Source organism: Serinus canaria, chromosome 1A (genome assembly GCF_022539315.1).
Source record: "Serinus canaria isolate serCan28SL12 chromosome 1A, serCan2020, whole genome shotgun sequence".
Classification (NCBI taxonomy): Eukaryota; Metazoa; Chordata; class Aves; order Passeriformes; family Fringillidae; genus Serinus; species Serinus canaria.
In genome coordinates, this window is record NC_066314.1 from 36,201,899 (window position 1) to 36,272,792 (window position 70,894).

Genomic DNA, 70,894 nt, shown 5'->3' on the forward strand with positions numbered 1-70,894 from the left:
TCTGCATAGAATTCTGGAGGGTTTTGCACATTTCTCTTAGAGTGATGTTGACATCTAAACTTTCTTTCCCTTGATTGTTTGCTCCTTTCCTGTTATACACAGTTAAATCATATCAAAATGTTTATGCATTTCAGGGAAAATTACAAAGGAAACTAATCACTGGAAAAAAAAAAAGCAGTGTCCATGGGTTAAACACTGTGAACATGTAAAAGTACCTGTGTCATCAGAATTGATAATCAAAGACCATGCACAATCCAGAAGCAGTCATGTTCTTGAAGGCTCAGACACAAAATTAAAAATGGGTAGAATTTATGAACCACAAATGGATGAGCTGTGTTAAGAGAGCTACAACACTGGAATCTCAAAATGGTAGGAATCTCAAAAATGAGAGGCTGTTACATAAAGGCCTCTGAAATGCTTAGTCCTTAACCCAGTATTAAGGTAACACCACTTTAAATATTAAGATCCTTTTCAAAAAAAATGGCTATGTTGGATGAACACAACAGCTTCTTTCATTCATAATTGAAGAGATGAAACTTTTGGGAATGTTCGAGTCAGTTTGTCTGCCTGAGGCCTGTACCCTTCCTACTGGAGAGATACTCCAATACTCACTGAAGCTACTACATCTGCATGGCTTCCAGAAATGGATGTATGATCATTCAGATGTTCTAGGTATAGAATTAAACATTTTTACCTGAATTCAATACACTTTAGTTAGTCATGTGCAGAAGGTATTGGAAGAATCTCCTAAGAAAAAGCAGATGTCTAAACTGTCATGCCTGTCTTCTCTTAAGGTTGGCAGGTAAGGCTCTTTGGTCTAAAAATATGCTGTGCCAAAGCTTTCACACTTAAATTTATAGGAGTAATCATCCAGATCACTTGAAAATTACAGTGAAACTATCTTCAGTCTGGTTACCTACTAATGGCCTCCTGTGTTAATTCTGAAGCTGTTTACAGCCTCATTATTACAAAATAATTTTAGGATTGTTTAGCTTTTAATGAATACAAAATGGTTTCTTACAGAATAATCCTTGTGGAAATTCAATACCACCACCATCCTGTCCCATAATCTGTTTTCTGCCCTGAGGTGCCATTGTGTAATAGCAGCAGCAATGCATGTCAGAATATTGGTTTATTCAAAGGTCTGGAAAGCCAAGTGATCTTGCAGCTGCCTAATCCTGTGGATAGCATAAGAAAACCCAGCAGATTCACCCCATTTGTTTAAATGAACCTTGTAAGTCAAGGTCAGACCTTCTCTCCCCAACAAAAGGAGCAATACTGTGGGGAAGTTGATGACTTGACAACAAAATTAAATGTAATTTCACAGATTCCCAGGCATCCTGGATATCTGTAATAGGCTGCAATTCACCAGTTTTTAGTCCTCTAACTAAATAGAACATTAGGGGAAAATTAAAAATCTGATGTTTTATTTTTCCAGCCGTTTTGAGCTAAAAGCAGGTCAGAAGTGCAAAAGTGAGATGTAAACATGGGGAATTTTTCAAAATCACGAGGCTGTAAATCTTTTTCCATGTACCCAGCTCATGGTGCTAAATTTCACTTGAGATCTGTGGATAGGCAATGGCTTGTATTGTTGAGCATTGGATAGCACTGTGCTATCCAAATATGCTATAATGCTGTCATGTGCTATCCAAATCCCAAAACTTAATTGTTGAGATCCACTGCTTAATGCTGGTGAGAGTCTAAAACTCTGTTATTGGGAAAATATCATAGATGCTCAAGGGCAGGCTGAACTTCTGCTTTAATTATAGATAGAGTCACTAGATGGAGCCAGAAATGCAAGAAAGCATTTTATAACCTGGACTATCCTGGACCCATCAAAATTTCCTACTGCATAAAATCTCCATTCATTTTCCAAACACAGAATTTCAACTGCATGCATATATAAGTGCAAGATCGCTGTACTGTTAAATGGTGCAGTTTTAGTGTGATGGGTGTTTTTGTGCAAACTGCATGTAGTTGTAATATAATCATGGTTTTACATTAAGTTTGACGGGCAAAACTGAGCAGGGAATGAGACCCATTAACATATTTTGCAATCTATTTGCAACAAATTTTCCCTGTAAACCTACCTAAAACTGGGTTACAAGACCATAGCTCTTAAAACATATGGTTCTTCTTATGCTCTTGCATATTTGTACAATTTGGCTTAGGGTTGAAAAAACAAATTCCACCAGCTTGTAGAACAGTTGGGGAGACAATACAAATGCCAACACATACCATCCTACTGCCCTGAGAAGTGATCAGACTTGGAATGTTATGCCAGGAGTGCTAATCCTGTGGCTGCTCTCCAGGAGCACCGGAAGATGCTCCAGTGATTTCAGGCTAGCGGGTAATAACTAAGGAGGAGAGAATCAACACATACTCAAGCCTGGGATTTCCAAATTTTCTTTTTTGTTACACACCAAACCAGGCCAGAATATCTGTTCTGCAGCAGGGTGCTGTTCAGGAACCATTTTTTTCCTCCTGCTGAAGCACAGATTTCCTAATTCTTTTTATTTCTTGAGTAATTCTGATATGGAAGCAATATCCTGCAACATAATTGTAACCAAGCTGGTATGACTAAGCAATACTATTGGAAAATCAGCTGAATAGCAGATTTCTGTTTTGTCAAAGCTGCATTTTTTATGATTGATGCAGGTTTTAAGAAAGCTGTTCAGCAGCAACACTTCAGATAAGACCAAAAATCACACAATGGTCTGGCAGTCACCCAGGATGGAGCACACTCAAAGAAAAGACAGAAGTATGCTTGGAGTGTTGCTCCTTGCTGATATGCATGGCAGGTTTCACGCTTTACCCTTTGACTGGCAGCTATGATGTCAGATAGAGTTGTACTTGATTAAGCAATTGCTCTTCACTTCCTGTTTGAAGCACTTTCAAGGGCTCCCACACCCAGGGGACAACCTCTGAAAAACTGCTTGCTGGTATCATCTCCACCTAAGAGATTTTTAATTTTAAAACTTATGAAAAAACACTAGGGAATTATGAAAATCACATTTTTCTTTGCTGCATTGCTCTTACTGGATTTCTTCAGTTGCTTTCATGCTTATCTGCAATATCCCTTGCCTGACATAGAAGATGCAAAATTCATTGAAGATTGTGTGAGAGCTCACAACACATTTAGATCCAAAGTGAATCCACCAGCCAGCAATATGTTTCGCATGGTAAGGTGGTGTTTGTGACTTTTTTGAAATTATTATCATTTGGACTGCTGATTTAGCCCATCTTATTCTTCATTTCTACTGTGCTGTTCTTTCCATTTCAGTTAATGATTTCTGTAACTTATATGTTGGTTCTTTGTATGAAATAGAAAATACATTAATTTGCACAGTATTGTTCAATTTTAATAATTTGAAGGGAATTTCTTCTTTTAGCACAAGATTTAGCTACTCTCAACTTCAGCCAGAGCAATGGGCTGTATTGCAAAAAATAGTGTTCAGTTCTCAGTATGTCATCTATGTCTTTCTAAGAGAGACAGTAATCTGGTTTCTATCAGGTCAGGTTTCATACATGAAAGCTGTTTGACTTTTAAAAAAAGTTTCTGAGTAGGCAGTCTGTAACAGGATTTGTTGAAAATCTATCATCTCTTGTTTTTTCTTCTAATCTAGAACATGTGTTGAATAAAGGGATTTTCCAGGACATCCATTTAGATACCTGATCTTCATTTGCTGCAGCAGGGTTTGAAGAGTAGGGATAGTAATATCTAGGCTGAAAAGTAGAGCTTGCTACAAACACAGTGGATATCAGAACAGGTTATGGGTAGGTCATGTGTTGTTCAGTGGAATACATAAGGAAAAGTGTGTATAGCTAGCTGAGGGAGGTAACCCCAGCCAGTGCATGTCACTCCTCTGAGGCCTCCAGCAGTGCTGCAGAGCTGGGAAGAAAGTTAAATGCATAACTACATTCAGAGGATGAATCATTTCTACAAATGGAAACTCACTGTAAAGGAATGAGATTCAGAGTACCAGTGACTTTAATTTCCTGCTGTGTTAAAAACAATGTTTAATTTTAAAAAGCTAGTATAAAAGAGTAAACTTACCTGCTCAGACCAAACACCCAGCAATTCTGGAATAACAGCAGGACAAATATATTTAAACCTCTCGAATCAAAGATGTACTTGCAAGGTGTACCAATCATGGTACTTACAAGCTCTTAATGGATTTCTTAAATTTTTTTTTCAGCCTTGAGGTCATAAAAGTTTTTATAATTTCTATCATCTCATGGCAAAGGGCTGCACAGCCAAACCACAGGCTGTGTGAAGCTATTTTCTTGTGTTTGATTTGGGCCTGTTCATGCCTAGCTTCACTTAATAGTGTCTGGTCTTTGTATTGGAAGGTGCAAGTTAATGCTGCTTATTTACCTACTTCACACAAGATATCCAGATTTCTCTGATTGAAGCTGCAGAGCACTCTCTGTTGTTATATGAAAGCTCTCTGAACTTGAAGATGATCATCCTACTCCAAGTTCTCTCTGGCCTTTCTGCTACTAGCATAGCTTTCCTGAGGGGGGGTGCTGTGCTGCACACAGCATTTAACAGGACTTCTGCAGAAGTGTGATTATATATGTGGTTTTATTCTCCATTCCTTTGCAAAGAGTTTCTAATACTTTGTTTGCTTTTTAGTCTACTACTTTCAAGTGGTAATAGCCATCTCTAAACCTGTTATTAGGAACAAATCTCAATTTTTTCTCACATCCCTTAACTTGAATTTCCCTGTACTGAACTTTACCTGTCAGTGTAAAATCTGCAAGTCTGCCAGACTGGTTTGTTAAATTATCACTTGTGCCTCTTTGGATGGGAGTGTTTCCTTCTCAGCCCAGCAGAAATGAGTGAGTCTTTTTTTTGCTTTGTCCATCTGCTGAGGAGGGAAAAGAGGCAGAAGGAGCTGAGGAAGAGAACAACTGTGACTCTTCCTTCTGTCCTGGCCAGCAGAACAAAATTCCTGTCTGGTCTGGTAATAATTGCCAAGTGCAAATCCCTGGACAGCCAACATCTCCTAGGCACAAAGTCCCCAAGCCCCTCTACAGCTGCAAGTTTCACATAGTTACCCCCTCCAGGTGTAGCAGCTTAAAGATTGCACTCCAGCTGTAAATATATTAACAAGTCAGATAGGACAGTGGATAGATTTTGCATGTCCTGCAAAATCTAAGGGAGAAAGAAGGCAAAAATTTGTTATGGGAGTAGAAATGTCAAATGAGAGAAAGAAACTGAAAGCAGGGATGGGAAGAAGAAAAAGGGGAAATGAACTCGTTTAACAAGTTTCTTTTTAAAAATGTCTGAATTCAGCTAAGTCACTGCAGTGCAGGTTATAGTACATTATCTTCCTTTTCTACAGTCCTGGGATGCTGCTTTAGCTAAGTCTGCCAAAGCATGGGCAAAGAAGTGCAAGTTTAACCACAATACCTACCTTGAAATGCCAGGGAAAATGCACCCTACTTTTCGCTTTGTTGGAGAGAACATCTGGACTGGCACAGCCCGCATCTTCTCTGTGGAGGCAGCTCTCAGATCCTGGTTTAATGAAGTCAGCAAGTATGATTTCAGCACCAACACATGTGCTTACAAGTGTGGTCACTACACTCAGGTGAGTCTTACATGCCCAGTGCTTTATAGTCTAACATATAGTCTAATATATAGGTATAGTCTAATTTCACTGAAGATCTGAGTACAGGCTTGGAACAGATGCTTTGGAACAGGAATTACAGCAGGGCTTTGCAGCCCCCAGTTTATTGTTGCATGAGACTGGAAATAAATATTATGAGCCCCAGGGATGTCAAGTTCTACTTCCAGTAATGGTGGAAAGGGATTATCCCCTGGCAATTTCACATTTAAAGGTTAGCCAGATAATAAGTGAAAAAAATGGCTATCAATCCGTCATTTGTCCCATCTGCCCTTTGGGTTAAGTTGCTCCTGTGTCAGCTGATTTAAATTTCCCTGAGCTACTTCCCCTCTCCTTCTTCTCTTAATGCTGTTGCTTTGGCAGTATTTGAAGTGCACTTCTTATTTCCCTTTGTCCTGCAGGTTGTCTGGGCAGAGAGTTACAAAGTTGGCTGTGCAGTTCACTTCTGCAATACAGTTGAAAAATTTCCAGGACTATTCAAAGCAGCACATTTTGTTTGTAACTATGGGCCAGAGTAAGTTAATTGTGGCATTTAGTTTGTTTGGGGTTTTTTGTTCTTTAAATATCCCAACTGATCTGGTATCAGATGTCAACAATGATGGGTGCAGTTGTAACAAATTTCAAAATAAGCTACATCCTCATGTCACTTGTCCAAGGGAAACTTCCCCTGGCCATTGGGAACAGAACCTACTGGACATAGCTGGGACTGCAGAAAATCCCATTCTAAAAAAAGCAGGAGAGCAGATCATAGCTGTCACCACTCACTATAATGCAGATGGTGGAAGAAAATGTGTTATGACTTCAGTTTCTGCAGGAAAATTGGGAAAGATGTTAACTTTCTGCTTCAGAAAGATTACATTTTTCTCTGGCCCTTCACAAATTTCAAAGACATTGCAATTTAAGAAATAAAAGGAAAACAGTTTCTAGTTGATCTGGTACCTTGCAGTATTTCTACTTACTTTTTACAGGGTTTTTTTTAATAATCAGGTGAGTAATGATGGGCTAGAGTCAAATTCTTGTATGGTTACAATAATACAGTATTGCCTGAGAAGTCTCATTAATTTCCAATGGCAGGAGTCAACTGCTCCCCATGCCAGTGAGAGCGCTAATGTGATCCAAAAGGAATTTCAAACAATTGCAATGACCAGTTTTTTTGATTAGGATATTATTCTCTCCCCTTGACAACTTTTCAATGACAGCTAACAAAATATTGTTCCTGTTTTGCAGGGGGAATTACCCAAGAAAACCATATAAAGAAGGACAGCCATGCAGTAGATGCAGTAACGAGAAGTGTGTAGACAAGCTCTGTGGTAAGACCAAAGTGATCACGTAAGAAAATTGCACAGAAACAAAAGTGGCATAAATAGCAGGGGAAAGACAACAATGAGTCAATTTGCACTAAGTGCATAGTGGGTCTGTAGCACACCACGCAACAACAGTACCAAACTCTGGGAGGAATACCATAAGAAGGAAATAATTGAAATAATTTGCAGTTGAAGGCTCTCAGAGGAAGAAGCCAGAGTTTCTGATGCAGGGAAGTATCAGTTAGATTATTTTCTCCCTTTTTTCTGGTAAGGAAGTAAAATCCAAAATTTTAGCCCCAACAAATATTCACTGTCTATTTCTTCTCTCACAGCAGAAACAGGAAATGTATCTTCTGCTTTTCTGCTTGTTAATGTGTCCTAACACATTTTCCAGACAACTGTATTTCAGAGCTAATAATAAGACGGTACCAAAAAGCACAGTTATTTCTAACTTCCACATTTTTCTGTAAAACAGCAATGAGAGCTTTTTTGTAAATGTTTTCCCTACTAAGCTCAGTTCTATCAGAGTGCTGATTGTAACAGAGCTTGGAATACTCAGGGGATGAGGGAATTTTAATCAAATCTTGAGGAGCAAATAATAAAGGACTGGTAACCCCTTTGGAGCAGGCCTGTGGCAGCTGTGGGATGTTTGACCGATGCTAGGAGCCAGTGCAGAGCTGAGCCAGCACAGCCCCCTCCTAAACCCTGCAAAGATGCAACAATGAAAGGAGTGTGGTTGGAGTAAAAACCTCTCTGGGGAGGATGTGTTCCCTGCAAACATGCTGCTTGGGTCTGGGAGAGACGTGGGTAATGGTGAGGGGCTCCCTCCTCCTTGCCTCCCCTCTAATGAGCCAGAGTGACTCTGTGCTGGGTCTGTCTCTTCAGTGTTAGGGTGTGGGCACAGCAGGAAAACACACAGCCCGAACCCCATCACTGAGTCTGCTCCAAACAGCAGTTAACCTCTAAGTCAATTCACCTTTATGTCAATTCACCTTATTAAAAATATTGCCCAGTTTGGGACTTATTAATTAAAGGAGATGCAGCAATGTCTTAAATCATACATGAGTTTTATACAAAGGTTTAATGGGGATGTTTTTTACTAGCCAGGCTCTAAAGAGATTCAGCTGTAGAAATTATTGAGCATTTGGTACTCTTATTTCCTTCTGTAATATCCTGGCTGACTCATCTGAAAGTCTCAGACTGACACATCACAGTAAACTAGAAATATCTCAGTGACTAGGGGGAGCAGGGACAGGAGGAACAGAGAATTTAAAAGTTAAGTGCTAGATCCTACCACCCACTATTACCATTTTCTCCTATGGGGCAAATAAGGGATTTCAATAGGATGTACATAGGCAATCCTGCAAATCCATCAAAATTTTAGTAAAGGTGTACTTCTGTGATAAATTAGTAGTTATATTTGTCTGTCTGTAACTACTTAAATTTGATATATGTAACAATTTTAAATAACTTCTATGTTTTGTTGTTATTTTTTATTCCCTCATCTCCATGACACAAATTCTTCCTGATACAGCTATTTTTTTCTTTTTCTTTTTCAATTCAATAAAAAATATTAACTCCATACCAGTTGGGAGCCTGCTCTTGCTGGCCTGCTTCCGCTTTGCAGGACGTTCTAGACATTAACTGGCATAATCAATGCAAAGGCTTACCTCTTTACATCAAGAACCACCATTGAATGGTACTCACCTTACTTTCCTTTTCTGATCTCTTTGCAGAAAACACAGAACGTGAGAAGCTGATAAGTACGTATCAAATTGTTCTTAATGGCTTTCCTGGAAGTGTGCTAAGACTTGGTGTTAACATTTACTTCTTCAATGACTTTTAGGTTATGCCAGCTGGCATCCAGACTGGGATACACAGCCCCAGCCACCGCAGCCCCGTCCCCCCAGGCCTCCTGTGCCATCACACGTCCCGCCTGCTGAGCATCCACAGCCCTCTTGTGACCAATACTGTCTTAGTGTTTTAATTTTAAGGCCACTGTTTCTTGTATTGAGTGTTGGTGCTGTACTTCTAGTACAACAGCAATTTCCACACACTTTTTTTTAAGAGTAATGGTCAATTAAGAGACTGATTGTGATCCTACTGCTGTATTACTCTCACACATTTGGTACATGTTTAAAAAAAAAACAATTGGTCATCTTTCATTATCCCTGCAATCCAGCATAGAAAAGGCTGCTTCTTCACTCAAGGCAAGATAAAAGTGGCTTTGCATAGAGGTAATATAATTTATTGGCAGTAGCTGCAACCTGCTCCTATGTCTGTATGAGGCTCTTAGCTCTGGGGGCAGTTGCTAGAGGGACCACAGAGACTAGATATTCCTCCATGTGCTAACAATCCTCCTGGAAGCCTGGGGCATCACAAAGAAGTGGCACACTGTATCCAAAAGAAGCAATAATTAATTTTCATTAACCTTCAGTTGTCCCAGACACAATTTCCCCCAAGTAATGGAGATTAAACTGTATATATTACTTTTTATTTACAATAGTAAAGCTTGCTCTTTGCTTTATTTAGCCTATGTGTGTCAGTGTCCATTGCTCTATTGTCAGTAGTCCATTCTTCTCCTCTCAGGATTAATCATTGTTCTCCATAAGTAGAAGAATACCAAGGAAAGTTGACAGAGTAAGGATTTAGGTGGGGTGTCAATGGGGAAAGCCTAATTTTGGGATGTGAGAGAGTGAAAATATCTAAAATGAGAGTAGATGGCAGCCATTGAGAGTTTTCAGGTAGCAGGAAACAGAAACAGGAGATGAAATGGGCCCAGGACAGATTCTGGTTTAGAAATGGAACACCTCAGCCTCATTTAAAGAGCCAAACCACTGATGGATTCAGTTTGTTTTAAAAGACATTTAGCCCTCAACCTGACCCCCACTCTTCCAATGTAAGTTTGTTACTGAAGGGAATCTTTCAAGCCAGGAGATACTGACTGATATTAGCAATGCATAACTGTGCTATCAATATTTAAAGCTGTTTTTTGCTCTTTTGTCCTTGTTCTAATGTTTTAAGAACACAGACTCAAATTCTGAGCCACATCGCAATATGCCATCCCACAGAATAAAAATGGGCCCCAACTGAGGTTCTTGTTAATAGATCCCTTGGGGTGGATTAGAGTGAAATGACACTGAATGACCAGTAGATAAATAGATAAATAAATAAATGTGGATTAGAGTGAAATGACACTGAATGACCATTATATAAAGAAATAAATAGAGAAACAAGGCAGCTTTACTTTATAACAATTTGGTTGTAGTGGAAAGGAAGAAAATTTATAAGGAAAAGAAAGAGGAAAAGCAACAGCTTTAGCAGCCTCTAGTTTAATCAAAACAAAATTTATCCAAAACTTTTCTGCAATACATAGTGATTGCTATGAATAGGATTTCAGGGGCCAAACAAATAGTAACAAAGAACCCTAAAGACCAGGAGAGACATTTGCTCACCACAATTAAAGAAAGAAGAAAAAAAGAAAGGGACAAGGCTGCTACAGCTCTAATGTGATCTTGTAGTTCAACTTCGTTATTCTCATAGCAGTGTTCTTGAAATATGACTCGTTTCCTGTGACTACCTTTGTATTCATTTACCATGGCTAAGGTAAGTCCAGCCCACAAATCTTCCCAGCAAAATGGTGCTGGTAGAGCTAAAACCACTTTGTAGAGCTGAAACAGTCTGCTTTTAAAGCTGGAAGACAAGATGTTGAGAAGCATGACTGAAAGGAAAGGGCTAATGACATTTGCAGTGCATGCCTTAAGCAAGTGCTCGGTGACGGAGCTGGTTGAAGAAAACTTCCTTGATGCCTGTGCACAAACCGCAGAAATGAACCGACTTTCGGCCCTGCGGGGGCAGGACCAACCCTGATGCTTTTCCCGGCGGCGTTCCATTGCGGTGTGCTGTACAGCGAGGGAGCAGCAGCACAAGCACAGGCAGCGGGGTCTCCAACAGGACACTTTGCGGGGGCTCGCCCCGTCCGACGGCGGGGCAGCTGCGGCCCACACCCCGCTACCCGCGGCGTGCGCAGCGCCGGCTCCGCGCCCGCCCCCGCACGGCCGAGGTGAGGGCCAGGCCACGCCCAGCCGCCCTCAGCCTGACGAGGGGATCTATAAATAAAGGCGAGCCGGGCGCGGTGCCTGGCGGATATCAGCGCCACCAGCTCGGGACATCTCGGGATGCTCCTAGCTCTACCGTGGTGATTTTCTGCTTGCACCATCTCTCTTCTCCCTTTCTCAATGACAGGCAGATTTTTTACTTGTGTGCTGGCTTTACTACTGTTTTGTTATTCCTCTGATTGTTATGATCCATCGACGTTGCCTGATCCTCGGGATCCAGAGTTTATTAAGGATTGTGTGCAAACCCACAACACATTGAGGTCCCAAGTGAAGCCACCAGCCAGCAACATGCTCTACATGGTAAGGGAATCTTCATGACTTACAAACAAATTTATAGCATTGCCGTGCTGTTTATGATTCTCAGAGATAGCTTTTGTGATCAAATGCAAAAAATCAGAAAACAACCCCACAAAAACCTGGGGTCATAAGACTGGCCTCTTTTCACAGCAGAGAAGAAGGCTCTAACTATCAGGTGGCTTTATGCAATGGCATATGTGCAGTTCAGCTGTGACTGAATTCCAGCCCTCAGCCCAGCGGTGTTGCCGTGCTGTGTTGTGTGGGAAGCCTCCTGGTTGCGAGGCGCCACACGCAGCTCGGCGGCCGGACCTGCGGGGTTTGTGCACATCTAAGTACAACTTTCTTGCTCCAGTCGACGAGGGCAGATCCTGTTGCCAAACAGCGCCGGAGAGCTTTCCCTGGGCATTCCCTGCAGGGCTCTCACCGACTGAGCCAGCAAGGCGGCAGTTCCGAGGGGCTGGGCCTGCAGGGAAAGCCAGAAAGCACCAAGTTCATTTTCCGTTTCTGGCTGTCAGACGCTAAAAGATAAGTGCCCCAGTTAGGATGGGGTAACCGCAAAGTAATAAAACTTGAATTGCAAACATGACAGGAAACTTATTTAGTTTCTCTTCTAAATGCATCTTTTACATAGCTCTCCTCAGCTCTGCATCCTGGCCTTCAGAACCTGTTGCTTGGACTCTGTGTTTTCTACATTGCTTTACTGGCCCTTAAACAAACAAAATATTGTTAGGATGTGCCGTGTGCGCACAAGGGCAGTGTTCGTATTTTTAAACTGTGCTTAATTTCTTCTTTTGAAAAAGTAAAGAACTGAAATTTGGAAAAAAAAAAAAAAAGGCAGCATAAGAAAGAGACTAATAAATTGAACCTAAACCAGAAACTGAATCAACTGAATCATGGCAAGTTTCTTTCAAAATACTGCACAACCCCTAGTCTTAAATATGACCTCTTCCAGGAACTATTTAATGTGGAGATAGCAGTGCAATACATGATAAAATCTATTATGAAACTAAAAGCACTGGAACTGAAAACAGTATTTTGAGTGGCCCTTTGCACTTCAAAAAGGTAGAAAATAAGATGGTGCTTTTATTTCACAAGGAACTTCTTTTTTGCTGGAATTAACTGCCCACCTAGATATGTAAAAATTAAGATTGAATTCAGGGCATTCGCATATTTTGGAAAAGTAGTTTTTAAAAGAAAATGTAAAATGAAAACTCCTTTAATTGCGAGTAACAAAGCTCAACCATTGGTATTTGTAATACATGTGTTATAAAATTAAAACATTGATCTAAATTTTTTTACCTGACAAGTGTGAGCCCTTTCTCATCCACCCAAAGCACTACTTAGTTCTGTTCTAAAGCTCCTCAAAAACAGCAGAGTCTCACCAGTTTCATCAGGGCTTCACATAAGTCTCCTTTGAATTAGTGCTACCTTCCATCACTTTTCACATGTTATGCATTAAATTTTTCCTCCTTAATTCAGCAAGCAACTTGTTATAAAATGAAAACTGAGAAGCAGTTAATGAGTAATGGGGGGGGAATGTAAGTATTGTTTCCTTAAACAGCAGTGATATCTATATGCAAATCTCCCTGTCCTGTGCATTTTCTTCACAGGCCATTTAGTCCAATCTTTCTGTTTAAGTGCAGTATTATAAGCAAATATGGAGTGTAAGTGCTGTTAAACTAAAAATAATTGTGAACATTTCTGTACACTGCTTTTCATCTGTCAGCCAGATTAAGCATTCACACAAAATGGAAAGTATATTTAAACTTACTATGCAACTTTAAACTTAGTATTATTCATACCTTTATCAAAGTTTAAACCTATTACTACTGTAGGATGAAGGAGAGGAGGTGCATGGACTCTTAAAAAGCAGAATGTGAAAGAAAAGAGACCATGAAATGCAAAGGTGCATCCCCCACTGTCGTACTTTTTTCATTATGATCGTCTCAGAGCATTGACAAGATGTAAAATGAAGTTTCTGTCTTAAATGGCAGAGTTATCTTCCAGGACTGAAAGATAAGTTCTGGGCAAAGCCAGATTTTATCCATTGTCCTTAAAAGTATCTAAGGAAATACCAACTGCTTACTAGAAGTAAGACTCCTTGCCCCACATTTAATACTTGATGTACTGAGTTCCTATCTAAATTATTTATGTCCTAGTTTTGTGGGTATATTTGGTTTGCACAAACAGGTTTTGAAAGCAGAGGGGTCATATAAGGGTGGCTTCTCTGAGAAGCTGCCAGAAGTTTCCTGCATTTCCCACAGAGCCATTTCCCCGCTGCTGGCCAAGGCCAAATCCTTCAGCCACAGTGGCAGTGCCTCTTGGATAATTCATTCAAGAAGGGGAAAAGGTTGTGCACAAGCAACTGCAGCCAGAGAAGAGTAAGAACATGTGAAAGGAGCAACTCTGCAGACACCACGGTCAGGGCAGAAAGGGTGGGGGGAAGCGCTCCAGGCACTGAAGCAGAGATTTCCCTGCAGCCTGTGGTGCAGCCCATGGTGAGGCAGGATGTGACCCTCCAGCCCATGGAGGTCCATGGAGGAACAGAGATCCACCTGCAGCCTGTGGAGGACTCCACACTGGAGCAGGTGGAGGCCTGAAGGGGGCTGTGACCCTGTGGGAAACCTGTGCTGGAGCAGGGTCCTGGCAGGAGCTGTGGCCCCAGGGAGAGAGGATCCCATACTGAGCAGGTTTGCTGGCAGGACAGGTGACCCCATGGAGGACCCACTCTGGAGCAGTGTGCTCCTGAAGGACTGCACCCTGAGGGAGGGACCGTGCTGGAGCAGTTTGTGAAGAGCTATATCCTATGAGAAGGAAGAGAAGTTTGTGGAAGACTGTCTCCTTTTGGAGGGACCCCACACTGCAGCAGGAGAAGAGTGTGAGGAGTCCTCCCCCTGAGGAGGAGGGAACAGGAGAGATAGTGTTTGATGAACGGTGCATAACCCCCAATCCATATCCCCTTGCTGTTGGGGAGGAGGATGTGGAAAATCAGGACTGAAGTTATGTCCTGGAAGAAAGGAGAGGTGTGGGGAAGATGTTTAAAATTGTAATAAATACAATTATTTCCCCAAGCTGAATCTGTTTTGCCCATGACAGTAACTGTTGGATGATCTCTCCCTGTCTTAGCTCAATCCAGGGCCCTTTGGTTGCATTTTCTCTCCCCTCCCTAGCTGAAGAGGGTAGTGATAGAGTGGCTTTGGTGGGCACCTGGCCAGTGTCCACCCCACCACATTGGGAAAATACACCCTCCACAAACATTAGGCAAAGGAAGAAATGGAAGACATAGGTTAAAAAATATTTTTAAATCTCTATAGATGCATTTTGGCATGTTCTTGTGGTTTTTAATTACTAATTGGTAGCGTAAACAATATACATTGTTTCAGACTTAGCTATGGTACAAAAAAAGTTACTTAGGTAAAACATAGACATAAAATCCAACAGCCTACCTTTGTTAGATTCTACCAAAAAATCTACAAAAAGGTAGATTGTAAAATACACCATTTCCTTCATCTTTTCTGATCCATTCAAAACAATTTCCTTGGTGTTTCCATCATTTGCAGAAGCAAATAAGCTATTTTAATTATTTCAGAAGAGGAAAAATAAAAAGTTTATTTTTAAAAAAACTTCAGTACAAAATAGTTCAGTGCTGGACAACTTCATTTATATAACACAAAGTATAACTAGGACTCCAAGCATACATTTGTGGTACTGTGTCTGCCAGGAGGTAATGTTGTAATCGCTCAATCAAGGTGTGTGCACAAGAAAACCCAGCAAGAGCAGACACCACCTCCAGTGCAAACAAAAGACATTTACATAACTCAGTTGCTTAAATAGCCACTTTCTCTAAAATTGAATAGCAAGTGAATGAGTCATTCCACAAATATGAATTCAGCACTCAGGTTTCAAGCCACCAAACACAATGATGCTCACCAAAGGGTTGAGTTTAAACTGCCCCCAAAATCGCAGTGTGCTTGTGAACTGACCTGCAAGCCATGGCCTTAAGCAAATATGAGGCTACACAAGACTTTTGCATTATTGATATGGTAAGCATAACCCTCATTTTCCAGATTCCATGTAAATTCATTTTAATTTACATTAATGTTCTCTCATGGCCAGCACAGCCTTGAAATGCTCATTGTGCCACCAACACTGTATTTGGCTGATGTACAGCTCATTGTGTCCACCAAGCCAGTCAGCCAACAACATACACCACCCCAAAAAATTTCCTCAAGCTTAATCAGCAATTTAAGTTCAAATCAGAAACAAACCTAATAGCTGATTTACCATGCAGCTCTGTAAGTCTCCACAGAAGTAAAAAATGAATGAACTAAAAGCATCTACATAACTGAGACACAGCTTTTCCAGAGAGCTGCTCTGAATTACTGCACTGCCAATATAACAAAGTGATATTTAATTGTCTTCATTTTGCAGAGTTGGGATCCAGATTTGGCAAAGACTGCAAAAGCTTGGGCAAAGAAATGCTTATTTAAACATAATATACACCTCAGAGAGCGAGGGAAAGTTCACCCCAGATTTGCTACTGCTGGAGAAAACATCTGGACCGGCACAATTTCTGTCTTTACCGTGAAAGCAGCCCTCGCCTCTTGGTTCCATGAGGTCGAATCCTACGATTACGACTCCAATACGTGCAGTAAAGTATGTGGCCACTATACACAGGTAGGCATTGCATTTCTCCATCTAAATCATGAACCAGCTTTGCCATTTTGATACAAGACCTCTACATTTCTGTGGAAGATTCAGTGAATCTTTCCAGGTTCTGTAGTCTTACTAAATGTCTGTGTGCACAAGATGTTCTTATGTTCCAAATTATGGGAGGAAAAGAGTCACTGTGTTATTACTTTAAATATGGCAGTTTGTAGGGTTTTTTGGAGGAAGACAGTGCAGCTATCAAGCAGTCAGATTTGCCAAGCAGTGGCCGAAAAACAAACAGCAGTGGCTGTGGGCTGCAGTGCCTGAGTGGAATGTGGTCTCAGCTTTGTCAGGCAGACTTCAAATGCCAAGGCCTGGAGAAGTACCTTAAGGAAAAGAGATGTCTGCAGTTCTGCAAACATCATGTGCACACTTTGTCCAACTGCTATTCCCAAAGGAAGCAGGCAAAGGGAGGAAAAGGACTGCAGCTGCCATGCAACCCTGCAGTCACTACCTGCAGCTATAGGAAAGCAGGACAGCTTGCAACAGCAACTCTAGGCTTAAATTTTGACCTGAGGCTATTTAATATTTTTTGCAGGGATACACATGTGCATTTGGGATTTGAGTAGATGAGGTGAAGCTGGTGGGCTTTTGGAACTTGTTTGCAGAGAAGATACTTGGATGCAGGAGCTGTGAGAGGCGACTGTGCTGCTCTTGGAGCTTGCTCTCAAGAACATTGCAAGAGTCAGCACGTGGAAACTGCACAGCACACCTTACCTGGCACTAAAGCACAGTGCTGTTGACCATGGTGTTTGTAGGGGAGTGGCCCATGCAATTTCATGGGGGTAGAATAAAAAAATAAGATTATTCTCACTTGGAGTTTGCAGCAATAGCAATTGTAGCTAGAAGATGTATATCTGACAGCCTCAGGAGGTATCCTTGGGTCTTTACTGTCAGGGAACTCATCATTCCTCTTCTTCTCAACTGTGGAGAAGAGAATTTTCCCTGGGCACAATGACTCCAGTGACCACAAATCACTGCTCAGTCAGTGGCCTTCTGGGATAGGGAAGGTCTTTTTATTCAGTCCTGCACAATCCTCTGAAAGAAGTTATCTACAGCTAGTACCAGGAGCAACCTCTGCTCTGCCACTGCACTAAGAAAACCCTCAGGAGCCTGAGGATTGTCCCATCTTCCCAGAGCTGGTACCAAACAGGCATAAACAGAAAGGGCCAAACCTCCCCTTTAAGTCAGTGGAAGCACAAATGTATTTATGTTCTAAATTGCCAGGGTCCTTCCATATTGCTCATGTAGTCAGTCATTGCTGATGTTTTATTACCCTCAAGTACTTGAGGGTGATAAAACATCAGCAATGTGCCCTTGTCTACCCTCTGCTGCTGTCATGGGACTTAATTTTCAGGACTGCAGCATTTGGCTGCACTCTGGTAGGATGCTGGGCTCCACAGAAAAGCTTCTGGTAGAGAGAGGATCAGTAAATGAAGTAATGGCCTTGCCCCTAGATTATCTTAGTCACAGCCATGATGTTAAAAGGCAGGAGTGCAGCCTAAACACAATCCTCCTCCCAAAGCACCAGTGACTTCTGAAAATTTTCTTTATATCCCCACAGGATTTAGTGAAGGGGCAGCCAGCCCTCATAAGAGCTATAGCAGATCATGCAGTCTTTTCTGCACAGGAGTGAACTCAGCTCCCACAGCAGGAAAGACAGAATGCTAACAGATTAGGTTGAAACAAAGGAGATGAACTTCTCCTTTCTCCTTTGCAAGAAAGGAAAACAACCTGTTACAGCCAGCTGTGTCTTCTTTCTGCACAGTTTTAACAAATATATGGTGAATTGGGTAAAACAATTCTTTTTTCAGAACAAACTATTATTTTGAGATCCATTATTGCTGCTTTTCCCTGTGAAGCCTGCCAAAGGAGTCTTCCTCATCCCATTTTTATGTGATAAAACGGGGGAGAGCATGTATTCTCCTAACTCTTCAGGTGCTGAAGCAAAGCCTTTGTCACCAGTGTATCCATTTGTCTTTGCAGGTAGTTTGGGCTACAAGCTACAAGGTTGGTTGTGCTGTCCACTACTGTCCCACGGTGCAATACATCACCATACGCAACGCAGCACACTTCGTCTGCAACTATGGGCCACCGTAAGGTTTTTTGTTATTAATGTTTCACAGGGTTTGGGTCCTACCCCTTCCCTTCCACAATGTGCACATTTATTAGATCAGTCCATTAGTCCTGTTTTTTGTGGGAGGAAATAGTCTCCAAAATAGAGAAGAGGTACTCCTTTGTCCAACCACCTTTTTTATTATTTGCTAGATGAGGGCTATATATTTGAGACAAAAAGCAGTGGAACTGGAAGAAAGGATTAAATATAAGATATTGACATGAAAATACTGAAGTGATCATCTGAAAGTTAATCCCTTGATCCTAAATGCCAGGATGGCCCCAGACAGTTGCCAAGGTGCAAACCTGAAGTCTGCAGATATTCCCACACATGCCTAAGGAATTAAGCCCCTAAGTGAACGGTTTGGATAAACATTGAAAACTGCTGTCAGCCTGCAGTTTTAGCAGCTGAGGGCTGCTTAGGAGGCCAGGGCTGCTCAAGACGAAATTTGATCCAGAGGTCCTTCATGTGCATAGTCAGTAGAATATTGGGCTAGGATGGATGTATCATTCTCTTCTCCAGCTAATTAATACCATCTTGTTATAAATGCAGCTTTAAAAGCCTTTGGCCAAGCTGTATTGGGCAAAAGCCAGGCAGCCCTTAAACTCAAGCAAGTTTGGCATTCCTTTTGCCCACGTCTCATGCTTGGAAGAATATGTACCCCTGACTAGATATCTTGAAATTACACAGCTGCTGCTGCTGTCCCCAGAAGCCCCACACCCAAATGTGCAGAGAGCCAAAATCCCACTGGATTTCTTGCCCTATGTTGGCATGGGGAAGAGGAGGGGTCCCTTCACCAGCACCCAGTAAAGCAGACAGGGCGTTCTCTGGAGAGTCAAGGTGCTCTAGAGAGGGCTTTAAAGCTGGGCCCTTCCCTGCTGCGTGAGGATGCCATAAATTGTCAGTTGCATGCTAACAAGTGGAGCAATGTCACATCCAGCTGTTGATTTTGAGAAGCTTCATTGCTTTGTTTCAGCTCTGCCAAGGGCCCAGGCAAGATGCATACACAGTTTCCTCAAGTGAATGTACTCTTCATCTTAGACCAAGCAATGAAAGCCTTGTCTTGCTGAAAGTAATGAGGTTTTACCATTAAGTTTCATCTCACTGCTGAGATTTCATACTTACAAAATCCCTCTCTGTGTTTATGGGCAGTTTGAGGCATGCTCTAAGTCTTGCTTTGGCCATGCTTTGAGCAAAGAACTGAAGCTGTGTTTGGTGCAGTATCAGCCTGGGCAGAGATAGTTGGTCCCACTCACACCACTGGCAGAGGGACAGAGCAGGAGAGAGACCTACATCACTCCTAAAATATTAAACAAATGGATGAAATCATCACCTATAATTCTCCATCACCAGAGCATTCCTCTTCAAGGCTGAATACACACATACATACACAGTAACTGAACCTGCCCTTGCTTCCATAGCCAGAGCCAGCTATGAGGTTCCAGAGTCTCCATGCACACAAACTACCCAACTCTGAGACTGCTTTAATTCCCAGGTTTGCAATACTGCTATCTCCAAATTCCTAATCTCTTCTCTTTCACTGCATGTCTTGGGCACAGGGCACTCAGATGGGACTCTTGAAAAAAAACATCATTCTATCAACACAAGTGAAGCAGAACTCAGGTTCAATCCTAATTAGCAGTAGGTATTACCATCTTCCCAAGGGCTGTTTGAGAGCAGTGGTATTTTCCTTCGCAGTGGGAATTTCCCGGTGCGCCCATACAAGACCGGAACACCGTGCAGCGAGTGCGGTGATGAGCAGTGTACCATGTCGATGTGTCGTAAGTAGAACTCAACCAGACATCCTCCCCAAGCATGTGTAGAAAGGGAAGGAGCATGCAAAAGATAGCGGCAGGAGACAGGCACAGCACTCTCCTGTTCCTAAATATAGGCTGAAGAACTGCAGTCAGAAACCAGATGGGTAGTGATACATAAAGAGAGGGGATGAGGGCAGAAGGAGTCTGTTTTCTACCCTGGAGAGTGATGGGATGCGGTCTGCTCTTCAGGTGCTGGAGGGTGTGTTACAGGAGATATGGTGGCTGCAGTTTAAGGTGTTATTACCCCTGCCAGAAATTACTGCTTGCAGAAACAGAAAGCAGAGAATGGGATACCTGTCCTAGGGGCTCCAGGTTATCCACACCTGATTTGTGAGCTGTGGCTTGAGCTGGTGCAGGTCCAAGCAAGCTTTGCCCCTGCCATGCCACTGCAGGTGTGGAGAGCAGCCATGGCACTTCCAAAGCTGCTCACTCCAATGACCATCAACCAGGCCATCTGCTTCCCTGTAAGCACTGGGAGAAAACAAGGCTGACATGCAAGAGAGATGCATGCATCCATGGAGATGCAGTGCTCAACTCAAGTCTGACGGCCTTTCTGATATGCCTGCACTTGACTTCTTAATGGCTGCATGGAGTCAGGAGGGAAGGAGAACTGAAATTTCCATAGAGACAAGGCACTGTGCTGTGGCCATTGGCCTGCAGGGAGCTCAGGGTATAGTCACACTTTTCCTCAACACTTGACCATTGGTGAACTAAAAGGAGTGGGAAGATGCTCTTAAAACACCAGTACCTAAGGAATTTAAGGGAGTCCTGGATTCACAGATCTGTTTAATGTTAGTTGCAGGCTCTCAAAACACAGGGCAAAACCCAGTGATCTTGGGAAGCACACCTGGGGGGGAGTCCTCTCTACACCAGCCACTGGTGATAGAAGTCAAAAAAGTGCGATAAACCACTCCTCACCAGAGTCCTGAGAGTCACTGCAGAGCTCTCCCAGAGCCAGCAGGTCTTTGCTTTTTCTGAGAAGAAACACATCAGCTGTATTTATAAGCCCATTGTGATGCTCACATTTCATTCCCTTTTGGTTCGAGTCAAAATTTTTCTAAATTATAAGTCTGCTTCTGTTTACTTCTTTTCTCTCTCCAGAAAATCCAGAGCGTGACAAAGTCATTGGTAAGTGCCACTAGAATTACTGCTTCCTTTTGTTGCCCTTGTTGCAGTTATACTTGAAAACAAGTGAATTTTTTTTTTTACAGAGAATTCCAGGTGGCAACCAGATTGGGACAGGCCTGCGTGTGATGAGTTCTGCATCTCCGTTATTGCTTTAAGATCACTACTCTTTATCCTGACATTTGTGGCCTCCTGGCTCTTACCAAAGTATTGGTCTCTAATACCTACCAGTGGGTAACACACATGTAGAAGGCCACAAGAGCACTTGGCTCAACTCATCTCTTTCATTCACATAAGTTACAGGCAGCACAAACATTGGTAGAGTCATTGTTTGCATCCACAGGTGGTTTACAAGTACAGAAATAACATCTTCATTGCAGGTCATAGTTACAAGCACTGATAAGCAGCTTTCTCATTGCTCAGAACCAGTTAAAAGTTAAAATAGATTTAGATGTTAAAATTGCTTTAAAAGTTAAAAAGTTAAAATATTTTTAAAGTGGAGCTGTGTGCATGTGATCTGGTGGGTACAGGGGCACATTGTCCAGGCAGCATACTAAGGTGCAGACAGCTGCCCAACGCACTTTAGATAGGGCTGGAGTGTCCAGCCCAGGAGCCAGGTCCCAGCCCACAGCCAAGGTACAGGCAGAGCATGCACCTGCTCATTTCTATTGCACTCTTACCTTGGGCACTCCTACAGCAAGATGTAGAGTGGCCTGTATAATTTACATTTTTTTAAGGAATTTTTGGATCCCTGTGAGCTCTGGCATTTGCATCCTGGGGCAGTCAGCACACTTCCCAGTCTCACAGAGCGCTTGCCATTGGTACTTTGCTTTGCTTAGAATTTGTTTTTAAACTCATGGCATCTGTGCCTAAACAGTTTCACCTGTGTTTACATGGTTATGTATCACTGCAATCTTTCCTGTTGTGGTTTTTTGTTTTTTTGAGTATAGGGGTTTTACTGCTGTTTTGAATATTAAATTGTTATTTCCTGCTTCCTGTGTATGGCAGTCATGATTTTGCAACACGACCTAAAGCTTAACTGCTGGTGCACAAAATAACCCCAGATTCAGCTCCAACTTGCACAACACTAGAAACAATACTGGGAAAGATAGAAATCCAAATAAAATCTCACTGTGCCCATAGTTACAAGTTTGGTTCAACAGCTGCCAAAGAACAAATCTGGAACCTGCACATCTGGAGCAGGCAGAAGGCTGTGGGGACAGCTGCTGTGTTCAGCTCGGTATGTCCTCTACCAACCACAGTCACCCAGCTCAAGCAGAGTCTGGAAGCAGCAGAGCTGCACAAACTCACAGCTTGACCACAGCAATCCCTCTCTATACCTTTAGAAGCTTCTGCACCCTGTGCCTCTGCACACACTGCTGTGGGGGAAGCTCAGAAGTTCCCCTCACACCTTCATTTCTGCAGTACTGTCACCACAATACTTATCAGTATTTCCGCATGCCCACTACTGACCCTGACCTTACTACTGGCATGGATTTTAACTGAAAACACTGGAACTGGGACCCAACATTTCTCACATTACACTTCCAGATCATTATCTGCTAGTTCTCTTATACTCAAATCATTTCAATATCACAGCATCCCTTGAATAAATCATTTTTCAATATGCAAATATGTCTGGGGACAAAATTACAAATTTCATGCTTGATATATCTTTATATATATACATTTTTGTTTGGTGACTGCTGGAGCCTCCATAGCCAAGACAGCACATTCACAGACACTCTTGTGTGAAACCCAGGCCTCAAGTTCCATGTACTGCAAAGTCCCAACTAAAAATCAGCTGGCGAGTGGTGTGTGGGCAGCAGGACTTAATGTGTGGGTACTCTTCCTGCCCAGGGCTCCACAGCAGACCATCCAGCATGGTCTCTGCCTCCCATGTGGGGTAGTATCCTACTAATGGAAAGAGGAAGGCAGTAAAGGGAACCAGATACACTGCTGCGTCTGGGGAGCTTAAAATGAGCTCAGCAGGAGTTCTCTCCCACTTAGTTTAATTAAAGCCTGGTCTCCGGGAGAAGAAACAGAAGCAATGCAGAGACCTGAAAGTTCAAAATGTTAAACAGTTTCATTTAACTATATACTTAAGCAGCTCTTAGGAAATCCTAAGGAAGACCTTTCCTTAAAAACCTGCAGGCGTAGTGGGATTAAACCCTTAAACTTTAAAATGTGGCATCTTTCAAACAAACAAAAAAAATATGTGTTTTCACCTGCTAGCTTCAAATAAAAGGTCACTAATATAAAAGGCATTGAGCTGCATCCTTCTAGGAGAATCATTTCCACAGTGTGTGCGGTGATCAAAATTCCAAACCCCAGCAAAGGCACTCAGAATCATGACATTAGTGTGGCTCTGTCTCCCCCTCAATACACTTGTTTCTTTAATCTCAGATGTATGAAATAAACAACAGCTGCTCTGCTGGTGCACTTTATTTCATCACATGTCACAGTTTTGGGAAATTGAAAAACCTCTGAACTTCCTCTAAAATAGGGCAAGTGCCAAAAAAAACCCCATGAACACAATTTTTTAAGATATTCTTGCAAGAAGGAACTAAACTAAGAATATATTTAAAGGTAAATAACACAACTTTTTGCTCTCCCGGCAGGACAATCCCTATGTAAAGACACTTACTTTGTACCATATTCTGTGTAAAAACCCATCAGGATAATGCCAATAAATGACAGTTTATCAGTGGTTTCCTGGACAACACAATGAAGGTTGTGCAGTAGATTAACTAAGATTTCAAACATTGTATTAAAATAGTTTATTAACATTAAGACAAGACACACACAAAAAAAAATCAGCTTTTACAGAAAATAAAAGCATTATATAGTAATAAATCTTGCCTGTTTAGCAAAAGTTATCACCACAGCTTGAGGCTGCATATTGTCCGGTAGTCTTTTACAGAATTACCTTGAGCTTTCACCTTCCCAGTCATCGGGCCCAAATGTTTAACACTCCACACTAAACTCCTCAATGTTTCTGTTGTGAAACCTTCCCTTTAGACAGATGGATATTATCCAAATACATTCTCTTACTATATCAAACAATACAGTAGCGCAATTTTCTTCACCAACCTCGCCAAGCCTGTAGAGCTATTGTAGGTCCTCTAATTAAAGTGTACTTAGGAAAAGAGAATGATCATTTACTTAGTCTTTTCTTGTCCACATTATACTGACAGCAAAAAATCTCCCATCTTCAGAGTGTAAAAATGTTCATTATCAGGGGTGACAAGTAAACATCTTAGGTGGTGAATTACTTCTTTTTCTTTTTTTTCTTTTCATCTGCTGCCATTTTTAACTTTACTTCTTCCTCAGGGAGTGCTCCTAATTTCTTCTTCTTTGCATTCTTTACTTTTTCTTTGATCGCTTCAATATCAATCTTCTCAGTGGAGGCTACACAGTAAGAAATACAAAGATTATTTTTTCTCCAGTCCATTAAAAAAATAAAACAATTGAGAACGTAAGCTCTTACTCTGCACAGTGTGGTTTTACTTCAACCTTTAGAAAAAGTTAGAACTATTAGAAAAGGTCAGAACTATTTACCCCATCTTGTACCAAAGTTGTGGTGTAAGTTTTTCAAGTAAGTATGCTTTCTGTTTACTTGAATGTAAAAGTTATGGCAGTATCACTGTGAAACTGAAAGGCAAAAATTGATGAATCTCGAACAACCAATTGAGATTTACTCTTCAATGGAGAATTACCATTTTATAAGTATAGAATTATTGGCTAGATGATCTTTCTACTGTCCCTGGCAATCTCTGGGCATGGATCTTCCCACCAGGACTTTTTTTGCATGACCTTTCTTTTTCCTAGGCTGTATTTGCAAAGTCACTCAGCTTAGAAATTGACAACAGAAGATTTAACAACAGGAAAAAAATGGTTACCTTTCTTTGTTTTCACAGCTGGCTTTTCCTTTGGTGGGATAAAAGCTTTATTTCTTTCTTCTTGTCTTCTCTTGACTGCATCTGCTTGCTTTGCCTGAAGTTAGCAATAAAAAAGTCAAGCAGCAATAGAGCAGGGCAAAAAAGGACAAAAAAAAAAAATCAGATTCCAAGTTGGCAATCAAATGCTTTTTAACAGACCCTGGATTAGTACAACTTTACCTTTATCTCTTCCATTCGCTTGCGTTTCTTCTGTCTTTCTTTCAAGAAGTATTCACCACTTGCCAATTCTTTATCAATCTGTAAGACAGGGAGCAAAAAGCCTCAGTTTATTATGCATTATAAGCCAGATGTGTAGTATCAGGGAATCAGAACATGACAGAAAAAGCCTCCTGACTCTTTTTACAAAGAACACAATTTCAGGTGTGCTATATTCTTGCATAACCAAATAAAGTTTTGACTGACCTGGCTTTCTGGTTGTGGAGGTGGGAACGGTGTGTACTCCTTCTTAGTATTTTTCTTCTTCGGCTCCTTGCGTTTTTTCAAGTTCTTCCGCTTGAATTTAGGCAAAAATCTTTCCCAACTTTGTGTCCTCAGTTCAGGATCTTTTGCTAATTCCCTTTTGATCATCAAAGTCTTCAGTAGTTTCAGAATGTCACAAAGAAATTATTAAAAAAAAAAGACTATTACAGTAGAAACCAAGAGATCCAAAATACAAGTTTACTAGCCTTTCTTAAAGGGAACATGCTACATTCAAACCTTCCACATTTCACTTCAGTAAGAGCAGAGGGCCTTAATTAGGAACAGCAGAACCAAAGATGTCTCAAAACAGGGACAGAATGCACTGGAGAAGGTGCTTCAGTTTAAAGGAGCATGTATCAAGCCAACAATCAAAGGAGAAAGTTTCCTTTGATTTGCAAATACTGCCATAATGGTGTCATAGCAATGTATCCTAGTAAAATGAAGGATATCAAAGTCAGTGGTTTTTATAAAGCAGCACACTACAGAAATTCTCAAAATAGACTACCACACAGAAACATGCAAGTTTTTAACACAAAACCCTCTGGGAGGAAATAGTATTTTCATGTAAACAAAGATTCACAGTGGACCACGCTAACCTTGATGTTATATATGGGATGTATATTCTTCATTGTGTCCAGAACAACTTTTCTAACCTGCATTGAGTACAAAAGAAGAAGAACAGAAAGCGCATCAAGTATTTCATATGCTAATCAATTAAAATATCAGCTATAAAATACTATGCTTCCTCTGCCCACCTCTGCCACCCCGAAGTAGTAACATTTAAAATTACAGAAACATTAAGGTTGGAGAAGATCTCCAAGATCATTGATTCCAGTCTTTAAAAAGCTAAAGCACAGGGTTAATTGGAAGGAACAGCAGTTCAAAAATGCCAATACTATTGTCATGCTTCTAATTGACTCCAGAAGGCCCCACAAACATTATTTTCATGTTACATTGGATCTTGTGGTGTCATGAGGAACTTTCTTTTGACAAGCATTCTTCTCCCACATAGTTATTAAAACATATATTGATGCTTTTTCTTCCAAGACAGAAAGATCTTGGAGTCTAAACAAAATTCAGCAGCTAAGATGATAATACTATGGACATTCATGCAAATGTAGCTTACTAACACACAGCTGAAAAGTCAGTGAGATACTGCCGAGGTTACCAGATTTTGTGTATCACCCACCCTGGAGCTGGGCACAGAAATTTGTTTGCTACACAAACGACTCATCTACCTCATCTTACCTCTTTTAGCCCACTAAAGGGTCCTAGAGCTGAAACAGTGTTGCCTTGCACCATAATATAACAGTTTGTTAACAGTTCCAGGGCCTACACAAAAAAAAAATAAATTAGTATAATATGAAGGCCTGACGCAAATTTTGGTCTCAGTATTGTGTGGCTACTAAACCTGTAGGAAATACCTTCAGAGTAGATCCTTTTGGCCCAAGAAGACGTGCTCTTCTTTTTATAAAGGTCTCTCTCTTCCTCACCAGAGAGCCTATCTTAATGATGTCACACGCAACATCATCCTGAAGGATACGAACTGCCTAAAGAGATGCAGGCAATGTCATCTGAATTCAAATGTATTACTCATAGGAGTCAAGAGAATACTTCAGTTTATTCTTTTCCCTTCGCTTTCAGATAGATTTATTTTAAATATATATTTTATTTTACTTGACTCACTTGAAATTCCAACATTTCTAAAATGTAGTATATTATAAGTACTATGACTGAATTTAAGTATAATATTGTGATAGAATTTAAGACAAAAGATAAGCATTATGATGGATAAAAACTTTCAGGATTTATTACAGACCTGCTCAAATGGAACGCTTCTTGCCAGAAGTTTTATTAAGTCTCTAGCCCTAATGATTGCATACGGATCAAAAGTCTTCTTAGTAGTAGTGACAGTCATGCTTCCCTCAATTAGATCCAGTGCTGCGTTCACATACTGCAATATTTGAAAAGAAACACCAGATCAGTATCATAATTCACCTTTGGCAGTAAGCAGTTAACTAACAGAAGGTAGATCTATTTTCCAAAATGTCCTGAGTGACATTTAGCTTAAGGAAATTCACACACAGAGAGACAAAACCCAGAGTGAATATGTACCCAAGGTCCAAAGCACCACCTCTCTCATCTCCCTGAATTCAAGCACAGCAAAATTGTCAGTGCCTGGATGATGAGATATTTGCTTCTGCAAATACTTTGCTGACAGCATTTGTAGAGAACTGCAAGTCTGGCTACACAGTTCTTCACCGATTTTGATGACAATAACAGTGCTAATTCAAAAGGCAAGCACAGTAGAAATTCACAAACACGGTATGAGAAAAGCAACTTGTACTGTTTTCATTAGCTTAAGTAAGACCTGTATGTCTCAAAAGGTAAAGTGTAATGGTTAAAAGCTCATACATGTTCCCCCAAGGCTTTCTGGACAAGTGGCCAGCACTCTTTCAAGTATGCTTCTCTATACTTTGGGAACAATGTTGCAAAACTGCTTTCCTCCAGCAGCCCTTTGGGATTATCCTCTCTTGTAAAGGCTGGCTCTTTCCATCCATCTGGCACAGTGAGAAGTTCAGATTCATCAACTGCTATTAAAAAGAAAAAAAGAGCTACTGTTACTACTGTTATAAGAAAATTGATTTAATACACTGTAAAGTGCGGTTTGCATCTCTTCTGACCTTAGAAAAATTACTGCTTTAAATTCTTTATCTTAAAAAAAAAAAACCTAAAAAAAAAAAAGACCCCAAAAAACTAAGAAATCTGCAGCTGAGATATGCGCTGTTGATCTGGTATATACAAGATGATTATTCGAGTATATTACACAGGAACAAGGCACAGACTGAGGCGAGGAAGCTGAGAGCGGGCACACCACAACACGGCACCACCAGCCGCCTGTGCCCTCCGCAGCGCCCCACAGAGTCCCACAGAGCCCCTCTCAGCCCGCTGCTCTCCCGGCCAGCCGTCAGTTCCGCATCCCGCCCTCACCTGGCGCCGCTTTCTTCTTGTTCTTGTTCTTCTGCTTTTCTCTGTGCTTCGGGCCCGGCTCGGGCCCGGCCTGCTCCTCGGGAACGGCCGCCATGTTCGCGTGCACCGGAAGGGGCGGGACCGCTCCGCGCGGAACTTCCCCCGCGCTTTGTGTGGGACCGCCCGGCCGGAGCCTGCGGCTCGAAACGAGCACGAAAATACCCGGGTAGTGCGGTGCTCGTAACTAAAGGAAAGAGGGGTCCTCGTGAGACCTCATTTTTCAGCTGAATTACTGTTCAGCTGGTGAATCTGGATAGTAACTAAGTAATTTAAGGTTTTCTGGGGGATGCTCTTCATCCTCCTCCCTGCCCCTTCCTATACCTGTACCTGAGCATTTCCTTCAATAAAAGAGCAAGAGTGTGCTTGCTCCGCTTTTACGGACACCATGAAAAGCCAATGGGGTGAAAAACTGGAGGAGACCTATAAGAGCAAGAGCACTCTGAGGCAGGACATGTTGTCTTTAGCAGGTGTTTACTGCATCTGTTCATAAAACCTGCACTCTACGATATTTAATTACCTAAATGATGAGGAAGAGAATTCTATCACCTGATCTCCACCTGAGTAAAATACTAATCTAAAAATCAGTTTTGACCCTCCTAAAACCTTTCCTTCGGACCTTCCTTCCTATTTTTCCTCGCCAGCTCCACGTGCCAGCCCTTTGCACACCCGCATCTCCCACAGAACTTACTTCCCAGGTCCTTTCTGTCTGCGAGCCTGACATCGAAGTGATGCAAGCTTTTAGCCATTCATGTTAATTTCTGTCTGTCAGCATCCTTCAGGCAGGGGCCGGGAGCGGTTCCCCGGGAAGGGAAAGAAGCTGAAAGGGGACCCGCGAGGCCCCGGGCAGAGGGTGCTGGGCGCTCTGGGAAGGCTGCTTACCCATCCCCAGCCCCGCTAGATGGCACTGGCCGCCGCGCCCAGCCGAGAAACCCGAACGGAGCTGCCGCCCGCCCTCCAGGACCGGGAGGGAGGGAGGGAGGGATGGAGGCGGTGGGATGTGCTCCCCCTCCGCCCACGCAGCTTTGCCCCGCCCGGCACCGGGCTTTGGATGCCGAATGCCGTTGACTTTGCAAGGTTCCGTGCCCCTAGACAAGCACGGGGAGGCAAATTTGCCTCTTTCAGCTCTTGGACACAGGAGCCTCCTGGGGCTGGCATTCCTCAGCGCTGCAAAGCCTCTGAGCCCAGGACAGGGTCCTGCCCGGCTACAGGCACCCGGTGGATGGGAAGGGAGGGCTGGGGGTCCTGGGGAGGCGGCGCAGTGAAGTGCATGAAGCGCACGGTGCGCGTCTCTCACCTGAAACCGGGCCACGTGTTGTGAAAGCGCAGCAAAGCAGATTTGGAAAGAGTTTGACGGACGATAATTAGTTTAGTTCTGCTCTTGTTTAGTGTCTGATGACTCCTGTGGTGCAGCCCACCAAAGAAATCACAGGAGTGGGCTGTGGAAGGGGCATGTCCTCAGCGCTGGGCAGTGGGAGTAAGCCTCCTGGTGAGATGAGCGAGTTAGAGAGGCTGCAATCCATACTGTTGTGTGAAAAGAAATTAGAGGCTATAACCTCCAGCCTGCCAGTCTCCTAAGTAGTGTGCCTGCTTGAGTGTACCAAGCAAGCACACACCTCTGAGTGGCAGCAACAGCCTGCTCATGTGTCCTGAATCCCAGCCCCTCGGCCAGCTGCTGCTCCAGGGGGGTCACCAAGCCCCCGAGCCCCTGTGCTGGAGGAGAAGTGAATGGTGTGTGGGGTAAGGGGCAAGGGACTGGAGCCTTGTGACTTCTTTTCTAACGATGGACCACCTTCTGTGGTCCAGTGCTGCCCTGAAATGCCTCTTTGCCCCATCAAGACAGATACACTGAAAATAACAGAAAATAGAGACAGTAATGCTAACAGACTTGGAAGATGTGATTTGAGAAGGGTCCTCAGGTTCCCTCCTGTCTGATTCTTTGAAGGACACAGTAATTTCTCATCTTTCCTCTTACCTCAGTATCTGCAGTCTGGCTGGATACAAGGAAGCCACTTCTCTAAATTCTTAATAGGATCAGGATGCTCCCACAGATCTGCTCTGCTTTTCCAGACAATGGCACGTGTATATAATTTTTACTAATCATAGCTCAAATGCAATAACCAGCTGCTGCTCATACTGCAGGGTTAGGAAGCTAATGACAGCTAGCTATAAGGACAATGGCTACTGAGGGGACAGGGACTGACACTGCTGTCCAGGTGACTGGGACGGGATTCTGCAACCCCACAGGGGCAGGGTCCTCTGCACACTGGTTTGGAGCTGAGCTCCCAGGCACATGGGACAGAGTGAGTGCCACCTCAGTGGTGGGGCACAGTTACCACTGGTGGGGATGCAGTGCTGCTGCGTGCTGTAAATTGCTGCGCTCCACCACCCCTTCCCCCAGGGTCTGCATGCCCTCTCAGCTCTTCCAGGAGCAACATATTTTCCAAAAGCACCTTTCACTGGCAGCACATACCAAGTTCAGTGTTCTACGCAATGCAGTGTGTGATGGAGAGACCCAGGTGCAAAGGGCTCCTTCAAAGACCTTTGTCTGAATAGTAGAGATCCTAGTTTAGCAAGACCCCTACACCTGCTGGAGCCTTTGCTGTGCTTAGGAGGACCTGGCTCAGCTCTGTGTGTGTGTCTATGTGCAAGTGTTTTTTCCTCTTAAAAATAAAGTGAAGGAACGAAACAGCACATTTACACACATTTATATGATAACGATAAATAGGCAGAGCACTGCTGTTAGAAGGAAGGTGCCTCTTTATTATGCAGCAAAGTAATTATTTCCCAGTCAGTAGATAGGACTCCAGCCACTTGGCACTTTCTTACGTGCCATTTTCCAATCCAAAAGAGCAACTTGGGATTTTGTGATAATTCAAGCAATCAGATGAGCTCATGCACATGGCATTCATTTGCTAGAAACACCACACAGATCCCATTCAGCCTTAGCACTCATAAATCCATGTGACACTTTTATCTATTTATAAACTTTTAACAGCAGGTTATGATTGTTATGCAAGCCATTTTTCCAGGGACTAATAAGCAGCTTTTGTTGATGGCAGCAAGAAGGGCCATTAACTGCTCTGGGACAGTGATTAATCTGTCGTAAATGCTAAGCATCTGGATAATTTCTATGTAATTAAATAATCAATACTGTCCTTTGATTCAATTGTATTTCAAATTTATCTTGGCTGGACAATTGTATTTCAAATTTATCTTGGCTTAGAGTGTTCTTAATTCTTTTAGTTTACAACAGGGCAGGAGGCGCGTGGACGACTGAGATTTCCTCTTGGTGTAACAGGCTCTTAAATTACCTGGTATTTTATATAAAACCTTTCAAGTGATCAAAATAGCATTCAAACTGGCCACCAAAACCAATTCATTGGATTGGATGGAGGAAAAAAATAATCACATGTTGTCCTTTTTCATAATAGACCACTTTCATTATTGGAATAAAATTAGGTGACCTGACCCTGGGAGGTAGCCTGGAAGAATTAAAATAATCAAACAGAAACTCCTGCCCAGCCACTCTCAGAAAAGTCGATTTTATTTCATTCCCTGCCTCACATGACCTCTGTCCCCTCAGCAGATGAGGTTGTGGTGTCATTTCTCTGTCTCACTCTCTCTCTTCCTTTATCTCTCTGGGCACAAGGGTGAGTTACTTCTCCGGTTTTGTTTTGTTCTTGTTTTTGCTGTGGAATCCATTGATCTGCAGAGGTGCTCACAGATGATGATATTGGCGTCCACTGCAAACCTGGCCAGGCAAGAACACACTGTGGTGGGGCTGCTGCCTTCTCCGTGGTGAGCTCAGGAAATGCCCCAGCAAGCAGAGTTCATCTTTCCCTTTGACAGCAGAGAGGACAGCAGAGAGGACAGTTCCTGCTGAACCCTCAGAGTAACAAGGAGCTGGAAAATGAGAGGACTGTAAGCCACAAATGCACCTTAAAGGGCTGGCTGGAATAGCCAAGCAAAGATCGTTTGCGGCAGAAAGAAGAACCCAGAATAAGAAGGAAAAACCTATGGGTAAAAGAGACCATAGCTTTGTCTGGGAAATTACTTGCTTGCAATAAAATTGCTGTCAGTTTAGGGGCAAGAAAACAATGAGAGCCAAACTGGAAAAGGAAATCAGTGTCATGAAATCAAGCCAGCATGCTTAGATCAAAAGGTCTTTAGAGCAGGGAATGTGCCTAATCATATATCCATACAGTGACTGACAGAATGAGGATTTTGACTTGAGTCTCTGGGAACTGTCAGAAAGCAAACACCAGACCAAGGCAAGCTGCACCAGGACCTCTGAGATATACACGGGAGAGTAAAAATGAGAGTGAAGGTGAGGGCTGGTCAGGCGTAGGTATATCGGAAGCTGGGGAGGACAAAGGCAGGGGCCTGAGGAAGGCAGTGGAAGAAAATGCCTAAATCCTTATACTGGTCCAAAGCCTCAGAGGGGAGTCAAGAGGGGATGAGAAAGCATTTGGTCCCATCAGGTTTAGTCTCCCCCATGGTGTGGAGAGCAATCACAAGTTCCCAAAGGCCCAGCAGGGAAAACTAACAGATTTCTCCAGGTGTTGCAGTATCCATTCTGTTTAGATAATGCCTAACATGGGCTGTGCCTGCCAGGGCATAGCTGGTCAAATGCCTCTTGACTCCCCAAAGGAGGAGGTGTCCCTCATCATCTGTGGATGATTGTGGCAGTAGAGCACCAACTCAGTAGAGCACCTAGCACAACTAGGTGCCCAGAGGCTCGTGTCTGCTGCAGCACTGAAGGGTCCTCTCTGCCAGTGCCTCTCCCAGCCCCTCCAATGGGGAAAGGGTGTGATCCTTCCTGAATGAGGGCAGGAGAAGCACCCCCAAGCCCCCATCCTTACTGACAGAGTGTGCCAGGGCCCAGCCAGAGCAGCACAAGAGGGTCTGCTGTACTGATCTCTGTAAGCATGCACAGAGCAAATCTATTCTTAGAGGCATACCATACCCCAGGGCTGTGGATTGAAGCTGAAAATTCCCCCCTGCCAAAAGGTCTTTTAACATTATTTTAAAGTCATACCCGAGAAAACAGAATCTGAGCATGGTTTTTATTTAGGAATTTGCCTGCTCATATGCCTTATTCTGAAACACTCCAGCAGTCTATTTTTCTCTTGCAGTAGAATCTGGACATTATTATGCAGATTTCCACTATAGCAATATTACGGCAGAATAAATAGCTCTGCTATACACGAAGGGGAATCCTATTACATCTTCAGTAACTCTCAGTAAGCATTATCGCTATTATACCAATTGAAGAGACAGAAAACAATTTTTAATTAAAAATATTTATAGCAGGCATAATACCAACTGCCAGTTTCACTATCCAGTGAATGCATTTTGCAGCTGGTACTAATTCTCTCTTATTTCTATGAGGTTAGCCAATATCAGCTGTTCATTAAGCAGAGGACATTTCAGGAATATCCGTATTATAGGCTGTAACTAACTAAGAAGTTCTTCCTTTGACAGATATTAGGAAATCAAGATTGCTTGGCTATGTTATTCTGGGACTTCATAATAGAGAGGTCGTTTCCCAGTGATCTGAGTGGGCTGCATCATCAGTTTTATTCAAATCAATCCTACAAAACTGCTTTCCAGCAGATCAGAACATTTTAATTAGCAATATATCTTTTGTCTTCTATCTGCAGTGGAATAGGGGGTGGGAAATAGATTTCAGTACACCCTTTCTTTTACTGGGAGAGCAGCATAATCAGAAGGTGTCAGCAGAACCACAGGCAAATTAATTTTGAGATGCAAGTCTTTCTTCTGCCAGCCACACTGCTTCTCCTTGCACCGAGTTGGGCCAGGCTGTGTGGGCGAGTTCACTGCTGCTGTCGGTGCTCCAGGGGGCACATAAAATCTCAGTTCCTGTCCTTGTTAGATGTATGTATCAGTAAATGTGTAGCTGTAGGTGATGGACAGCTGTCCCTAGAAGCAGTAAAAGCACCCATCTGCTGCAGCCATTACTCAAAGCAAACCAGCAGGCAGAGGATGAGCTGCAGAGGACCCCTATTCCCACATATCTTCCATCCTCCTACGTCTCTGTGCCATAGGACACGTGTCTGAAATATGGAGCTGGAACATTGCCTCCACCAGTTTTGTGTACATGGAGAGCTCTTTCCCCATAAATGCAGGAATTAATGAGAGTCAGTTTGTCCTTGGTTCATATTCGTGTGGTTCAGGGGAATTGTGGCATGCTGAAGGTTCCAGCCCATAAAATCTCATACAAACTTCTTGTTCCCTGTATTCACCCCAGGATAGCTGGCAGCCCAGTCAGTGAGGAAATCCCCTGGTGATTTTTCAAAGGAGCAGCTGGGAACTGACAAACCAAGCAGCTCATCATAACCTGGCATGCGAATTGCTAAGTCCCATATGGTTATTGTTTTTCACTGTAAAATATTAGCAGTGAATTTCAAAACACAGAGTTTAGCAAGCTGTGTTTCATCACTGGAAAGATCAAACCCCGTTTGAGTCTGTGAAGCCATTTACAACATGCTTATCCTTCCACCTGCAATAGATTTCACAGCAATTTCGCCTGCTCTGTGTCCGCAGTGACAGCAGAGGGGCCATGGGGAAACAGCTGGAAAGATGAATGATGTGGAATGGTGGAGATGGGCATCTGTGAGGGGAGCAGAGGCTCTCCCAGGAGGTGATTCAGAACATGAGTTTAATGTAGGGATGTGCTTTGAGTCACTTCCAGGGGAGCTTCCCTCTGCCCACTGCCTGCAGACTGACCTGTGAAGAGCAGCTGCTGTTGCTTAATTAGCCTTTGTGAATATTCTGCGTTAATCCATCTTTAAAGCTCACAAAAGCCTATCATGTCTGTGTGCTGCTCTTGCTCTAGGCAAGATTGCACCACTTATCAACAACTTCAAGAAGCTGAGATTCATCAGCAACATATGGGAATGTCCAATCTATTACATCCGTTTTCTTTTACCTACAGGGAAATAAGTATGTCAGTGAGCTAAAGAACAAACTCTTTCTTTGCACAGATGGCCATAAGGGCTTCCAGAACACTTTGGACTGAATGTATGGAATGCAGTAATTCTAGATGTGACTTTCTCAGTAGTCCTAGGCTAGCTCTGATTTCAGCCATTGCCCTTGGTATTTCATGGAAGTGAACAGTGTATTTGAGGAAAGTGCTATTTGGCTTCAAAAGATAGCAAGCAAAGTTTCAATAAGAAAAATTATATTAGTCAATCCTCTGGAAAGACAGTATGAACAAGTGGAGCAGCAGAGCATGAAGCATTCCTTCTTGTCTTTTTCCTTAGCTTTTCATGAAATGGCACATGGAAAGACATAATGTTATTTCTCCAAAAGGTTTTTTCTGAGTTAAAGCAGAATTTTTAGGTTGAATAACAGTTTTCACCAGTCCTGGAAAAAAAGGAGTCCATCAGTGTAGTCAGCCTGAGAACCATTGTGCCTGAGAACCTGGGTATCCATTTCCAGAGCTGCTACTACGCTTGGAAAATCATTTTCCTTGCCTACACCGTAAATTTTCATAGACACAAACTTTTTCTAAGTATGTGTTTGTGCAGGAGGGCAATTTGAGATAATCCTGTGTGAGGTACCACTGCAATGCAGACTGCTGGCGGCTCAGTGCTGAGTTTGTCATTAAGTTGTATCTATTGCGGAAGGAAATACAATGGAGCTGCTGGGTGGCCAGTAGCTATTAAAACAACCATTCCAAATAAAATGTCACAGGCTGAAGTTTGATGGATAAAATTTCATTTTTGCATGCTACTGGGTGGAAGAAAAGAGCCCATCTGTTCTCCAAGCATTGCACATTGTTAAGCAAACTACTTGCAGCTTGGCAGATCAGAACATTAGAAGAAAAAATATTTTAGAAAAGGCAACCATAGACGAGCATGAATACAAGATGAATCATTGAAGTTTGCCCAAAAGCAACATAAAAATGATGGTTCTTGCCAGGAAGTTATGCCAGGGTATTCTCACGGGCTTGGCTCGCCAGAACAGGCAGGCGGAGAGAGAAAGAGGCAGGGAATAGGGGTGCATTCTTCCACTGCCGGCGCTGGCCAGGGCCGCTTGGCTGCTCGCTGCTGGGAGAATGCATGTATTTGTCTTAGCAGACAAGGGGCACCATTATCACATACCTCAGCAGGGTTGTAGATGTCAACCAAATAATTGGTTTTATTTAGAATATGACATCCAACTGGTGAATAAAGCATTTTGGGTGTCCTGGAAAGATTTTATATACAAACCAGCTGGAATCCCATTGACAGGAACAGTCTCTTCCTTTCCCTTTCCCCCTCCCCATTATTTTGAGTCAGACAGAGCTGGAAGTGACTGAGAGGAACTCCAAGAAGCCTGTGCCTTTGAGCAATAAAGTCTACTGGTGCTAAACATCTGACACTTGTTCATTAAGAGGACCCAGGCAAGCATTTCATCATTGAGATGAGTATTTAATACATGAATGGGTAACGAGAAAACATATTTGTGGCCAGTTCAAAAGGCTGTCATACAAGGAGACTCCGAGTCTGAGCAGGTTGGGAAAGCTGCAGGGTGCTTTGGAATTCTCTCAAGTGAACTCACACTTGTAAAGCACAAAGTTGCTGCTGCAGCCTCCGAAGAAAAGTGGAAGTAGAATGGGCAGTCATGGGGCAGGCAGTGGGTGCCAGGCTCCTGCCTTCCTTTAGCACAACCACAAGGTTATAGGAAAGAGGGAACATTATACAGCTTCCCATGCAGAGCATCACAGATGCACCCATCGCAATGTTTGTCCCATTATTCCAGAGCTGCATGAGTTATGTGCTAGGATGTTCCCAAGCTCAGAGAAAGTTCATCATGGTAGCCCCTAGTACATGTGTCTCATGAACAAGGCTGGATAGATGCATCTTCTTACTGTGGCAATCTACTGCTTATTTGAAGAAAATAATTCAAGGTAGATCTACTCAAAATAAGAACATAAAATGACTGAAGGCCTCCAATAGCTGAAGGTTAAAATACATTTCAAATGAAACAAAAAAAGGACAGAAATATTCAGTAAAGTACTTTTTCTCAATTTTTGGAAGATGTAGGGTGCTGGCTCTTGTAACAGGACCAGAGCATGTCATGCACATCCCAAATGTCCCAAAAGATAAGGGAATGGGTTTTTCAGTAACTTCTTAAGTACTGGAGGCATTGTAGAAAATTTTAAACAAGATTGTGATGTGCTTAATAAAAATTTTAAACAAGATTGTGATGTGCTAAATAAAAATGACAAGGAGGAAGTCACTGGTTGAAAGATTTTCATTCTGAGTGAAACTATGGAGAAGCTTGATGTGCAATTCAGGGATCAAGAAGATGTACATTTGATTACTGAAACCATCTTTCGTAAGAGCAAGCTGAGTTTGTTTAATATATCGCTTACTTTTCTGGTTTACAAGTTTGTCTGAAAAAGGCAATTGTGGACATGACAGACTGCTAATCCATACTTGTTGCAACAAGCTAGCTGGGTGTTATCTCAGAAAAACCCCACCAGAACCAACAAAAACTCCCCACTACATAATACAGGACAGACCCAGTGGATTAAGCCCTCAGTGATTAACAGTGAGGAACAGTCACGAAATGGACTGCTGTGTTTCTGGGTCAGGCAGCCTAAGACCAAGGCACTGGTTTTGTTCAGCACCTGAGAGTGCTGCCAGAACCCTGCAAAGCCAGTGTGTGGAAGATGCCCAGACAGCAAGGGAAATCTGTTACGACATGGCAATCATGCAGAGTGAGCTGGAGCACTTGCTCAGCTCAAGGCACCCAAACAAGAAAGATTTTAACATCAGGCAATGCAAAATCACACATCTAGGCATGAGGAGTGCTGGATCTGTGTGGCAGGAAATAGGATGCTGGAAAGAAATTGCTATGTAGAGTTTGTGAATTAAAAGAGGTCAAGAAATGCAACTGAAGTGCTCAGAACAATGCTGTGAAAAAATAAATAAAAGAGCTATAAGGACAAGAAAATAGGGAGCAACACAGTGATATAAATGCTGAAATAGAGCATTGGTGAGGTGATCCTGAACACCTGTGTCAAGTTAGTGGCTACATTTCTTACAAAATTAAATTAACTTGCAGAAGAGACCTACTAAGGAATTGGAGCACAGAAAAATTGCTGAGAGCTCTGTAAAAAAAATATAATTTGCGTGTCAAAATCTGTAGAAAATGCTTTTATTGTGTCTTAAAATGCCTAGTATTAAGAAGGCATTAATATTTCAGATAAATGATTCAGTGGTAATATTTAAATTATCAACAGATAATAATTATCAGGTTTAAGTAACAGAAATAATTAATGCTTTTTTTTACTCAATTACAAGAGTGGTTAAAGAGTGGATGAGATGTAAATTGTTTCTTCACTTCTTGATGGCATCAGCTGATGATTTTTTGCCTTTGTGGGTGATGTGCTTTAGTCTAACAAAAGGTATTGATCTCAATATATGAACTCTCAAAATTAAATTATCTGTTTCTTGCATGTGATTGTGCTTAACTTCATAGTTCTTTCTTGCCTTAAAGTTGGTGACTCTCTCAGTTCTCTCCCCACATTGTTTTGCACATTAAGGTTTGCACCATGAAAACCACAAATAAATTAGAAAATTTAAAACCTTATAAAACACCGTGGTTTAGCAGCAGTTCTTACTTAGTATTTGAGACCATTTACAAATCAGGAGAGAGGGAACAAAGAGGGTCAGCAAGATAGAAAAGACGTGCCAATTGCAGTACTAAGTGCCAGGATTATTAGGGTTGTGGGTACCCAACAAGCCCACTGGAACCAGTGTAGGTCAGGTGGCCCCACTTCAGCATTTGCTGGACTGAGAATCCCACCTAAACGTTCTCAAAGCCTTTTACTGTAAGTTTGGGCTGTGTGCTGATCCTGTTATCTGGTCTAAGAGCAGGAACTGTGGTCCTGCCAAAATTAGATAAGGGTTACAAAAAAAGAGAAAAGGGCACCAGCAGACACTGCTATCAAACAGAGTGCTTGCTTGTGCTCTCACACTTCTGGAAATTATCAGTAAATTAGAAATGAAAAGAACATGCAGGTGGTATGTTCCCAGCTGAACTGCTGTAAATGTCACAGCATTTGCATTGACAACACAGACTGCTTCATTCCTAAAAAAAAAAAAGAAAAAAAAAAAGAAAAAAAAGAAAAAAAAAGGGAGGGGGGAAAGAAAGATAGTACTGTAATGAAGATTGTTTTTCAAATGAGAATAGTCAAACATATTTAGTTAAATCTACCCTGCAGGAATCTAAAATTAGTTATAATTGAATGATGGTCAAAAGATAAAAAGATAATAGACTAAACAGTAACTGATAAAAACTACTTAAAACATGTTAAATGTCTTATACCAAAGAATAAATAGGAATCAGATGAAGATGCGGAAGAGTTTGAGCTGTTTATGTTCATGTTTATGCATCATGTTTCAGAGCAGACCCTGGGTGATGCACAGAGTCTCAGGAGTCATTGAGACTACAAAATCAAGAGGGATGAACGTCATGGGAAATACTGGCAGCTCAGATGAAATTGTGCTCTTGAGAGCCAGCAGTATTCTGCAATCACTTAAAAGCCTCCAGAGCACTTTAGTATCTCTTGGCCTTTGGTGAGAAAAGCAGGATGGGGCTGGTTTCTGCATACAGCAATGCCATTTGGAAACGGGATACCAAGTTGCTAAAGGGATTTTTTGAAATCTCAGCAAGGCAACACCTGCCCATTTGACAATGCTCTTCATAGTTAGAGTGAAGAGCATTCTAATGACTCCTCAGATGTTTTCAATACCACCATGCATCATTTATTCCTTTTCATACAGGAGGAAACTTCTCTTCTTGTAACTCATGAGACTGTGTTTGGTAACAGTCAGTCTGTGACATCTCTCTGGGGAATGAGGAACCATAGAGCAGATACCACCTCATGAGTAATTCCTGTAGCACACGAGGAAGACCAGTAAGAACATTTCACATATCTCTTCAGTCATGCCTTCCAGAGGGACCATAATGCTTACCTCTGCCTTGGAGAAGTAAAGTCAGGGCACACATTGCAACAGGATAAGATTTTAGTTCAGGAACCTTTTCATACCAGGTCCTTAAGCTGGGAGAAAAGAGCATGACTATGTTTACCCACTTTTACAGCAAGAACATTTCCTCTCATGGCCCTCAGTTTGACTGCCTTGCCCTAGACATCAGGTCCTTCTTCAGATTTGGTCTTCATATTATTTCATTATTTCTTATTGCATCAGAAGGCTCAAGGGTAGCTATTTTTTCCTCAAAGTTTATCTCCACTAAGATCAATGATTTCTAGTTGAAGGAAAGAGTGAAGGCATCTTCAGAGAACAATGCATGTGAATAGACTAATCTCAACCAAAGGGATAATAATCAGTATCTTTAATTATAATATGAATTAGCAGCAAGAAACCTTCCTTTAAATAATTACTTTTAATCTTGTTACATTTCTTCTCCTTGATTCTTTTTCAAGGAAGACGTAGACCTTGCTGATTAGTAGCCACAAAGACGTGTTGATTTGAAGTTATGTACAGTCTTTGTGCAGAATTTGACTTTTTTTTTCCTCCTATCCAGAGTGACACATGGTGAATATGTTTAATCCATTACATAATTTAACATCCCCTGCCTAGGTCCTTCATTCTGTGTAACAGAGAACAGCAATGAAAATTGAAAAAGCTAACTCTTTTTTGCATCATGCTGTTTCTGTATGGAAAGTAGGATTTAATAAAAGTACTGAAATTTAAAACTATGGTAAATTGGTTTCATATGTTCAGTTACTCTTCTCACACTACATTTTGCACTGGAAATTATTAGCTTGGCTACTGAAAGCCTTATCCATAGTCATGGATTTTAAACAACTAAAGCAAAACAAAGTGGATATTCCTTCTGTACCTGGAGAAGTGGCTGCTGCTGCTGCTGAGAGCTGGGATCCATTGTAATGTCTGGATTTTGTTTTCTTGACTTGGTGAAACTCTGATTCAGCATGATCAGCTTAGAGCTCCAAATGTCTCAAGGATTTTAGGAACAAACAAGTAGTGTTTGAATATTATCTATCAGTGTTTATTCAGTTGAAGCTGTTTCAATACCCTACAATAACCTTAAAATGGACCATCATGGTTGTGAATTAAATATCAAATATATAATTACTTCAAGGAAAAAAAACCCCTAAGTTTAAAATAATGTTTGTGTTGGTCCATATAAATTAAAATTTATATTAAATACTATTTGGTAAGAACTATGCTCTGTTTGTTCAAATAATGAAATAATATTTAATTTTATTTGTTGTCACTCTACAGTATGGATTACAGTGCGGTGTAGCTCCACTGCACCAGGCAGAAGCCATGAAATGAAACTGGTGACCCAGCATGCTCAGGGAATGGAGGAGGACAAGGTTTGGCTAGCAGAAAGCTGGATCCACAGTTATAGTAAAGACAGGGACCATGTGAAGGGTGCTGAATGAGTAGGGTGTGGATATTTATCACATTGCAGGGGCAGCAGCTTTCCCACTTGTCCGACTTCTGGAGAGGGAGTGAGGTGCTTCAGGGCAACCATTCTCCCTTCCTGCCAAGTGCTGGGGCACTTCAGGGAATACTAGCTGCATCCAAGGCTACTGCTACCCACTGAGAGGCCTTATGGCCCAGGGTTTCTCTGAATCTCCATGCCAGAAGGAACCAATTCATAAATTTATCAAATCCAGGGCAGACTCAGCTTTAGTACTGAGAAATTTGATTATATTTTCATATTATCCTTTTGTTCCTAACATTTACAGTCCCCTTTCACTAGTGCTTTAGGTTATAACTGTGCTGTGGCAGCATATGGGGTTGTGAAAGCACCGTGCCATAACAGCATTTTATTCTGACAGTCATTTATCCTCAGCTGTAGCCAGAGCTATGAGCAGGAATTAGACATATACCCCTTTCGGGTCATTTTATGTGCATCTCTGTTCTATTAGAGGAGGCTTTTTAGGTATCCCTGCTTCTAAAACTGTCAGCTTTACTGCTGCAGTCACTCAGCCTCCCCCCAAACACCAGCTTCAAAGCCTCAGTGCTTTCTGAGCACCGTTGGGCTTTCAAATACAAAAAAATATTGCTTTTTGCTAAAAGATGTGCTTTGTTCCTTTTGTTGGGTAAGCAGAATGTTCCAGCAGCCTCAGCACTTCATCATGAACTGCAGACCATAATTCACACCCAGCTTGGGAGAGAACTGGAGCAAGAAGAAAAATGGTTTTGCCTCCCTGCCCCTGACCCTATGCCACCGTGTTATTTGTTACAAGATTGCTAAGCCGTTCATGAGTATAAATCAGTATCATTCAAAACCAGTGTCAAAGGAAACAATGAAAATCCCACGATTTTTTTATGAATGGGAGGGATTGTCCTGTGCTGCCAGACTTGGATCAATGCAGAGCTGGCAGGGGACGCCATGCAACGCAATAAACTCTGCCATCTGTTACCTCTGAGTTCCTGGAGCGTGTAAAAGGCACCAGTGAAAATCAGCCCTGCCCTGACACGAGATGTTCGGCAATTCCCTCACTCCCATGAGGGCAGCAGGCAAAGCCGGCGTGTGGTGGCATTGGTGACGCTTTGTCACCACAGGGAAAGGCACCTAGGAGTGCTGGGACTGCTGGGGGCATCCCATGGTGGAAAGCCTCCAGGAGCTTTCCAGCACCATGGTTGTTGGATGCATGTCTCCCCCACAACACTAGCATGGATCAGTGCCTTGGTGGCACCGGGGTCCTTCTCTGCCCAGGGAGGTCCCATGTGCAGTGCACTAGGAAGAGCTTTGTGTATTTTTATGTGCATAAAGCGACCATTCCCACCACAGCACCTCATCCAGGTCTGAGGGTGATGCGGGAGAGCATGCGGGACAGGGGGGCTGCTTCCCTCCTCCCCAGCCCCCTGCAAGCACCAATCTATCTCCAAGTGCACAGGACATGTTTGTCAGGTTCTGTCACCCCTCCATGAGCATCTCCCTGCTGTGAGGAATGAGGGCAGCCTGCCAGCATCTGCCATGGGAGCACATGCCTTCCCACATCAGCCCGATGCTGATGGCTTGGCTGAGCAGCGGTGCATTGTTCCTGCACACTCGGGCATGATGTGGTTGGGATTATTTATACCCAAGATACCTGCAGCTGAGGTCTTTAACACAGAGGCACCTCAAAAAATGGCAGGCTGTTGTTCTCTGCTCTGCAGAGAAATCTGTGAAGCCTAATAACAGAAGCAGAAAGGGAGACACCCATGTGCAAACGCAGCCTGCTCAAAATCTACCCAGTTATTTTTGGTGCAGAGTGCTACTAATGTTTGCAGACACATTTTTTTTTCCACACCCTGCGTTCATGCAGAACAGGGGATAAAAGTCTGTAATATCTCATCATTTCCATTTGCTTTACATTCAGATGACATATTTCCCAATGTAAATACTGGGTGGACAGTACTGGCTACACGAGGAACACTACTGGAAACAGTGCGTGTATGCTTATCTTTGAAAGTCTGGCCCCTGGGGTCTGTGATAATTTCTTTCACTATTTTAGCTGGGCCTCTCTAAAGCCCTTCCCCTCCCAGGCACATGGTTGCTTGGAGCTGAGGCCACATGACCCAAAACCACATTGGGACCTGCTGACCATACCACAGATTCACTGGGATGCTACAGGGGGGACCATCTGTGCCTGATTATGGACAGCAAAGCAGCCATCCCACAGCAGGGACTAGCATGAAAATGAAACTCTCAAAAGATTTAATTATGTAAAAGTGATTTCTATTTTGAAATCCTACAGGCTTTCTATTTTGAAAATTAACTACTCAGAAAAATGCTTTTGCTGTCTATTTGTGTAAAAATATTTGTGTCCCTCCCACCCTGCTTCCTAGTTTGCTTTGTAGTTACAGGAAACATTGCACAGACTGTGACATCACACGTGTTCTGAGCATCATTTGTCCTCAAAATCAGATTCAGTGATCATGATTAAACTGAGATGTGCAGAGTTTCTGCTGAACATGAATAAATGGCAGTTAGCTCCTTACCTCTGAACTTGTTAAATAAGAGTGATTAAAAATATGCAGTTGGCTGGCAAAAACCAACATGGAAACCCATGAAGCTATACAGAACAGCCTCATAAGGTGATTTTTAGCTTACCTGATTTTCATCTAGTGAGAACTTCACCAGGAGGAAAGTATGACTAGTCAGACAAGGAAAAAGAAAAGTTCACATTAAAGCCCCAATTTATTTACCAACTAGGTCTCAAAACACTATGAGCAATGACTGGCAGGTGCCTGGAACCAAGCTACCCTTCCTAAGCAATTGCTTATATGGTGCTATGGCTCAGCAATTATTTACTATATTAGCAGATAACTGCATTTGATCAGAGCTATTAACTAATTTAGATAATTCACGTTCACATTTAGATAATTCACTACCCTGTATAAGGCAGTGAAGGGACCCACAGCACCTTGGTTTGATTGAGGACACTCCAGTTCCAAATCCCACTGGCTCGTCCTACACAACAAGGTCTATCCTGGTTCTGCTGAGGGAAGCACAGAGAAGGAGAACCAGCAGCTGCAAGGAATCCCATGTGGCTCTATGCACCTTCCCAAGGCCTTTTCAATCCCTCTTTGCTACCAGACACTAGTGGGATTTTGAAATCTGACCACTGAGAGCAGCCCCAAAGCAGAGATCATTGGCTTTTTTTTCTAAACATGGGAGAATGAGTGATGGATTTGACTCCTGCTGGGTGCTCCCCTGGTCGCAGCCCTTCAAGGGAAGAGGCCATTCTCCAGTTTTCTTTTTGTGGGTGCTGTGATCCTTCAACAACTTGCACATGTGGTCTCTCTTGGTTTTGCCTGCCTGATTACATGTGCTTCTTTCAGCACCTATAGAGGAATGAAGACCTGTGACCCAACTGTGCAGGGCAGGCAGGAAGAGCTTGGATCAGACAGATGGTGTATCCTGCCAAACAGGCAGCACAGCTTCCCAGCCACTGCAGAGGGGACGCTGCAATGCTGTGGCACCTCAGGCTAGCTGGGAGCTCTGCTGTGATCCCAGTGTGTCCGACCTCTCAGCGTGACATTGCCACAGCATCATTCTGTTCAGGAGAGGACAGCAGTCTGTGTCTTGGGCAAAGTGTCATACCCCAGTGGTGCCAGCTCAGCCTCCAGGAATGCCTTTTGTCATGGTCCTTAAGGTTTCTTATGACAATTCTTGGTAGCAGATAGAAAGTCTGCATCTCAAACCATAAAAATCTACCAGAAAGCAGGTTTGGATAATTTCCCTAACATCAAATGCTATGTCCTTTTCGTTTTGTGCACATCCTGACGACGTAGAGCAGGGGCTAGATTTTCAGAGAATGATGATGTAGGTACAAATGTGTGGCCAAAAGGCTGGAAGCAGGCCAGAGAGCAAAATAATTGACTCAGGCAAGTGGGTGCAAGGGCGTCTGGTCCTGAGTGGCTCTGGTGTGGATTAGAGCATCACAGGTAGGAAGGGAGCTCAGCAGGCTGTGGGTGTAGCCCAGCCTCCGAGCAGGAGCAGCCCATTTGCAATCTGCCTTTGCCTTTCCCTAGTCCTACTCTGTCACAGATGACCCTGGGGATTGTCCTGCAGCAGATGCAGCCAGGTCTCTGCAGTGGTGTATCCCAGCTGGGGCTGCTGCCTCTTTCCTGGGCAGTGAGTAGCAGCCCCGGGCTGCTGGGGGACATGATGTGTGGGGGGAAGGATTTCCTTCAACCACTGCCTCAGGCAGTGAACGACCTGAAACTGCTTTGCAGTTTTCAACACTCTTAACAATGGAGATCACTGTTTGATTAAATATTACACAATCTAGTATCCTTATTGATTCAATTTGAAAAAAATATATATTTACACACAGTGTGCTGCAGAACATTGTAGAAACCCTATTTCCATCAGGCTGCCTGCAGAGGTCGGTAGGGGGGACCAAGAGGTCGGACGAGCAAACAAGAAGAAAAGGCAGCCCTTTATTTGGATGTGGGGCTGACAGAGGGCTTGTCTCTGGATTAGTAACACTGAACTGCCACTACAGGAACCTGTTTTGTTACTAGAACACGTTACCAGTCAGCAGACAGCCACATTTTTCTGACTCATCAGCTGATACTAATTAATGACTTGGGAGAGCACCAAAAATCCCCATTGGCCTTCCTTCCTTCTTTGAAAGGCTGTGATTGTCTCTCTCCCCTTCCCCCTGCCTTAGGAAAAAAATCACATCAAAAGCTATACATTTTAAATATGGAGAATGACCAAAATAGTTCACCAGTCCCAGCATCACCCCAAATAAGGGTGCAAACCCTCCAGAGGGAAGGATGCAAACCTAATATGGAATATAAAAGATAACACTTTTCCCCCCCTTTTTCATATGAAAATTAACATTCCCTGTTACCAGAATTGTTTGGGACAAAGCAAATGCCCATCTCTGTGGGCTGCTGCACCTCTCTGCCAGCCAGGCTAGCAATGCTGAGTAGCAGGATTTCATGTACACATACTGAAAATGTCTTTGTTTCTCTGAACAAAGGAATGAAGCAAAACTCCACAAACCCCTGCACCATTCTCCTTCCAAGTGTGGTCCCTTGTCTCCCCAGGGATACAACCTTTGCTTAGGCCACATCTTTAGTGCATCCTTAGTGGGAGCCAGTATCTGTTAAAATCCAGTTCCTAAAAGCCAGGTTTACAGATGGACTCCCAGCACCTGTATTTCTCTGTCCTAGAAAACAGAACCACTGATCTTAAATTCTTCTTGAATCCTTCATTCCTTATTTAATGTCCAGTTTCTCTTTTAAATAGTCAGTGTTGATTTGAAACAAATTTTTCCTAAATCCCCCATTAATATTAATCCTCAGGGGAATGTATTTAGACAAAATGTAAATAGTTTCTTTCACGTAATTTTGTTTGGACAGAACAACTGCCACCAAGATATCGTGTGATCTCCAGGGTACCATGAATAGTGCTTTCACATTTTTCTGTCACTGAGGTGTTATTAAAAGATCTCTCTCTTTTTTTTTTTTTTTTTTTTTTTTTTTCTTGAGTCATTATTGCATAAATAAAGCCTCCTTGTGAATTACCTCAGTCTCCTTCAATGCAAGAAGAGCACAGAGCAAAGCTGTGTTTTTGAATTCTGGTTTTGGTTTTTTTTTTTATGTCTGTTTTTAACAGATATAATCCTCTCAGAGCTTAACCATTATCTTTACAGACACAGATGCTCAATTACATCTTTGCTTTCGTTCTTATGCTCCTATACTGTTTTGTGAAGCATGAAGGAACATTAAATGCACTTGCCACAATTCCTAGAGGACATTTAATGGGGTGGATGTCCTGATGAGATAATTCCACCTTCGTCATGTATATATCTAACTCCAAATGAAATATTTAAAAGTCTGAGGAAGATAGAGATGAATAAAAGGGTCTAAAACACTTATTTCTCACAAGTACCCTCACAATACATGAAAGTGTTTCCAACAGAAGGTTTGATGAGAACAATCCTGAGTGACTTGCACCCCTGCAGAACTCAGTCCTATGTAAAGTCATACCTCAAAAATAAATTCAATAATACTCCTCTTTTTATCTATAAGGACTTCTCAGAACAGACTATCTTGGGATGGTATATTTTTTTGGCTCTGCTGTTCTTCCTGCTTTCACATTTCTGTGGCTGGAACATACAAAAAAACCATCCTGGCATTTTCTTCTTCCCTGAATGCAAGGGGCATGTTTGCTTGGGACTAATGATTCATGCACACTGAAGCTCACAGCAGGCACTATCAGTGCATTTTGAAGATCAGAAGAGTGGTTGACAGAAAGTTGCCTGCTGCAACAGGGACTCCCAAAAGGCTACTGACTGCCCAGGGCTAGAAGCAAGGAGGCCAGCTGGAAGGCAGATTGAGAATGAAATCACACCTCCATAAGTTTTATATTCAGAAATATGAACAACATCTCATTCAGAGCTCAGAATTTAAAAGCTGATTAGTTACAGAATGAACACAGGCATCTATTTACTTTATCCCTTAACTCTGTTAATTCTGCAGTGCAGCCTTGCTCATCCCAAGCTTAGCACTAATTTAGTGTCAAAAATTCAAAAGCATTTGAGTGGCCAGGCTAGAAAAATTTGCTAGTAAATTGGCTTGCTTATGAATTGATAAGAGCACATAATTTTTTTTTCCTCTTTTATCTATATTTAATTTATTTAAATAAAAGTTATGGCATGTCTTTTAGTTTTATTTTTAAGTTCCCAAGGGTCATTTTTATCAGAGAAAAGAGGATCTGATTAGAAACTCCAGATCTTTATTTGCCTTCTTCACAGGGCAGCCATGACTTTTTCCTCTTTCCCGCTGATGACCTGTAGTGGGGAGTGTTGCTTTGAAATACAGACAAGGACGAGGCATCTCTTACGGAATGGGAGGAAGAAAAAGAAACAAAAGCAAGGAAACATGAGCGTCACCAAAACCACATCTGTTTTCCTGTGACAGGACTAAAGAATCCGAGCTGGACTGGTTACTGATCTAACAAAACAAAGTTGATTCTGTGCCTTTTTCTGGCAGAAGACTCCATCTCAACCCCCACACGTCTGTAGACCAAATTTGTCTCAAATTCTGACTCTAGGATGTGCATGTTTTGAACACGTGGGGCTTTAGGCTTCACGTAGGACCAGAAATGCAGGTACGAGCCAAGGCTTTGGAGCGATTTCTAAAGCAAGTGTGGGAACAGGATATGAAGATTTCTTAGCTGAATTTGTCTGTGCTTTCTGGTGCTTCAAATTATTGTTATTTCTACACAGAGGGCTTGGATTAGCTGCATGTTTGTACGTGGTAAACATGAAAACATGTTTGACTTTAATAATGGAGTTCATAGCACTGAAACACTGAATCTAAAACCCTGTAAATAACAAATCCTTTTGTGAGTGCCCACTAAGTCCAGGCAGTAATCCATGCTGTTTACATTGGATTGTCCCCTTTGCTTCCTCCATTTTGGTAAAAATACAAATAAACATTTAGCTGGTCAAACATGTGAGCTTGGTCCATACATATTCATGGAGAAAATGTGTTCATGTGAGTTCAGTGTCCCTACCAATCCACCTGATCTGGGTTATCACTCTGTGGTGCACATACCAGACTAGTTAAAAATGAAGCTAGAAGAGCTTTGGACGCCCTGCACCAAGAACAGAAAAGTGAGTTGAACAAACTATTCAACCAGACAACCTAAGAGAACACATTCAGCTAACCCTAATAAAAAGATTCCATTCCTCAGATTTCACATGCTGCATCTGGCAACATTTTCTCCTTAAACACAACTGCTTTTCTTTTTTTCATTTTTTAGCATATGGCTAATTCATAAATGACTTGTGATAAAAGTGCCACGGGTGTTGTGTCCATATGCCACGGCTTTGTAAACTCTTTGGGTAATACCAACAATAAAAGTTATGAAAGTTTCATTGTAATAAAATTGTGACAATGGTATGCTAAAACCAGTGGATGATCTGACCCAGAAATCCCTCAAAAAGGAAACTTTTGTTCTCTTAAACATAAGGACAGGCAAGGTGTTGCAAGCAGTGTGATAACTGAGCTCAGATACTTGTCCTGCTCTTCTGGCCTCAGAAAACAGATGCAAAATATTCATCCCATAGCTCAGTATCTTTTAACACCCATCTGGTTTGGACTTTACAGCATACAAGGATAGGCAAAATCACATTAGAGAGATTCATTTCAGCAAGCTCTGCACTTAAGGTGTCACATCATGTCAAAAAATGTCACCAGGCCTGACACAAACTAACAATGCAAGGTTTATTTTTTAAGTTGTCTACTTCTGAATGCTAATCTACAATACACAAGTACAATAAAATATGGTTATTGGAAATACATAGGGTTCAGCTGGGTGTTTTCTCAGTCTCCACTTTGCAAGCCCTTGATAAAAGCTGTGACTGTTCTTTAAAAAAAAAAATGGATTTTGGATGAAATTCCCTCAGGACAGAGAATTATAATCATAATCTAATAATTTATTCTCATAACTGGCTGCTATGTTATGGAATGCTCCTATGAAGCTTTGAATATTGAAGCCCAGTGTTATCTGCCAGCAATGTTTATGCACACAGAGCTAAAGATCAGCCAAAATTTCATTACAGGAAATAAAAACCACTGGAAGACAAATGCAAAAACCATTTGGTAGAAATTGTAGATACTGGAATGAAACCTTTTTCCCATATTGAATTAGGAACAGAATTTATTACAGAATTCAAAGGCAGAGCTGGAAGAGATGGCTGAGATAATTTGGTTTGAGATTTTGCAGAACATCAAACTCAGATTTCTCTGTTAACCCCTGTTGTATCCAGACTATCTCTTTCAACAGGAAAATAATCTGTAGTAGTTATTAACTAGCTTAATTGTTAATCACTCCTTTTGTTAAGCACTTACACCTTATTTTTAATCTGAAGTGTTTGTGTCTTTGACTCCTCTTGATGGACAGTATTCTATATTTTTTGGGCTGAAGAGTTATCTGCTAATAATTTTTTCTTTCCTCTGTAGATATTTACAGACTGCACTAGCCTTGTTTTTGATAAGATAAACAGACTTCTCTCCTTTAGACTTCCTCATGTTTTCCTTTTTTTTTTTTTTTTTTTTTTTGACATTCTGGTAGTTTTCACTTGAATCCTCTCCAGTTTTCAATATTCTTCTTGAATTTCTGACACCAGAAATGGACTCATTTGGCCAATGTGCTGGTGCCAAACATGGAGGTAATATATCCTACTTACACCCACTCAGTATTCCCATGTCTTTAATCATTTGGCAGCAGGGCTTGGTTAGCAGCTCATATTCATTGTGGTCTCCAGCTCTTTTCCAGTCTGTCACAGTTTCCTTGGAGGAAGCACTGCCCTTTCCCTGGAAGGATGCTCTGCACTATCTCCCTGGGTGTCTGGATTTGAGCTTGGCTGCATCCTTTAAGTGCATCTATTTTAACAGCAACCAGACTACCAGACTATCAGCTCGTGCAGTCTGGTGTGTGCCACTGCCCTGCCTGTACCTTATTTGCTGTCTCTCCTATCAGTACATCACTGTCAACCTTCAGGAAGATGACAAAGCTTTAAGATCTATTTCATGTTCCTTCAAAGCAAGGGAACATATTTCTGTCACGGGCACAATCACAGGCTCTGTGTTCAGGGATCTCTTCTCTCCCAGTTTTATTTCTGTCTCACTCCAGGTTCATTGGCACCAGACTATGTACTGTCACCAAATGGCAATGAGCAAATGCACCAGGTTACACACAGATTAAGTTTAGTTCTGCAAAGGAGCTGGTCTATTTAATGAGAATGCTTAATCACAAAGAAGTGTTTAATAATCACTGGCTGGGAAATTAAAGCATAAAAATACCACACTGCTTTTCTTCTCAAGGGATGTTTACCACCTCCTGACATTTTTTGGGGGATTACTGTTGCAGCCCCTCAGTGTGAATGCAGCACATGAGACTGTATGTGCTTATTAATAATAGGTTTCTTCTGGTTTCCTCTTATCCTTCTGGCACTCTCCTATAAGCTTTATAAATGTGACTTTCCAAACTTCGAAGGGCACTTTAAAACTTGTCATAGGTGCTGTAATTCCCCTCAAGGACTGCAAACCTACGAATGACATCCACTGCAGCTCTCAGTGCAGCCAGTGGAAATAACCCAGCGATAAGAAAAGCAGGACTTGCTGTGGCCCATGCACATCCAAAAGGGAGTCCCTTCTGGAGCCTGCCTGGTGCTTACAGGACGGACACAGGACCCACAGCAGCGTGGGCAGGACAGACGAGCGGACAGGACCAGCTCCCAGGAAACCAAGGGGAATCTCACTGCAGGCAGCCATGGCCGTGGGCAGAGGGCAGCTCCATCTGCGCTCTGAGCAGCTGCACCCAGAGTCAATTGTTTCTTTTCCTGCTCGTCTGACTGACAGGGAGCAGGAGGGCTGCTTAGTGTTAGGGGCAATTTGTATCATGTATTTAGGCAGCAGTGGTGCATTGTATCCCCGTGGTGCCTTTGCTCTCCCCCTGCCTAGCCCCTGGGCACCTGACACCACTCCGGCAAGCTGCTGTGCAGGATTTTTCCAGCTGGTGCTGGTTTAAAAGCATTAACTGATCCTATTAACTGTCTTTGGAGGAACCCACCTTGCAACTGCAATGAGATCACGACACCCCTGATGCCTCTGGAGGCCAGACGCTCCATTACACGATGACTAATGGAGCAAAAGCCTTTTCTTTGCACATGTAGATAAAATCCCTGGAGCCCACTCCTCCTGCTCTATCCCTCTCCCTGCCTTCCCACCTTCCCCACCCTTCCCCCACAATTTTATCCTGTTTTTTAAACAACTGATTCCTCGGGAAAAAAAACATCTCATTTCAAGCTCCAGTGGAAACCAACCCAGCCCAGCACCCAGAGAAGATTCTCAAAGACCCACTGGGGCTGCGGTGCTGAGCATGACACAGGAGCAGACTCCAGAGGTGGACTCAAATCTCTGCAGCCGCAGGAAATGAAGCAGCTGTGCCCCTGCACAGCCTGGGTAAGTAGAGCAGGAGGCAGCTGCTGGGCTATTCCAGCATGGTGAGAGAGGAAGGAACAGAAATTTATCCCAAGCCAGGAGGCAGATTTAGGCAGGCAGTGTGACTCAGCACAGCCTGCCCATGGTCTGTCCCAACCCAGTGTGGAGGGCTGCTCTGTGGGGAGTTCCATGGCACCACACCTCTGTGGTGGTCACATCCAGGCAGTCTGGAGGTCTCTTTTCATGGCTGCACCAGGATTAAGACTATCTCCAGCTGATCCCAAGATAAGGAGGAAAAATTAACAGATTGGAGTGTAGTAGGGCTGAAGTTGGTTACATAAAAACGGGGCCAAACAAAGCATTTCAGCACATGCTACTGGGAACAGCCCTGGCGAGGCTGGAGGAGACCAGTGTGTCAGCCAAGCCCATCTGGGCTTTCCAGTATCACCTCTTGCACTTCATATTCACTACAGAGCTGAGCTAATAAGCACAAGCTCTCCTCATCTTTCTGGCAATCCTACTTAATACATAGATACTTCTACTTCTCATAATTCTTGCTGCCGTCCCCCTGAATCCTGAATGATTAATATTTAAAACAGCTAAGTAGCTGTGAAACTGCATTATAAAGCAGATTCATTCTTATTCTAGTGATACTGGTGCGATACTGCAGGGCTCCTTCATCATAAGCTTTGAGATCAATGCTCAGGGAGTCCTGGACAAGAAGGGCTGCTCCAGTTAGTGACAGTGTGAAGGGTGCCAGAGAGCATCTAGTGACTTTTTTTTCCTCAAAGGTGAATGCATTGCTCTAAATACTCAGCAGTTTCTAGCACAGCTGGCCTGCACGTGCAAAAGAGTCATGGACACTCCCAATAAGCCTCTGTTTAAAACCTGAAAAGGGCCAGGAAGTGTTTTAATGTAGTTCTTCTCTGCTTTTCAAAAAGCACACAGAAGAAAGCAGGCTGCTTTCTTCCATTCCTTGGCTGTAAAGAGCCTTAACAACCCCCCTGTCTAAAATAAGGGAAACTGAACAGCAGGTTGAACAAGATGAAATATTACTAGAGCTACAGCAATCTTCTGTTCTTATAATTGTTTACATCCATTCTCCTCTGCCACTGTCCTTTACTAAAAACATGTATTGATTTTTGTTATCTGTTCCTCTGCCTGCTCTCCCCCGAGTCATTTAGATGCTTACAGGAATTTAAATAGACTTTCTGAAATGGTGCTTCCAGATCAGAAGGTTATTTAAAAGGACACTGTCAAGACATTTCCTTTGTTTTTATTTTTAAAATTTGTCGAGTTAAAATTTGAAGATATTTTATTTTGACGGGGTTGATGTTTATCCAAGCACAGGTCAGATTCAGATTTCCCTTTTACCTGGGCTCTACTGAGCTAATATTTTTCCTTCATCAGAGAACTGCTACCAACATAAACATTCCTCACACTGTAACATAATAAACTCATGTCTTCTGCAGAAGAAACTAAAGATAGAAAAAAAGGATTGTGGTGTTAACTTGCTGGTTTATGTAGTTGCATGAATTAATTCTGGAGTATCTTTTTTTTTTTTTTTTTTTTTTTATTTATTAGTATTCCTTTGATGCATGGGAAAAAGGGAAAATTGTCAGCAAACCCAAGCTTTCATTTCCAGCACTTACTGAGACAAATCCATGGGTTTTCCCCGGTGGCTGTGCACAATGACAGAGACACAATGGAGGGAGGCAGGAGCAGCAAGGCTGGTCCGTGCCTGCAGCACCATGCTGGGCACGTCCTGCAGCCCGTGGCTCAGCTGCGCAGCGTGGCTGCAGCCCCTGGTGCCCCCTGCAAGGGACACATGGGCACTCACACTGAGATCTCTGTGAGGGTGGAGATCCCCAGAGCTCCACCCCCATTCTTCTTTCAAGCTAGGAACCTCCAGGCTCTCTCCCAAAGAGAATAAAGCAGCTGTCTTCCATGGAGTCTTCCATGCTTTCCAAGATGTCAGCACAGAGAGGAAATAATTTTCTCTGAGAGTCCCTAAACTGTGTCCTCTGCCAGCCTTATGCTGGGGACATCTCTTCCATCCATGTAGCTGGGTGGTTTCTTCCTTTTGGGGTGTAGGGAATGAATCACTTTCCTTAATCCCATTCAAAGTAATTTAAATATCTCTTTAAAGTCTCAACTGGTCCTACTCTCCTTTCAGCAGAGACAATGATAGCACAAGTATCTTAAGCATGGGCTTAGCAAAGCATCAGACAAGAGGCATTGGAGCAGGCTCATACTTTCCTCTGTGATTCAAAAGGCCTAAACATCAAATAAAATGTTAACGCCCCTCTGGTGGTGGGCCTGTAGTCAGGCTTAGGAAAATTAAGGTTCATCCTTGAAGATAGATGGCTTAGAATTACTACCAGAAGAAAAATAATTGAAACAAATAGGTTTTGTTTTTGGTCATCGGGCCTGTTGTTGAAGAAGCTGTATTTAGTTACACACAGTCACCTCTCAAAAAAGAAAAAATCCTTCAAAAGTGGCTGCTCTGCCAACACAGTGAAATGCTGTGTGCCCATATTGAAGGGTGACTTCTCTAGGCAGAAGCTTTCCTTGGGCAGACAAATCACACGTTTTGCTGTGAAAGTGCATCTGCAGCAATTTCCCCCTCTGCCCTTTCCATCCCAAAAAGAAATTAAAGTGCTCACTGCTAATAATCATGTAGGAATTGTCCAAAAGGGCTTTGTGCTGGTTTGCAATTTTCCAGACATGAAACACTTCCCTCAGCAGGAAATAGAAAGTAAAATAGAATCTGGCTGATATGTCTGTAAGGAAACCCAGGGATACTTTGGATGAAGCCACAATTGGCCAAGAATCATGAGAATGAAGGATATGGCAAGGAGCTGTGGATTTCTGCCCTAGAAAAAGCAGTCACAGGCAAGTCAGTAAAAGAAACTGGTTGAGAGGAAGGAAGGAGAACGACAATGATTTTAACCAACACCAGTCAGCAGTGGAGTTTGCTTGAGGAATGCCTCAAAGAATGCAGTGAGTGCCCACCTCTGTATTTCTCTCTCTCACTGGTGGGCTTGTGTAAGGTTTTGTTGGTTTTATGCCTGCTTCTAAATCTTACAGCACAAGGAGCACCATTAAGATGTTGGCATTTGAGCATGAACAGAAAAAGGCACTTAGTCTTTTTTTTAAAGGACTTCACTTAAAGAACTTGCTGATACCTCCTTGCTGCTGTGGTTCAGCACTGAAGTACTGTCATTGCAGAGAACTTCTTTGAAGTTATCCTTTCAAAGGGAACTAACTGGAAAGAGTAGATGAAATCTGTTCTGCAGAGAAATCTATAGAATTGTTGCAGCTTTTGCTTTTATAGATCCATTTTTTTCCCTTCTGAGCCTAGCTCTTTTGAACTTTACTTCAGTGACAGGCCTTCTTGAACACAGTCTGAAGCAACCACAAAAACAATCTTTAAAAATCATTTCTATGCAGCTGGGAGACACTAAATTCCCTTCTACTGACTTAAATAACCTTATCCTAAATTCAGTGAAATAAGAGCTGATCCAATGTCTCAATAGTGTATTTTACAATCAGCATGTTCTTTTCTCAGTCTCCCAAGAGTAACAAAAAACCCCCCATGTTTATAACCTTTGTTGGGAAGACAGTCTCTAACACTATATGCAATGCCAAGACTGAGGGATGTTCCAGGACTGGAAACCCACAGACTCTAAGCTAATATAAACAAGAAATTACCATTGCAAAAACTAACTTGCCATTAATTCAGCTGGAAGGTTACTCAGGCTGGTGTCCAGCAGCTACTCTGTTCACTGGTCTGAAGTATTACAGGGTTTTTTAGCTAGTAATGGTAACAATTGTCCTAGTTCACTAGGATGCTTGAGTATGTCATCCAAGCATGTCACCCAAGCATTCCTGAGTGACACAAGTGTTAGTTCAGTCCTTATTAAGCACTCAAAAGTCAGTTAAGTAAACCTTTTCATCTTCTCACTTCCTTTTGGGAGATACTTGCCTGAAGACAACCCCAAACTAAGCCAGCTAGGGGGTTGCAAGTGAAAAGATGCCACTAAATGTTGATCCTTCTAATATACAATGTCTCTCAGAAATAGCTTGGAACTTTTTTTTCACCTCAGATGAAGTTAAACAGGCCAGCCGGCATTTCGGGCAAAACCAGGGTGGGTCAGAGACAGATGGAAAATTAAAGATCACTTAAAAGGAAACAAAGGCAACATGCATGATTTTAAGATGCTTTAGAAACATAAATGCTCACACCACCACTGCAGAGCTAGCAATGAAATCCTGTTTCCTTGAGCAACAAAAACATTTACCCCTGTGAAGAAGTATAATGAAACATTTTCCTCACTTTTGCAAGACTCATAAGGTTTTGAATTGCAGGAATGTATAAAGTAAAAAAAAGAGAAAATAATATGGGCTTTTGTCAGCATTGAAATAAAAACTTCCAGAGCTCATTGAAGGGGGATAACTTCCTGGTGGTTTCAATCAGTTAGAGTGAGAAGGAGGAATTTTCTGCACCCCTTCTTTTTTTCTGCAGTGTGAAAAAAAGAAGGGGTGCAGATGCATCTGCCTCACAGATGCATCTGCCTTTTTTTCTGCAGGTGCATCTGCCTCACAGGCAGATGAGGCACTCAAGAGATGTGCACATTTACAGTTTTGGAGCCATTTGTCTCTTTCTGCTCTGCAATTTACTCTGTGCCTGCTCCCGTGTCAGTCAATGGAGGTGTGTGTAATGGCTGATGGGGATCTGGGACTTTAGGGACATTCCCTGTGGTGACTTCAAAGAGGATTCCCTCCACTTTTTTCCCTCTAATGGAAATGGGTTCATAGGATGGGATTTAATGCCAGCATAAGCCAACCTGTGCTCTCTAAGAGAAAATTGAAATAACGTTTCATCAGCTGGCTTTTGGAAATACTCTGCTGCTGTTATATTTGCTGCTGAGGTGATTTTTGTGAAGAAGTTGGGACAGAGGGACTGTGGCTCAGACACTGCCTGCACACTCTTGGCAGTGGGTGAACTTCACACAAATGCTTCTCTGTGTGCCCAGTGAAGGAAACATCCTCACATGCCTGGAAAGCTGTGGAGGTGAGACCCAGCCTGTTGTCAGTGCCCAGCATCGGAGGTAAAAGCCTGTGTTTCATCAGAAATTCTGTTTCCTGGGTGATATTTTTCTTTGCAGAAATTGATATTCTCTGAGCTAAAAAAAAAAAAAAAAAAAAAAAAAAAAGGGATTTCCCTGAACCTTTTGTGCAGTTTTAAAATCTCTCAATTGCATCTGAAATGCAGGAGTTTTAGTTCTGGTAAGCAGATACTATTTTGGCTAGCTCAGGAGACTGTTCTGTAACTTCATCTTCGCTACTGAACTAGATGTTCCCTGAGTGGGAGGAACTGATATCTGAATTTCAAAGCGGTTAATAGTCTTACTTGCACTTCTGCAGTATTTGGAAAATTGTAATTAACCAGCTTTGCTAATTTACGTTTTTAATATTTAAATGTTGCTTGTTACACAGAAGCTGATTGCTGTAGTAGCTTCATTCTGAAGGCTCATTAGAACTGCTAAAATGTTTAAATACACACAGCTGAAGAAATACATGCATTTTTATAAGGCAGGTATTATGGCAATATTTTGAATTTCATTGGCCTGAGCAAATGTGCCAGACTTCTGCAGGATTTTTTAATCAGGCTTATTTGCATTTGCTTGAAAAGGTACATTTCTGTTTTTCTGAGCTAAATACTTAAATGGCACTAGCTAGCAGGAGCTTTAAGTTTGTGTTTTGCACTACCATTAACCTTCCATTATGACACAGCCAAGGAAAATCAGACAGGGAGTCTTTTGTGCTCTGTGTGATTCATGCAGGATGTAGATAAGACATGGACAGGAGGAGCAAAACTGGCATCTGGAATTTTCTTTTAAAGCATACCAATATTATTTAAGCACAATATCTCTTTACTTGAAGATGTTTGCTCCTTTTCCTGAGCTGGGATGAAATGAAATGCTTATTGAAAAAGGAAATGCAGACAAAGGTGTAAGAAGGGGCAACCAGAGAGGAAGGATGTGGCAGGAACAAGTTTCTGCTGGTTGGTGTGGCCTGACCTGACATGAGCATAAGACAGACACCTGACACGAGCATGAGACAGAGACCTGACACAAAAAAAGCCTCTTACTATTTTCAGGCTTGTGTTGCAGTCCTGTCCCAGCCAAACTAGGGCTGCATTGCATTGTGAACTCTTGTTACCATCGTGTGATAAAGCTCTTAGCTCCTGTGGTAATACAGGGAGAATTTTCCTTCTATTTCCTACGCCGTCTGTCATGTTTTCCCTTTTGTGGTTATTTTTCCTGCTCTAGTAGCTTCCTTTTCCCAAAATATAACTGATTCCTGTCCATAAATATCCCACAAATTGTGGAGTGCCAGATAATGATGAGGAAACCATCAGTGGCCACATCTGAATGTGTAAATACCCTGCTGCTGCTTTTCTGTCTGTTCAGCTAGTTGGAAAAAACACCTCAGAAGCCAAAAGCTATATATACATATATCAATACAGACAGATAGATATACATACAGAATCCTCCAGTCAGCAGATCTTGTAAGGGAACTGGCATTACCCCTCCAGCATCAACAGTGGCAGGCTTAATGCAGCAAGCTGAAGCACAGGGGAAGCCTTGTGCTGGGCTTCTTAATCCTCTTCACCTTTTCTGGCACGGCTAAGCTCCTGCTCCTGTCCCCTCATCCTTTTTCCACCCTTCTCCAAGCCTGATTTCACCTTCTGCCTCTTCCTCACACACCTGGAATTTCTCTGGAGTCTCTGGTACAAAGGAGTCCTTGTGTGAGTGGGGTGCACTTTGCTGATAACTGCACACCTCAGGACTTGCAGATGCAGATCTTATGGTCTGTGATACAACAGAGGAGTAAAAGACAGAGCTACACTATTTACTGCATCCCTCAGGAAAATGTGGGAGGAAGCATGGAGTGCAGAAGCTGTGGTCAAGAGAATGGAGATGCCACATGAGGTGGTGCCACAGACCCCACAAACAAGAGGTGGGTATGTTTTCCATCTCAGGAAAGCTGTACTTAGAAAAGAATTGGTTGGCAGATTTCTTCAAGTGCTGATGTGCTGTCCTCATTTCTGAAGGGATCCAGACTCACCCACTGCTGGGCTGAGCTGTGTCTACCCTAGGTGTGCCCATGTGAGCCTTACTGAAAGGGGGCCTGAAAATGTGGTGCTGCAGGGCAGGCAGAGAACACCTGAGGTTCACCTTTTTGCAGGCAGGTGCTGTCTTCTAACTTTCCTCTCCTGCAATCAGAACCCCAAGCTGGCCATAAGCTGGAGCTAGAAAAACAGACAGCCTCCCTTCCCTTCCAACAACAGACTCCCCAGGAGTCTGAGCAGCTGTACAATGCCACTGCTGCTTAGCCTCCACACCTGAGAGCCTCCAGTTTCATTACTCCTTTGGGCAAGGAGGGTGCAAAAGCTCTCACAAGCTGAAGGGCTTGTTTCTCAGGCTGCTCATGCCTCTTGATTTCCTCTGCATGGCTGAGAGGAGAAGAAAAAGACAACTCCTGCAAAACACAGGAGTTTGTGCTGAACACAAACCCTAATGGTTGTATCCTGGCCAGCTGCATCCTGGCACAAATGCTGCATCCTGGCTCTTGATGGCAGCCACACTTTTGGCAGGTGGGTAGGCTGTGACCTCCACATCCCCCGAGGCACCCCCAAGTTAGCAGTGCTCTCAGACCATGGCAGAGGGACTGCTTCACATCAGGACTGCTCTGACAAAGCCTCTGAAGAGAAAAGGGGTTAATGTTTATTTGTCTGAATTGCTTGCCACAGCTGCTGCAGCACTGCAGCCAGGCTCCAGAAAGCTGTCTGTCACACACATGGATCATAATGCTGCTAGGAGCCTGGATGAGTTTTCCCTTTCCCAGCTGCTCCCAAGGGTGCTGCTGGTCCCAGGAATGGGATACCTCCTTCCTGCTCACTGACTGTGGCACTGCACAAGCAAAGTCACAGCTGTGTGCTCACCCTCACAAGCCATTCTGCATGTCTGCATGGAAAGCAGACCCACTTTCCTTCTCACAGGGCTCAAGTAGCATGTAATAACTGCTTAAACCAAAGGCACTTACTCACAGTCCTAAAGATTCCTTCCTCCTCTCCTGCTCTGGTGTGAAGAAGATCAAGTTACTGATCAGGGGCTCTCACAACTTTCCACTTCTTTCCCACCAAATGGCTCTCCCATCTAGACAGAAACATGCTGATACCTTCCTCCCTTAAATTTGGATGGTGCCAGGCAGGGGGTGAAGCCTCTTGAAGGGCTGCTTGGGTGAGAGCCATTCTACTGCAATGGAAATGGGTGCCACAGGATCAGAGTGGCACCAACTTTCAAAGAATAATATGTACAACAAATAAACAATGAGAACCCCAGAGCTGCTGACAACCAATCTCATAGTTTTCTATAGCTAGAGAGATCTAAGGACAAAAACTTGGCCCTACTGAAAGAGGGAGTTTCCACTGTTCTCAAAGGTGCCAATAAAATTTTCAATAAAAATTCATATTTTTGGCACTCATCTATATTCAGTTTCTATGTATTCTGGAGGCATTCACAGAAGTACAAGTCAAACAAGAGGAAATCGATCTCTGCTCCCAGTTTGTGACAGTGCATTACAGGAAAGAGACTCTTATAATAAGTAATGGAAAAACTTTAATAGAAAGGGAGATTTTCACCAAAATCTGCACAGTAGCATAACTACAGCCTAAAGCAGGTGAAAATACCAGGATGCAGTATTCAGGTCTGAGGGGAAGTCTCTTCCAGAGCCTCAACCTCAATAACTGAATAAAGAAGAAAATTAAAAAACAGTATTCACTGCATCTGTTCTCTGTCACATGCCCTCCACAAACAGCCTTTTACTAAATTACAGGCATAGTTAATCTATTAAGCCCAGCAAGAAAGAAACCATATAGCATCATATTTTCCCTTCTAGCATACTAATTGCCTGTCGTTTTTTCTTCTCATTACAAAGGTCATTTTATAGCTCCTCTTGGTGCTATTGGGAGGGACAGCAGGGTGATCCTGAGCCAGAGGCAAGCAACATGCTCTGGTCTGAGTACTGCAGAAACATGCTGGCATCTTTTTCAGGAGGAAGAGTGTGTGTGTGTGTCTGGAGGACGCCACTGCTCACATGCAGTCTGATGCAGCTTAGCAAGCTGCAAGCACTGTGCCCACGTTTCATCTGTGCAAATGGTGTTAATTCCTGTGGACATCCCTCACAATTAAAAGTGTGGCAGCTGATAAACAGCAACATTTATGCAAGATAAGTCCCAGTAATGCTTTCAAAATAAACACTAGAAACTTGGACCAGCATCAAAAGCAGAGTGATCTTGTGCTTTAAGGTGGAAAAGAAAAAGTCTGACCCTCCTCAAGTAACTACTCACATGGCTGTTGTGCCACAATACTCACTGATTTCATGGCCTGTGTATTTCATTTCACAAGCAGCCTATGGGTAATACATCTGAAAATAGAGTCCTGCCAGATGAAGCAGGGGAAAGAGTAGAAGTAGCTCAACTCCTCCTACTGAGCTCCTATCCTCCTCAATAGAGGAATAAGGCTCAACCACCTGCCAACTGTTTTGGCAGGGGACTGGTATATTATTTTGCTACTTTAATTTTTATCATCGTCACAGATAAGTTTGGTTAAGAGAATGGTATGGCAGGTAAAAAAGAGGGAGAAAGTCAAATTCAGGAGAGATGAGTGTAGGGAAGGGTGTGTTGGAGTGATGCTGAGGTGAGAGGAGGGGAAGGAGAGGCTGGCAGCCAAAAGCCATGTAACCTTGAGGATGCTTCCCACCTCCACAATGAAAGCAGTGCCAGCTTGATTGTGAGGATGTCACTGAGAGGAGGGGTTTGGCAACATAATTTACGAGTCCTGCTGCTAGAGATTCCTCCTTGTAATTTTCTCCTGAGTGCGCTGTGCATACCAAACGCTTCCCCCACAAAAGCGGATAAAGCGCTTGAATGCTGCAGAGATTGAGATACAGCACATCCTGCTTCACCTCTGCAGCTTCCAAAGCTTACCTGGAAAGCTATTATGTACCATTTGAATTTGTCATCTATATATTTCAAAATACTGTCCAAAAAAATCAACTTTCATGAAGTACAAGGACTTAAAAAACAGAGGGTTCAAAAAAAGTACAAATGCTTATTCTCACTGTATTGCATAAAATTAGTTTCATCAGCTGTAACTGCACAAGTCTAAGATACAATTTCACATCTCTAAACAATTTTTCATGTAACATGATAGTTATGTCAATTAATAAGTTATTCAATAAATATTTTAATTGATGTTTAATTAACCCACTGTGGAATGCAAGTATATTTATAGCTGCTGCTAAAGACACATTTCTAAACAGTAAAATAATGCTATTTTACAGAAATTGGGTACATAATAGCAGAGCAATTATACTCCTAGCTGAAATGTGCATAATTTGTGATCTTTTAGGTTAATTTTGCCGGGCTGCACTCCAGTACTCAGCAGTAGCAGACTAAGAGCAGCAGTATCTCCCCGAGGCAGTGGCTCCCTCTTTCTCCTATGCACACTTCTTCAGCAAAGGACACACACAACAAAGCACAAGTACACTGAAAAGGACAATCTCAAGTTGCCTGGAGGGTATAACTGTGTGAAAACAACCAAAATCCTCAGTCATGGCACTCAGCTGAGGGGCTGAAAAGGAGTGTCAGTCACACAAGTCCAAAAATGCGATGCCAGACTGCAGCTGCTGCCTAGTTCTGGCAGTGCCAGCATCTCTGAACATTTGGCTTTTTTCCTTTAAAAAGGAACTGCTGCTGAACTGTTGAACTGAACTGTTGAACTGTCAGGGTTGGATGATGCAGGGCAGTCACCTCCATCCTGGAGAGTGTGAGTTGAGCTCCCTCCCGTCCCTTGGGAGCACCAACACCTCCTTGTGCTTCCCTCCTGGCTGCCTGAACCACCACATTGCCCTGAGAGGAGACATGGGGCACTCTTGTCCTCTGGGTGAAAACAGGTCACCTCTCAAGGAAGGAGTGATCTGGGGCTGAGGACACGGTGGAGTCTGAGCACAAACCCTGCTGGGAGATCAGCAGTGGGCAGGCTGGAAGCACGGGGCTCCCCCATGGGCTCAGCCAAACAAAGAGAAGGAACATAAAACCACAGTGTTGTGGGGAAGTGGGTGAAAGCTGTTCCTTCTTTGATGTACTGACACATTGAGTATTTGCAGTTCTGGCAGCTTCTACGCTCAGCATTAGGGGTCAAGATAGCAAACACAGCTGAAAGTGTGTGAGGGTAAGAGGGAGAGGAGGGAAGCTGCTCCCCCTGAGGAGGGAGAGGTTTACAGTGGAGCCTGTTCCACCAAAAAAAGTCAGTCATCAGACAGAAGGAATCTCATGGAGAATCTCATGGAGAGCTTGGTGATCATTCTCCAGCATCATTATGGAAAAACATGCCTTGCCCTATCTTGTGTTGTCTGGAGATGGCCAATTTAATACTGATATAAAGAAAGTTCCCATTTGTTCTATATAATGAGACTGTCCACCTGTGTTGTGAACTCAGTAATAACCTCACCAAAGCTGCATGCCTGAGCAGTGAAGATCATTTGGTATTGCTTGGCTTGGGGAAAACGATATATGGCTTATTTTCAAAGGCAAGATTTTTCGAATATTTCATCACACTTCAAATAAACATAAACTGGGGAACACAACAGACACACAACTGTGTGCATAATGTCATTGTTTAATTTTTCCCCCTGTATTCTCTCTGGAGCTATTCATATTTTCTGTTGGTCTTTAAAGCTGTGTTGCTACCTTGTTAAAATAATTCTGTCTCAGTATCAGCTTGCAATGTAGCTGTCTGCACTCTCCCAAGCTGCTGCCGGCTGTGAATTCCCAGGTGCACTGCCTGTGAAACCGAAACCCCAGAGTTATGGCCTTTTGTTATTCATGGCCATGAAAATGGGCAAGTATGTGCTGACATCTATTGTGTTCTGCTGCAGAGAAATAAAGGAAGAAAAAACCCCAAAACCTTGCTGACTCCAATGTTGAGATTAGTGTTTTGAACAGCAAACAACAAAATCTAATTGAACAAGTTGGGTTGTCTGCTCTGATGGCTCCTGGACTCCTGGTGTCCAGCATTTAAGTAGGTAAGCAGGAAACGAAGGAGGCAGAGTGTCTGTGCAAGGTAAAGAGAAACAGGTTAAATTGCACAGGATGACACAGAGGACTGCTAAAATGAAAATATCTGTGCATTGCCAGCTGGGTATCAGCTGGCATCACAACCCTTCAGGAGGATACAGAACCCCCACTGTGATGGAGAATGAGGATGGGGCCCTAACAGTAGGAGTGCAGGAACTTTAGACAGTATTTGCATGTGTTCCCACCTGGGTATTCCTGTGAGGAGAAGCAGGACATCCCTACAATGGCTGTAGTACTGACAGAGCTCAGCCCCTGGGCTGAAGCAGCCAGAGCAGAGGGAGCTTCACCATGAAAGCAGCATAGGTGACAGTTTGATTGAGGGAAGGCACTTTTGTGCCCCTGGTTCCTAAAGGCCACAAACCCAACCTGGCTGCAAACAAATCAGCTCTGCAAAGGCACTGCAGAGAACGGGACTTGGCTTCCATGTGCATGAACCTTCAGGTGATATTTGGCATCTCCTCTGTTAAACTGAAGGTGAGCCCTTGGAGGGAGAAGGTACCATGCAGAAAAATGCTACTGGGGGGTCCCAGGAATGGCACTCCCTGATTCAGTGGGTGCTGCTTGATGTGCCCCATCAGGCAAAGCAGCACCAGCACAGCCACCAGGCCAGTAGCACACCCACTGTGGCTGTCCACAGCAGCAATGTGGAGGTAAAGATGACGCAACTGGCCTTTAATTATAGCTCAAAGAAGAAGAAACTCCATTGATTCTAATGGGGCCCAACATGGGGCTGAATTTCACCCATTGTTCACCATGCTTGAGATACAAACAGGCTTTTCTTGAACATCCATAATTTCTCATACCACTGAATTGTAAATATGTTTATTGTGGGCAACAGTAAGAAAACAAGCCCCCATTTATAATTGAATTTCCTCCTATCCTGTTTGCTGTAACAACCTTAGGTATTCATGGGCTGGGACATGTACAGTGGATGCTTACATCTTTGTTCTCCCAAGGCAGCAGGGCCACACCACAGCTGGTAAGACTTGTGCTATGTTGTGCCAGTAATTGTGCCTCCCAGGAAAAGCCTCTCCCACTGTCCACCAGCAACAGAAAGGACCAAGTACAACAATTACTTGTCATTTACTATTTTGTGGTAAAATGTTTCAAACAAGAAGCTCCTCTGCTGTATTAGAAGGGGGTGGAGAGGCATGCTATATATTCTATAACAGAGGGGCTATATACATCTGGTCATGATAGAGATATTGAGAGACTGGGAAAGCAGAAATGCACTCAGCACTGAAAGAAAAAGAAAATATAATTGGGGAAGAGAAAGTCTGAATAGGGAGATGAAAACCAAGTCACTTTTGTTGATGGGAGCACATGGAGATTGTCAAAAGAAAAGAAAGATCAAATTTAGTTGTATAAATTTTGTCTTTGAGGATAAGGAAAGGGCACTTTGCACACGGCTTTTTAGCTTTGGATCTAATAGTTTATTTTGTAATTGCATTTTTAACCTACTTAGGGAATATCAAATATAGAATTTCAAGGAAGCCACTCAATTCTTTCTGAAAGGCAGAAGGGGATACTTTAACCTTGTCTTTGTCCATATTCTGCTGAGTGTGTAGCTCTAATTAGATTCACAGCTCATATTAATATTGTAGAACCAAATGCTCAGGAGTCACATCAATATTTCTCAAACTTTCCATATAAAAACTATTCATAATTCAGTGTTCATTGATTTTTAAGACTGATGACATTTGAGTTGCTGAGCAAGTAAATGGGGTTCATTTGGGGTCATATCCTTAATCCCTGCAGGTAATATCTGACTTCTGCTGCTCCTTCTCTCAACTCAGAGATAAGCAATGAAACTTAGCTAATTGCTACTAATGACCTAATTGCTACTGCAGTCCAGGAAGCCAGAGAAATAAATAACATGTATCCTTTCTTAAAGGACTTCCTATACATACATGTCCACAAAAGCCTCAGCTTGCATATATTGCGCTGGGAAAAGAGGGTGGGTGAGTGGAGAAAGTCTCTGGAATGTTTGCTGGCTGAATTGAGAACATCCCCTTGCTGCACTCTGGCTACAGCCCAGAAGTGCAGAGGCACAGCTGTGGAGCAGCCTGACCTCCCCTTGCTTCTCAGTGCTCTCCATTCCCACGAGCCAGCCCCACCTGTGGAAGTGGCAGGAGAAGGGACCCTCCCCAGCCTCAGTGCCCCTGTGCTCCAAGCAGAGGGACCTCAGCCAGGTGTGGACCTGTTACAGGGCTCATACCGCCTTGCAGATTTTGGAGTTGCTGTCCAGTGATGGTGGACTTCAGTTTGATGCTGCCGATGTATGTAAGGAAAAAGGGTTTAAAAGTAAAAGGCCAAAAGCGCTTGCAAACAAAAAATACGATTCTTCTGGTTATAAGAGTCTTTCATTTTGGTGGGTTCATGGCAACTACTCCATAAATCACCATTAGGGAAGAGAAGATGACATTTCTAACTCAGGGAACCTCCTTTCAGTTCCCTAAAGCACTTCTTTGAGGTCAAATTTGATTTTCAGACATGGTGAGTCTTGCCTAATACTGTCTAAATTTAATCTGAGTGGCAGGCAACCTGCATCCTTGAAGATCACACACTTGTTTAGGTTCTTAATGGAGCTCTCCAAAGATGTCATTCTTCTTGGGAGACATGAAAGAGCTCCACTGAGCCTCATCTTAACAAATTGCAATTGTGCTCAGCAGGTCAAGACTGGTTATCCTGAGCTTGGTCCTCCCTGGGACCAGCTGCTTCTCCTAGGCCACTGGAAAGACTTTCCTCAGCAGAAATGTGCCTGGCAAAGCAGACTAAACACACTCCAGCCCTGAAGTTACTTTTCTTTAAAGGTAGACCAGCTAGGGAAAACCAGATCCTTCTACTTCTTGCTGCAGGTATCTTTGAGAAGGGAAATAATTCCCTAGCACTCTTAATCTGTCATCAGGTCTTATTCCTTCAATGTTTAAATGTGCTACTATCTTCCTAATGACTCAAATTATGCCAGGAGTACTGTGCTACAGCAAAAGTTTGCCACCTGCCCACAATAACACAATTTTAGATTACACTGAGAAATAAGAGTTGGGAAACATGACTGACATGGCTTCCATGGACTGGCTGTGTACACTGTTTTAGGTATGTTTGTAAGTAGCTGAACAAATTCTCAGTTCAACAAGAAGGGTGAGAAATCCAATTTAACTGTGTAAATATGCAGTCAGATATTGTGTCTAGAGAAGCAAGTGATTTCTGATGCAAGCATTCATGCACAATTTTGAGTGATGACTGATTTTCATGTTATGTAAATCGGATTTTCTAGATATTACTCTCTTGATAAGACATGGTTAAATTTAGTGTCAAAACTGAAAAGTATTCTCAAAGCTGTTTACATGGTGATGTATTATGCTCATGAAGGCATAATTCTTCTGTTCTGCTGGTTGCTTTCAATGCTCTGGCTACAGAGAAAATGAATATTTCTGCATTGCTATAAAGTTTTATCATTCATCTTCGAGGGACTAGCAAGCAAATAAAAAAAAGAATGTGCTAGACTCATGATAATAAAGAAAAATACAATATTTATCTCTTGAATTTTGTTCTGCAGCATTTACAAATTGTTCAAAATGAGACAACATGAGCTCTGTGCCAGTCTTCTATTTCCTGGTGAGAAGGTCTTGGTGGTTAGGACAAATAAACCCAGGGGAAATCAAGAGGTCTGCTTTCAGATGCTTGGCAGATCACCTAAGCAGTCACCTACATAAAAACAGCAGCCTAATTTTACAAAACTATGGCACATAACTTGCAAATCTTACATATGTTAAAGAGGTGAGAAAATGCTTATCATACCAGAACTGGTAATGCTTCAAAATCAGAAAGCTGGGAGGAAACAGCTGGGACACCTACATTTCTGCAAAAATAACTGGCTTTCAAAACATTTCTTATGGTGTAGAGTGTAAAAAAGGTTTCAGAAATCCAGAAAATATAGAACACAAAAGGCAAAACTCTGACAAATGGCAAGTCTATTAGTAAGTGAACTGAAGTATTTGTAATCAATTAAAAAGCTCCCTCTGCACAAAATCTCAGAACTGCAGAGGCTAAAAAAGCCCTCTAAGATGGGTTATAGTCTGGTTTTCCCTCTAGTCATGGCAGTCATGACAGTCCTCAGTATACCTGGTGTGTCTGCCTGCAAACATGAGCAGGGGTATCCATGTCAGTCTGACAGCTCAGCATCAGGAGTTAGAATGACCTCTAGCTTTAAATGTCCCACCTGAAGCTCCAGAAAGTTCTGTCTGAACACGTGGAACAACTTCTTTTCTTGTGATGAAGCACCAGCACAGGTTGCCCAGAGAGGTTGTGGAGTCTCCTTCCCTGGAGATATTCAGAAGCCATCTGGACACAGCCCTGAGGAATGTGCTCTAGGGGCCCTGCTTGAGCAAGGTGATTGAACCAGGTGACTTCCAGGGGTCCCTGTCAACCCTTCCCACTCTGTGATTCTGTGAAAGCAAACAAATAATTAGAATGCTGGTTTGGAAATACTCATGTGGAAAAGTGTGGGTTCAACTTTGTTGAACACTGCACATATTGAAGTGGTCAAAATATTCTTCAAAAGGAAGCTTTCTGAGCCACCAACAACCTCTGTAAAGGAGACAAGCATCCAGGCAGCCAGGAGGATTTGTATCCAGCCATTCCTCCTGATGCTGAGTCTCAGAAATCCCTCTCACCAGCGTGAGAGCACAGCAGCAGCTCTGGGCACCTGGGAAGACTTATGCTCAAAGTCCTGCAGACAAGGAAATACTTTTCTCCTGCAAATTTTGAATTGCCAGAGTATTTGAACAAATAAAATGTTCCCTTAATATCAAATCAAAGTCAAATAAGTTGATGCTTTTCTTTTCTAATACCAAAAATGAAGTTCAGGTTGCTTCAGGGCTCTGTGCTCATACACATTATTACAGAGTGCTCCCTTCAGCCTCATTGTTGGTTTGAATTATTCATGAAAATATACCTTCTACATCTGCAGATGAGGAAGATGATACATTTTCAAATGAAAGGTCCACTTTGTAATGCAAAACCACTGTTGGTGAGAATGAATAAGCTGTCAGGGTGTGGGTTGGCACAGGTAACAGAATCTGTTGCAATGTCTGCAACTGTCCCAGTAGAGAGATTTTGTATATCAGGACAAAATACCAGGGAAGAGCAATAAAAACCATAAGATTTAGAGGAGCTAGTTTAAACTGTCTGGCTTAGCACTTGGGATAAGTCATATCATTATTATACACAAACAGTAAAGTATGAAGCTGCAGTGTAGGTATTGATCTGTGCTTGTAGAGTTTTTGTGTAGCTTCTTAATCAGGCTGTATTTGAGATCAAGAATATGCTATAAAGCAACTTGTTAACAGAGATCACTGGAGTCTTTACCCTGTGGTCTCCTTCCTACTCCCACTGCCCAGTTCTTACATATCACCCAGGGAAGCCACAGCTGCCCAGATGCTGAGCTGTGGGAACTCTCACTCCAGGTCCCCACTGAGAGCCACTTAGACACCAGGTCTCTGCCCTTGGAGGTGTTTGGCCACCAGCCTGCTTTGCAGTGCATCAGCACTCCTGCTGTGCCCAACTAAAGGTACAGTTGGGGTCAGACCTAACACTTTGGACTTCTCCAGGAGCTCTGTGGACAGCAG

The 70,894-nt window shown here is 42.6% G+C and overlaps 3 protein-coding genes across 4 annotated transcripts; 2 read left to right on the forward strand and 1 right to left on the reverse strand.

Moving 5' to 3' along the window:
- The first annotated feature begins 2,895 nt into the window (after positions 1-2,895).
- On the forward strand, positions 2,896-9,469 carry LOC103813439 (glioma pathogenesis-related protein 1-like). Its single transcript, XM_009086724.4, has 6 exons — positions 2,896-3,182; positions 5,352-5,597; positions 6,035-6,147; positions 6,861-6,943; positions 8,674-8,700; positions 8,784-9,469. Exons 1-6 carry the CDS (start codon positions 3,003-3,005, stop codon positions 9,002-9,004), a joined length of 870 nt encoding a protein of 289 aa, XP_009084972.3. The 5' UTR covers positions 2,896-3,002; the 3' UTR covers positions 9,005-9,469.
- Positions 9,470-11,036: 1,567 nt separating this feature from the next.
- LOC103813437 (glioma pathogenesis-related protein 1-like) lies at positions 11,037-22,112 on the forward strand. The gene is made up of 6 exons (XM_009086723.4): positions 11,037-11,355; positions 15,784-16,029; positions 18,049-18,158; positions 19,877-19,959; positions 21,097-21,123; positions 21,207-22,112. The coding sequence occupies exons 1-6, from the start codon at positions 11,176-11,178 to the stop codon at positions 21,356-21,358; spliced, it is 798 nt and encodes a 265-aa protein (XP_009084971.1). The 5' UTR covers positions 11,037-11,175; the 3' UTR covers positions 21,359-22,112.
- Positions 22,113-23,885: 1,773 nt separating this feature from the next.
- On the reverse strand, positions 23,886-29,307 carry KRR1 (KRR1 small subunit processome component homolog). Of its 2 annotated transcripts, none has more exons than XM_018910156.3 (11): positions 29,260-29,307; positions 28,533-28,755; positions 27,957-28,132; positions 27,361-27,495; positions 26,966-27,091; positions 26,790-26,873; positions 26,138-26,194; positions 25,485-25,655; positions 25,242-25,319; positions 25,023-25,116; positions 23,886-24,531 (listed from the first exon to the last, which is right to left on the reverse strand). In XM_018910156.3, the coding sequence occupies exons 1-11, from the start codon at positions 29,290-29,292 to the stop codon at positions 24,392-24,394; spliced, it is 1,317 nt and encodes a 438-aa protein (XP_018765701.3). In that variant the 5' UTR covers positions 29,293-29,307; the 3' UTR covers positions 23,886-24,391. The 2 variants fall into 2 exon arrangements, with proteins under 2 accessions (XP_018765701.3, XP_009084970.3); XM_009086722.4 differs by having other exon boundaries at positions 27,957-28,135.
- Between the last annotated feature and the right edge of the window lie 41,587 nt (positions 29,308-70,894).

Excerpts from the sequence above, each read along its gene's own strand:
- LOC103813439 (XM_009086724.4), top strand. The coding sequence starts at position 3,003 with ATGAAAATCACATTTTTCTTTGCTGCATTGCTCTTACTGGATTTCTTC. Across the intron at positions 3,183-5,351 it reads CCAGCAATATGTTTCGCATG|TCCTGGGATGCTGCTTTAGC; the intron begins GTAAGGTGGTGT and ends CCTTTTCTACAG. Across the intron at positions 5,598-6,034 it reads AGTGTGGTCACTACACTCAG|GTTGTCTGGGCAGAGAGTTA; the intron begins GTGAGTCTTACA and ends TTTGTCCTGCAG.
- LOC103813437 (XM_009086723.4), top strand. The coding sequence starts at position 11,176 with ATGACAGGCAGATTTTTTACTTGTGTGCTGGCTTTACTACTGTTTTGT. Across the intron at positions 16,030-18,048 it reads TATGTGGCCACTATACACAG|GTAGTTTGGGCTACAAGCTA; the intron begins GTAGGCATTGCA and ends TTGTCTTTGCAG. Across the intron at positions 21,124-21,206 it reads AGAGCGTGACAAAGTCATTG|AGAATTCCAGGTGGCAACCA; the intron begins GTAAGTGCCACT and ends TTTTTTTTACAG.
- KRR1 (XM_009086722.4), bottom strand. The coding sequence starts at position 29,292 with ATGTCAGGCTCGCAGACAGAAAGGACCTGGGAA. Across the intron at positions 27,496-27,956 it reads AGAAAGCCTTGGGGGAACAT|TATGTGAACGCAGCACTGGA; the intron begins GTATGAGCTTTT and ends CAAATATTGCAG. Across the intron at positions 24,532-25,022 it reads AGCTGTGAAAACAAAGAAAG|CCTCCACTGAGAAGATTGAT; the intron begins GTAACCATTTTT and ends CTTACTGTGTAG.